A 60,948-nucleotide genomic window follows, 5' to 3' on the forward strand; every position below is an offset into this window, starting at 1 on the left:
AACACTGGTTGCTTCTGAACTAAATCTCTGACCGCACAAAGTCTATCAACACAAGTTCAGAGTACTCAGGGAATCTCGAAGCCTTTTGAAACTATGGTTCCAGGACTACCTAGCAAAAAAGAAAACAGACAGCACCTCAGCCTGAATTTCACTAGAACAGATATGATCACGGCTGAGTGACTGTACTCCCCACTTAATTCTGCCCTAAAATAGATACAAACTATACCACTGATATAAACATTCCTATACAATTTCACTATAAAGTACATACCAGTTAAAGAGAGCCAAAGCACCCCTACGAGGAGGTAGGGTTACCCTGTCCTAGTGTTGTCATGAACTAAGGTTTCACTAATTCAAGCAAGTAGATTCACAAAATCTTGCATATGGGTGAGCATCTTATCCTATGTTGGAATAGTCACTATGGCTTTACTATATGCAGTTAGGCTGATTGGTCAAAAGGGTACATCAGCAAGATTACCTAATATACCTCTCACACCTAACACCGAGAAGTGAAAGGAGGATCAAGAGGTACGACGGTAGTCTAGATCCAAGGGTTGTGTTTCCATCATGGCAGAGCCCACGACCGGTCAGCCTTTTGGCAAGCCTTTTGGGTGAGCCTCTGGCAAACTATCTAGGAATAGAAGATGGCAAACACAATGATTTAAGTGCACCAATACAAATGCAATGCAAGAAACATATAAGTGTAGATAAAATTTCACATCATGGAGTTCGAGTCAAGTTCTCTAAAGACCCCAGCAGAGTCGCCAGAAACTGTAGCTTGCTTTTCGTGCTCCTTTCAGATACAACTGGCCCTACAGTTCAGACTCCCATGATTTTGAATCTGATTCCACAAGTGCAATGTGAAATAGATAAACACAAATGAGTTCAAATCCGACAAATCTTTTGAAAAATCGATTTTGAAACAAAAATACCAAAAATGGACTGCTTTGCCAGATTTTAAAGTCGCCACCTAAATGTTTTCGAGAAATTTAGAAAACCCATGACTTGTGCCAAAGGCCACGTGTCCGTCATCACCAAAGTATCTCAGCTCGAGAACTTAGGTACGAGAGAGGAAGGTCATGAATTGAGCACCCCACTCACCCGATCAAATATTAGCCTCCACTAATCATGATGTGATTCTTATTTACATTATATGCTCTTCTTCCAATTATCAGGCTATTTTTACTATGTGTTGCACACAAGTATAGGCCAATTCACAAAATTTGGAACTCTTTCATTTTATGCTTGTTTTGTTTGGAAAAGTGTTTTCAATACGCGTCAATTGAAAAAGTGAGTTTGTATATACATTTAATCAATTTATTCCAATTTAAGTAAAAAGCCTTCATCCACAAGCACTCAAACAGGTATATCAATTAAGCACTTAGCCTGATGGAAATCATGCTTGATATGGCAACACTAACACTCATAAAACATGCTAAAGCAATAAATGCTCACCTAATATTCCAAGGCAAGCCGAAAGAAATAAAATAGTTAGGAAAAAAATACATAATCCTAATGATGCAAAACGACTAATGCAAAACATGCAAAAATGCAACTAATAGGTTCGATTGTCCAATATGCCATGTAAATCACTTTGATAGCATGCAATGGTGCACGTATTCAAGGAAGAAATGATAAATGACAATGTCATTAGAATGATGAACCGAACCTTTTGCATGCAAGACAAATGGATACTTTGGACATGGAAAATGCTAATTAAAACGTGATGCTCTATTCTACCATCATAAGTAGAGAAATAAAATGGCGACAGAAATGGGGGTTGGAATGCATACACACTTATTACATTGTTTGCCCTCATGCAAGAGGGCCCGAATGAGTTTCCAAACGTCCAAATTTAAACTAACTATTACAAAACTAAATGAATGAATTAATCTAATGAATACTAAATAATTAACTAGCTATCTTATCTAGTACAACGAGGATAAGCTATCTAAGTTAACCAACTATGACAATTACAAATAAACATTAATGCTAATTACAACCATATTAACTACAACAATAATAATTAGTTACAACTAATTCCAACAAGAATGGGAACGTTTAATTACAATATTGATATAAACAAAGATGCACAAGGATTGCATGTTCGTGACTATTTTCAGAAACAACTCTATCTACCTACCTGGGAATCTGCCTTGTTTCACCTTCAGCCACTACCCTCTGTTTCTGTAAAAACACATTGTTTACCAAACATTGGAGCCCGGCCAGGCCCAAATAAGGCCGGTCGTGCCCTGATTTCATGCAAAAGTCTGCTTCTGTGCTCTGAAGTTAAAACAGTGCAGATAGAGTTTTTCTGAGCCCTGTTTGTCCCTTCTGCTCTTCTCTGTCATGGAACTTTAAGAGAAGAGCAGATTTGGTTCTAAAATCATCAACAAGAACATGTTGGTGGCTTGATGATTTTGAGCACAATTTGGACAAAAAAAATTAATGAATGCAATGAAAATGACCACCCCTCCCTCTCATCATGGGAGCTCACAGAGGGAGACAGGCACACCTCAAGTTTCATCAACACATTATAAATTGTTGCGTAACGACTCTTAGCACTATGGACTCGGCATAACGTCCAGCCAAATCCAAGCAATCTTACACATTTTCTTTACATTGGTTTCATTGGTTTTAAAACCCATTTTATTAGTCCTTTCCATTCTTTAATCAATTTGTCCAAAGTGATGGTTAAGTCCACTACATGAGAAGAAATATCAAACAAGAAGTGATCTGAAACACGAAAGAGGGACTACGCCTTAACGATGAACCTCCGTAGAGGTTAACCCATTGAGCATAGGTCCCTTTCCCATGCCTTGAATTACCATCAATCTCTTGAAATAATTCTCACACAAAAGAAAAGAAGAAAAGAGGGATGTTGCAGACATGATTATACGAGATTGATTTTAAGAATGGGACTCTTAATATATATATATATATATATAACAAGTGAAGAAAAGCTATCAACTCAAGTGGCTTGATGTCTAAGGCCTAAACAAGCAAAGCCATGAGGACTTACAACATAATAAGCAAAGTATTCAAAATATAAAATAATTAAATGAATTAAAACAAGCCTGAACGGCCCCTAATATGTAAAAATCAGTGACTAAAATGATGTTTAAAGAGTACGAAAAAGATAGGAAATAGTAAGGAATCACAAGACTAGTGAACAAGAGCAAGGAGAGGTGGCTAGCCCCTCCATTTTTGAGACCTTAAACCATGTTTTTTAGCCTTTTTTGAACTCCGAAAATCAGTTTGAAGACTAAAAAAAAAGAGTGTAAAGACAAGGGTGTGAGTTATGAAGTAAGGTGCAAGAAAAGGTGTTATACCTTTCTACCTTTGGTAGCTACTCAAACTCAACTTCCAGCACTTGAAATGGTTCCAAAACAATACAAAGACACAAGAAATTGATAGTAAGAGATAGAAATGAGAGCAAGAGAAAAGATGGTAAGCTTATACCTCTTAAAGAGGACAAGCTCTTGTTGTGAATCAAACTTGGTCCAAACACACTCTCAACGTTGAATTGTGATTCCCAAGGCTCAACCAATGCTCCAAGGTTAAGGTTTGAGGATTTTTATGGTGTATAGATATAGTTCAAAGATGGTAAGCTTGTTTAAAGGTGGCTTAGCAAGGAAGAAGGAGCTCTCAAGTGTGTGTATAAGCTCTTTGGAATTTTTTTAACCCTCAAAGCAGAGACATCAGCTCGTGTTTATAGAATTTGAGCAAAATAAGTGAAAAATATCTTCAAATATAGGCAGTTGGCAGGCTTCCACCTAGAACAGTGTTTCTCACCAAAAAGGCATGGTCAGCTCCCAATGAGTTACGGTCGGCTCCCAATGTGCTCCTCTATTCCTTTGTTTCGGGCTCAATACAAATCAGCACAGGGTTCAAAAATGAAATTCTGGGGTACAAACTGTGTAAATATGAAAGGTCTGGGCTTGTTTCAAAGCTTGAACTTAGATCCTTCGTTGAGAATTTGAACCACACTCAACACAACTTTCATCATCAAGTGCACAAGATAAAGCGTCCAAGTCTTACGGGTAGTCAAAAATGGGGTGTCTACAGTAAGTGGCTAAAAGAATTACAAATGTCTTGTCTCTTGTAATTCAATAAGGGATACACAAAAGGGGTAGTTGTCCCCCATACCAATAAACACCTCTCAACCTTGATAGAAGATGAATTTAATCCTAGATCTATGGTATGACCAACCTACAAACTCTACCAATCACTTTTAAAGACGTTGGATTGATGTGCACTTAACTAGAAAATTTAGATCAAGAGATAGTTACTTTATTTCTCAAGCACCGATGCATTAGTTAGTAGGGCTTCTAAGCTGGAAGAGTGATGCACTAAAGTAGTGTGAAGTATACAAGCGCAAGGGCACCCTCACCTCAACAACTGGATTTTCGGGTTGAATTTTACCCATGACCACGTAACATGGCATCAAAACTGGAGTACTAAGAATGTGTAGGGTGTCTGTTCCTAGCTTTCACGTTGCAAGTGCTAAGTGAGCACTTTGGGCATGAGGGAGAATGTAAAGTCTTACATCCCCTAGATACTAAGTTAATGTTCGATATAATAGCTAGCTTTCGAAGTTTAGTTCAACCTAAGACTGTGTAACATAGTATCAGAGTCAACGTACCTAGGAATGGTAAGTGTGTGTTCTTGGCCTGCATGCTGTAGGCGTTGTTGAATGAACACACTGGGCCTGAAAGGTGTGAAGCAAAGTCCTACATTAGCTAGGTACTAAAATAATGCGCAGGATAAAAACGTAAGGGCAACCTCACCTTAAGAGTTTGCTTTTGGGGTTGAGTTCTACCTGTATAACATAGTATCAGAGGTGTATGTCTCTAGCTTGCATAATGTAGGTGTTGTCGAGTAAGCACGCTAAGCAAAGCTTCACATTGCACGAGTGCTAAAGTAAGGTGTCGTATAAAAGTGTGAGTGTTAGGCATAATGAAGGATGTGAAATGAAGTCCCACATCGCATGGGTACTAAAGTAATGTGTAGTACAGAGGCATGAGGACACCCCTACGGATGGTTAGGGTGCATATCCTTGGTCTACATGCTACAGGTGCTACCAAGCGTGAGGGTACCCCCATGAATGTGTAGAGTAGGGTGCTGCCAAGTGGCCTACATCCCCTAGCTTTTGGGGTTAAGTTCCATCCAAGACTGTGTAATAGGAAGTTCTTTACAACTCCACATATTGAGCCATGTAAACAAAAAGAATGTCCAAATTTGACACCAATCTTAAATAGTAACTAAATGGGATTGGTTAAAGAAACAAGACCACCTAACTCCTCTTAAGCTTGTAAATATGAAGAAAGAAAATAGGAATGGTTGAAGAATAATGGGATAAGATAGAGATGTTATAGAATTGCTTTACAGTGGAAAACAATTGGCTTGATTCGACTTGACAGCTAAAAGCAAGGCCATATGAAAAAGCGATCTCTTCTATTAGCATGTATGAAAGCCTCTAAACATCCACTTGGGTTTCTAACAGAGATGCAGGTTAATTCAGAATACATTTTTTTTCTATTTCATAGCCAGTGTGGAAATGAAAACTGCCAATCCCTTTGCCGGTACATCCGATATGCGAAGCACCAACCCCAAGGCCAAAGGGTCTTTACCCTTTTATACATGTCCTTATCCACAGCCTTGAGAGTCCTGATCAAAAAAGGACACCTGAAGCCGTTAGAAGAACGCCCATTGCCCAATCTCCTCCCTTCTACACACAACCCGGCCAAATACTGCGCCTTCCACCAACAGCATGGTCATGACACCAACCAGTGCTTCAAATTTTGCCATGAGATTCAGGAGCTCATTGACAACAAAGTGATAGTGCCTCCTCAAAAGCTTAATGTCACTACAAATCCCCTCCCACCACATAACCAACCCCCTCTAGCCAGGCAAGTAAATCTTATCCATACATTGGCCGCCCCTTACGACCCCATTATATACATCACCCCCTCCCATCTACCTAAGCCGGCATTGTTTATCCTAGAGAGCATAGACTTGTGCATGATAAACGTGTCCCTATTCCAACCCAAACCTGTGGTGGTGACTGTGGTAAAGGAAGGTGGAGTAACTTTGGTAGAGAATGGGAATGTCAGTTCAGTGCCTGATGACAATGTCGACTCATCTGAAGAGGAATACAACCTTTGCTACTACATTGTGCCAACCAATTAAGTTAAACTAGAGGTAGAATTGCCAACAGGCTGGAGGATGGACCAAGCCAGGGATTAGATGACTTAGCCGACCTTGAGGAGGACATTAGCAATCTGCAGTTCTTTGATGAACAAGATCTGGAGAATGTACAGATTGACTGGTTTGATATGAACGGATCGGCAGATAATTGGGGTGGCTCAGCGATGAACCGAATTTGGATGAGGGGTCTCAACGAAAGCTGGAATAGCCGGAAACAAGGACCATTACAAGGGCCGCAACGGCCGACGACAAGGGAAAATTATCAAAGAGCACCGGTACTAAGCATTTTGCTTAGGAATTGAGTAGTGTTAGTGCAGTTGATACAAAGCAAGAGGCCGCACTGAAGTGGTTTGAGCAGGAAAGAGTTGAGAATGGTCAAAAAGTTGGGAAAGCCAAAAGCCCTGCGAGGACCGACTGTAATGCAGATGCGAGAATACTTACAACGGAACCGGACAGTTGCTTGTCGGTTGTTGGTGGGATGTGGTGGGAAGATGATAATTCGCATCTTGCCCACACTGATGAAGATTGGGGACAGAATCTGCCAGACGATACCTAGTATTCTGAGGAAGTGGATCACATGACTAGGAGCGGGCAGTACTTCAAGCCCCTACACTTGGACCAACTAGAAGCATCTGGAAAGGATAAGGAAGCTGAAAAACAAAGGGAGAAACTGTTAGAAGAAGAAGATGTATTGAAGCAGCTAAAGAAGATTCAAGCAAACATATCTATTTGGGGGTTGCTCATGGCTTCGCGCGTACACCAGCAAGATGTTTCCGCGTGGTCCTACGAAGACATGCCTGGAATCAATCCTAAGATTGTACAAGATCGGATTCCTCTTGACCCTGAGGCCCGACCCGTCAAGCAAAAGCTTCAGAGAATACGCTCGGATTGGGCTTTGAAAATCAAGGAAGAGGTCACCAAGCAGATAGATGCAGGGTTTTTGCTTGTATCTAAGTATCCTATTTGGTTGGCCAACATTGTTCCGGTGCCAAAGAAAGATGGCAGAATTCGAGTGTGTGTGGATTTTAGAGATCTGAACAAAGCTAGTCCAAATGACGACTTCCCTCTACCGTACATCGATGAATTGGTGGACTTCACCGCAGGCCATGTGTTGCTCTCCTTTATGGATGGGTTTTTCGGGTACAACCAGATCTTGATGGCACCCGAGGATAAGGGGAAGACTGCCTTCACTACACTGTGGGAAACCTGTTACTATAGGGTGATGCCATTTGGTCTGAAAATTACTAGGGCTACTTATCAATGGGCTGTAACCACGATTTTAGATGATATGATCCACAAAGAGGTTGAGGTGTATGTAGACGACATGACTGTCAAGTCCAAGGAAAGAGAGGGCCACTACACCACCTTGAAGAAATTCTTCCAACGGATCAGGGAATATCAGTTGCGACTGAATCCACAGAAATGCACTTTTGGTGTCATAACAGGGAAAATGCCGGGGTTCTTGATTACACAGAGGGGCATTAAGGTTGATCTTTCCAAAATCAAGGCCATTTTAGAAATACCACCACCAAGGACTAAAAAGGAGGTGCGTGGCTTTCTAGATAAAGTGCAATTCATAAGACGGTTTATTGCAAAATTAACCTTGACTTGTGAACCACTATTTGGTCTCCTAAAGAAAGGAAAGAAATTTCAGTAGGATGACCGATGCTAGTTTTCTTTTGAGCAGATCAAATAGTATCTTCAGAACCCACCCGTGTTGTCACCGCCAGAGCTGGGGAAGCCGTTGATGCTGTACCTGTCATTAACGGACACAACAATGGGCTGCATGCTTGCACAGGAATCTGAGGATATAGTGGAGAAGGCCATCTATTGCCTGAGCAAGAAGATGCTACAATACGAGACCCATTACACTCTGCTGGAGAAGGCTTGCTTGGCCTTGGTATGGGCTACCAGGAAGTTGAGGCACTATTTGTTAGCTCACTCCGTAATTCTAGTTTCGATATTAGATCATATCAAATATCTCTTCGAGAAACTAGCACTTACGGGTAGGCTAGGCCGTTGGCTACTTCTTCTCTCCGAATTTGATTTGAAGTATGTGACTCGCAAGTCTATTAAAGGAAGAGCAGTAGCTAAGTTTCTGGCAGATCACCCAGTGGAGGGAGGCAAAACAGTAGAGTATTTGTTCCCAGATGAGGCCATTCTGCAGGTTGAGGAAGAGATTTGAACCATTTACTTTGACGGAGAGTCTAATCAGTACGGTTATGGGATAGAGGTGTTGCTGATAGCACCTGACAATTCCCATATACCTTTAGCCTTCAAACTCCGGTTCAAGGTATCTAACAACGAAGCAGAATACAAGGCATGTATCGCTAGATTGGAAGCCGCCCTAGAACTAGGGGCAAAACAGTTGGACGTCATTGGGGACTCAAACCTAGTTGTGTCTCAAGCGAAAGGAGACTGGAAGGTTAAGGAAGAAGGGATGAAAATCTATCACCAAACCCTGGATGTTTTGATTCCTAGGTTTGAGAAGCTAACTTTCACGTATCTGTTAAGAGAAAACAACAGGTTCGCTGATGTTTTATCAACTCTACCTTCCATGATAAACATCTCATTAGGAGTTCGGATGCGCCCGATCATTATTGAACAGAGATATGCGCCGGCCTACGAGTTGATCGCCGCAATGGTTGAAGTGCAAGATCAGAACCCCTGGTATCAAGACATCTGGAACTTCTTGGAAAAAGAGGCTTATCTACTAAGGGCAAATGCCAAAGATAAGAGGGCAATACGGCAAATGGCTGCTCAGTTTGTCATCTACGGGGCAAATTGTACAAATGAGGCCATCTGGGAATGCACAAGTTGTGTGTTGATGTAGCAGAGTCGAAGCGCCATATAGAGGCCATCCACGAAAGAGAGTGCGAATCGCACATGAACGGAGGAATGCTAGCTCGGAAGATTCTCAAGCAAGGTTATTGCTGGTCAACCATGGAGGAGGATTGCATTGGTTTTGTTTAACGATGCCACAAATGCCAAATTCATGCAAATCGCATGAATATTCCGCCATCAAAGTTGTACAACATGACTTCACCATGGCCATTTTCAGTCTGGGGATTTGATGTTATTGGGGCAGTTACACTGAAACGCTCGAATGGGCATGAGTATATCCTGGTGGCAATAGACTATTTTACAAAGTGGGTCGAGGCCCAATCTTATGCAGTGCTGAAAGCGTCGCATGTAGCCAAGTTCATCAGGAATAACATTATTTGTCGTTATGGGGTCTTGGATGAGATCATTTCAGACAATGGTTCCCACTTTAAGAAAGAAGTGATCGACTTGTTGGAGAAATACAGCGTGGCTTTTCATAAGTTATCCACATATCAGCCGCAAACCAATGGAGCTATTGAGGCCGCTAGCAAGAACATCAAGCACATTCTACAGAAAATGTTGGAGACTTACCGAGACTGGCCAAAAAAATTACCTTTTGCTCTCTGGGGCTACAAAACATCAATTTAGACATCTACTGGAGCAACTCTGTATTCTTTGGTTTACGGGATGGAGGTTGTTCTACCGATTAAAATAGAGGTTCCGTTGCTGCAAGTTATGGCCGAGTGCCAAATAGCATAAGCAGATTGGCAGCAAAATAGGTTCGAGGAACTAATGATGTTCGACGAGAGGAGGCTGAAAGCACTGTACCATGTCCAAGGTTATCAACGTAGAATTGCCAGGGCTTTTAACAAGAAAGTTAAGTCTAGGAATCTGAAAAGGGAGATTTGGTGCTCAAAGACAACCGAGCTCCCATCCATGACCAAGGGGCAAGTTCAGACCCAATTGGACTGGCCCTTACATCATCAAATCAATCTGGCCGGGTGGAGCTGTCATTTTTATGGACCTAGATGGCCTAGAATTCTCTCAACCAATTAACATGGACAAGTTGAAGAAATACCATCCTTGAGTGGCTCGCTAGGTCGAAAACCCGAAAGGGCGACCTAGGCAAAAGTTAGAGCACAAAAAATTTTGAAATAAGAAAAATTGAGATTGCAAGGTTAAAAACACAAAAAGGGCAGCCTTAGCAAAAGTTAGAGCGTAAAAGGAGAGTGTTAATACCCGAGTGAACCCGAACCGAACTATGTAAGGCTTGATTCCCATCTTTGGGATACGTAGGCAACTTTCTTCTGAGGTCCAGTCCTAAACACTTCAAACTCAACTGTTCTGTCCATGAGATTGTTCAAGGCATCTTTGTCTTTTCTGCATCCAAGAGTTTGGTTGTGGTCTTCATTATGAGAGCTGGTTACAATACAATGCTATTCAGACAAGGGCCAACTTCCCAATTATTGGATTCGAGGTTGTATATCTCGAGGATAGATTCCATGTGTGTCAAGTTGTGATCCTTATCGAAAATGGTTTTCAAAAGTTTTAATAAAAGTTGATTTTGTTCAAATTAATCTTTTTGCAACTTAGACCATTTTTGGACCTAAAGGAAAATTTTTAGTGCTACAACTTCAATTTCATTAATTTCAATACAAAGTTCTCTAACTTTCAATACAAATCAAAGTTGCTTTTATTACATTTAGAAAGAAAACTTGAAAGTACAGATCAAAGCAATAAACTTGAGGGCATAGATAAATCAGGTGTTCCTGCGTCCCCTCCCGGAGCTTGTGGAAGCTTCAGATGCTAAAGCAGGCCTAGTTTGTGCCTCTTCTTCAAGCCAAGCTATGTACGCCAGAAAGGGTGCAACTGAAATTGGGAGTGGGAGCCAAAAGTTCTCTTGTCCTCCAAGCAATGAGATATCGAACTAGTTATTAGCCTCGAATTGGAAATGAAGCCTGGTATTCTACCCCCTCTTTTGGGCAAGTCTAGTTGTGTTCAATCTGACGCTTGAACCGGAATGGCAAATATTAGACACAGTGTATCAACCCAATCAACTGAATGCCAGGTTGTCGAGACATGATGTAGCTCATCTCGGGCAAATCAAACCAAGGGCAACGCCAAGCAATGTCAGCAGCGAACCTATTGCACATCCAATGGCACCACCACCCCTCATTCGGGAAATCAACTAGTTGTTGGCGAAAGAAATAGCATCGTGCTAAATATGTAGGGAGAGAATCCACTACCTTCAACCTGTCCATGAGCCATATCTGGGAAGGGATGAAAAATAAGAGAGATTAAAGAATAAAGATGTATGTTGAGAGAAAAAGTGAGAAAGGGTTTTGAGAGAAAAATAGAACGTGAGTGCCGAGTGATGTGAGAAACACATGTGAGATAGGGTGGGAAATATTACTTGCAAAAGTAGTGGACTTCCTGCGAATTTAGTTGCCTCTCGTCGATGAAAGGCGTCCAAGCCCATCAAAGTCTCGACTAGTGTCAAGTCAATGCAGTTTTGCCCTCTTTCAAGCCTTGGGTCACTTCAATCAAGCGAATGCTAGATCCTCCGCAACCAGGGGCAAGTAAGAAATGGGCCAACATACACAAACAAAAGGTATGCTGTCGAAAAGTTTGCCAAAGATGATCACTACGGTCGCCAGCGTCAGAAAATCAATGAATGAGACTAGGAATATCCAGCTCTCCGTTGTGAACCAATGATCGAGCCTCATGTAAAGTGAGCCCGCACATCCTTCCTAGAGCTGGGATGTGGCCAAAACGGGACTAGGGCAAAATTTCCTAGTCGCGCTGGGATTCCATTAAAACTTGGAATTCTTCAATTGTTGGGCATAGTTCTTGCCCCCCGAAGCTGAACGCATGTGTAACCGAGTTCCAACACCTAGCCGCAGCATGTAGGAACGGAAAACACAGTGGGGTACGACTTAGCGGGAATAGTGCATTTATCCTGAAACCCTAAAAATTCACTTTTTCCGAGATATCAAAGGTTACAATCCAATTTAAAAGTTTTTTGGTGAAGAATGCCTCTATTTGTGGCAAAAACAGAGCTGGAATGAAGAAAATATGAAGTCCTAACTTTTGTAGAGGATAAGGTGCTGAGTGGAAGACAAGTGGCAGCAATTTGGAGGCCTCTACATTAATGGCCGACCGGCCAGTTCTGGTGGCCGACCGGCCAATTGTGGTGGCCAGCAGCCCCTGTTTATGGCCAGCAGAATTCCTTTGCTCTTCCTATGTGTTAAGAGTGCTGAGAACTTATGTTTTGTTCTACTCCTAATGCATTCTGCTGCTTTTTATTTTAAAGTTTTGTTGAGTTGCTTGCAAATTGCTTCAATTTGTTTATCGAGTTGTTTTTCTTTGTTTATCGAGCTGTTGTGTTGCTTATCAAGTTGAATTTGTTTTGTTTATCAAGTTATTGTGTTGTTCGTCAAGTTGTTTTACCCTGTTTGTTATGTATTGGTTGGTTCATTACCTGATCAAGAAATTGCCAATACGATGTACAAAGTTCAATGTCCATCAATCTCGTTTTTATGCAATGTGGTGCTATGCAGTGCTCAGAATGCAAAAGAAATACAACACTTTTTCATCAAAAGCTAGTTTTCATTCCGATTATGGTTTCTTTTTACAAAGAGTACAAGTTTTTAAGAAAAATAAAACTGTCTAAAGCTGTACAATATGCCAACCCTACTAGCAAAAAAAACTAAGCAAAAACATATGAATCAGCACCAGCTAGCTCAAGCCCTAGAGGCCCTCTTTGTCCTCTTCCTTGGTGGAGTGGACTTTGTAGAGCCATCTCCATCCGCACTGCTATCTGAACCTGATGCTGAATCAGAACTAGAACCAGAGTCGTCATCATCCTTTGCATCAGAACCTGGCTCAACCTCATCTCCACTAGCGAAATCTGAGCCAACATCATCATCTCCACTCTCGGATGACTTGGCATACTAATCTACAGCCTCCTCGGTCTCACTAGTCTCATCGTCATCACGCATGATAGGCTCATGACGTCTCTCTCGGTCACGTACTAGAGCCTGTCTCCCTCTCCCTGCTATTGGAGGGGGTGCTGATGGTCCTGTTGCTGTTGTTGGTAGGGATGAGACCTAAAAAGGCAGTTGGTATATGTTAGGCTTAGTATGTGTATCAGATGCAAGTATGATGTGCGGAATGAGTACAGACAGAAGTCAGATACGGTGTGTGAATGCAATGTGTCAGATGTGATATATACATGCAGTGTATCAGTGCAATGCAGGGATGTGTTTAGTTGAAATATCAATTTCAGTATGTCAGTAGAAATGTGGTGACCGAAACGCCAGAAAATTTAAAAGTTACCTGAATACCGTGGAGCCGAGTATTGCCTCCCTCCTCAAGATCATGCCCTCAAATGAGACCAACATCTCAAGTAGTCCTTCGACGTACCCTGCGGGTGCCTGTAAATGTAATTTGGAATGATCAGTGTCTGGAATGAATATCTGAGTATCTGAACAAGAATGCAAAAAATGACAACTGCAATACATACTAGAGGTGAATCAGCTGTCCTGACATATCGGTGACCAGGCAACGGAGGCTCAAGTGGAATCTGATAAGCCTCTCTGGAGTACCACCAACCCGTCAACTCAGTCGGAAGCTCTGGCCAGCCGAAACTCTGCCTAGCGAGGGGCATCCCTCTAGCCCTGCCCCTCGGTGCTCGGGCCCTACTCGTCGAAGGGGCATTAGCTGCTCTCCCGGCACGAGCATCAATACCTGTCAAATGGGGCATGAGATGTGTCTAGATGTATGTCCTATAGTCCCCCTTTCTCAGAAAGTAGTCAGCCTCCACGCCTCGTGTAAAGTCAATCATCTCCTGGGAGGAAAGACTCTCTGTAACTCGCATGGATTGTGGAGGTGGCATAGGAACCATTTGCAGTGGCAAACCCAAAGTTTGGCGCAGGAAGCACTCGCCCAGGAACCAGGCTTGACCTACCAGTCCCTCGAGCACGAGCCGATAACAAGAAGTGCCCCAGGCACTAGCAAACTCATATCTGACACCTTCTAGCATCGTCGCCTAGGGCTGCCATGAGATCTGCAGACAGCAAATGCACAAATTGTTAGTTGCGATTAGATGTGTAATATGAATCGAAGCTGACAGTAGAAAGAAATGTGAGTTTTGAGTTACCTTTGCTACCCTCACTATATCGAAATATCGGCAGAAAAATGAAAGAGTCTCTCGGGCCCTCCGCTAACATCTCCCGTCATACCGATGAGAGTATGGCACGCCAGGAGGCATCTCGACCTCCGACTTTAGGACAAGTGTCAAAAATAGGCATACACCCATAGCTACGAAAGAAAAAGGGTGACAGTGAGTATACAACAGTTAAAACACAGGTAATGCGAAAAGCAGAATATGAATGCAATGTCTAGAAAATGCAGAATGTAGAGAATACAGAATACAGAGAAAATGCAGAAAGTGAGGTGTGTAGTACAACGTACAGAAAGTGCAAATGCAAAGCAGAGATTATACTATATGTGTGCAGTGTATAGAAAGTGCAAAGCAAAAAGCATGGTAAGGAATGTAAAGCAGGAAAGTAAAGCATACCTCCTAGGCTCCCCAGTAGCCACCAACTCTGTTCTCGCTCTTGTGGGATGTCGAGCTCATAGAGAAGTACAAGGTAGCGAGGCCAGTGCCACCCCAATCGTAATGTCTGACCTGAGACAAGTCCACTAAAGCACTCAAATGATATAGCCCGACAGTGTTTGCCCTGTCGGCAAATAAAGTGGTGCTAAAGAGGAACATCAAGAAGCCTCGGGCATACTGCTCGATCTCCTCTATAGTCTTCAAAGCTGTCCCTCTGAACTGGTTTGCAAACCAGCTGTACTAAACTGTCCCTGATCGGAAGATAGGTGGGTGTGCCCCCAGCAAATAAATCCAGGCGGCCTTCTACTCGCCCATGTCAGTATCATATGGGATCAACTGGCCTCCTACCTCGATGCTCGTGAGCATAGAAAAATCGTACAGGGTCATCGTCATATCTCCCGCAGTAAAGAAATGAAAAGAGTTGGTGGTGTCCCACCATCTCTCTACCAACGTGCCTAGTAGGGACCCGCTCGCCATGAGATGTGACAGCCCCATGCAGAATAAGTCAAACCCAGCCTCATCGACGATCTGGTAGACACCAACGGGGAGGTCCATGTACCATTCCTTTGCAGATGTGGTCCCATATCCTTGGGTGAAACGAGAGCCCACCAGTATTCAAAATGAGCAGACGAAGGTAGTGTAAGAAATACAGTGCATGAATATGTTTGGGATGAGCAGATGAAATATAGTGCAAACGTGTAAGCTATGTAGGAAACGCAAAATACAATGCAGAAAATGTAAGAAAACAGTGCGTACCTCGGTGGCGCCTTAGGATAAGTGAGACTCCGGCTCTCGTAGCAAGAGATCCTCTAGCACGCCTCGTGCAAATCCATTGAAATGACGGATTGTATCGGGCGATAGTACATGCACCTCGAGATGGTATGTCTTCGGGTTGAAGAGTCGAACCCAGGGTGGCAATGGTATATACCCAGGATCTCCCTCCATCCCTGGAGAACCTCCATCATGGGGAATGTCGTCTGCCATCTGGAAAGAATGTGAGAAAGTGGGTAAAAATGAGCAAAATGTGCGGAGAATGCCAAAAGTCAACGAAAGTCAACTCTCGGAGAGAGAAAATGGGAGAAAAAGTCAAAGCCAGGGAAAAGGTACCAAACTCAAGAAAAACTCGAGGGAAACAAATCTCAAGTGGTGAAAATGAAGAAAAAAGCACCGAAAACAAATTTCAATTAGTTCAAAACGAAGGAAATCAAGAGTTTTAGCGAATCAACTTCGCGTGGGGCATTGGAAAACACATACAAAGCTCGGATATAGAGGGGAAAAGTGTCTAGAGAGAAAGGGGAAGCAATTTCAGCAATAGAGGTGTGAGGAAATGAGGCTTGGAGATGTGTACTTAAAGATCTATATGCAAAAAGACCAAAATGGCCCAAATTGCCACAAGTGGCTGATCAGCCACTATTGGTGGCCAACGCCCACCATTTGTGGCCAACAGAAAGTATAAGGAAAGTTCACTTTTCAGCTCAAAATGTCTCTGCGAAAGTTTCGAACCATGTCTTCGGTGCATGACTCATCACTAGTCGGCATGAATGAGGTGTATCCTTTTCAAATATATTGTAACTCCTCTGAGAGGTAAATCGGAGGTTGCAACTGAGTCAGTTTTATTAGACACGCTTTTTTATCATTGCATAGAACGTGCATTTCTTTGTTCGATATTTTGTGTCGAGCATGTTGTTAATCTCACATTGAACATGCATTTTCGCAACTGGTTATTGCATGCATCCTATCCTATTGCATGGAATATGCATTTCTCCGTCTCTTGTGTAGAACATGCTTTTGTTATTACTACATAGAACATGCTTTGTTAATCTTGCATAGAACATGCACTCTTATTGTATTATGCCTATTAAGTTGCTTTCTTATACAGGTATGATATTGTATATACGGTTCATTTAGAGGAGTTCCAGGTGAGACCACTCATGTCCTTTGATCCACCTTGTTTCGGTTGGTTAAAAGCATTTGGATACGTTCTGCTGCTTATACCACACCACTCCCTTTTGGTTAGAAACATTCGGATGCGCTCGGTGTTTACACCACCCTCTTTCTCCCCTCGCGTGCAATGTGTTGGGACGCTTCAGTTTAGAAACATTTGGGTGCGTCTCGATGTTCTCGTTACCTCTTTCTCCTTTCACATGTGATGCGTTAGGACGCCTTTGGTTAGAAACATTTGGGTGTCCCGGTGTTTACACCACTTCTTTCAGTTAGAAACATTCGGGTGCGCCCAATGTTTATGCCACTATCTTCTCCTCTCACGTGTGACGCGTTAGGATGCTTTGGTTAAACACATTCGGATGAGTTCCGACGCTTATGCCACTCTTTCTTTTGGTTACAAATATTTGGACGTGTTCTGATATTTATCACTGCTCCGGTTAGGAGCATTTGGGTGTGTCCCTATGTTCACACCATCTTTCTTCTCACGTGTACAACGCGTTAGGATCTTGTTTGATACCTCGGGTGCGCCCGATGTTTGTGTTGTCCTTTACCTTTCCTGCGTGATACGTAGTTAAGATTGCATAATTTTCTTACATCCTTTCTACATGAAATATGGTTTGGTTCGTATTTACTTACCTACTTTCGTGTGTGAGGTTGCTATACCTTGTTTCGGTTTGTATGAATGTAGCATTTCTTTGCATAACGCTTGCATCTAGATGTTTCATTACAGCCTCATTCCATGATCATAAGTTATGTTCTTGCATCGTGCATATCATTTTGCATCTTGCCCCAGAACTACGCTGGTTTGATTCCTTGCAAAGGGATACGTAGGCAACCTGCAGGCGCAACCGTTCTTTGTTTTGTTTGTTTGTTTGATCGAGTCTTCGGCCTTGTCAAAAATGAGTCGTCTCTGGGCTTTGACATTCACTAACGTCATTTTATGACTTCCGAGTTCTGTCAAAGAGGGGCAACTGTAGACACCCCATTTTTGACCATCCTTATAACTTGGACGTCATCGTTTATGCACTCGATGATTGTGTTTGTTTGTGTTCGTTTTGAGCGCCCGAAGTCCTCGGCGGAATGCCTTGTCTTTGAGCCTCTAAACCTATCTATTTTGTGCTTGTTTTTGGACCGAGAGCTCCTTGTCTCTTGCCTGGAGGGAGGAGGGCCTGTCGGCCAGCCCTGTACCTTGTCGGCCACTAGTGGTGGCCGGTTAGTGGCCATCGGCCATTTGTCTCTTTTTTAGATATTTGTTTGCCAGTTGTGCCAGCTGTTGCTCACTGAAGTGCATCTTCATACACGTGTATGGTAGGATGAATTCAAGCTTCAACCTTGGTTTTCTATAGATAGGGGATGACGTCCCTCATTTGGATGGGTTAGACATTTTAAAACAAAATTCTCTCTCTCTCTTCTTATTTTGTGCTTTGTAGTTAGTTTTCTCTACACTTTTGCACACTAACCCTTTACCAAACTTGACCACCTTGGAGCTGAGGTCCCTTGGAGCCTAGTTTGAGCTTTGAAAGGAGGTTTGAGCCTAAAACTGTGGCTGTTTTGTGCTGTGCTTCAAAGGTAGAGAACTTACCCCATTTAAGCTTATTGTGCACACTTATTTTGCCATCCTTTTGTATTGTTTTTGAGCTGGTTTTCAACTACAAAAACCTCTGGTTTTTAAGGCTTAACATGATAGTTTGAGGCTATTTTGTGTTAAGGGGTGTTACACCTTTCTTGTTGCTTAATTGTGTAGACTTTTGCACCATCTTTTGGCATATTCAAATCATACTTTTTGGGCCTCTTAAACACTGAAATTTAGAGTTATTTCAGTGGCAAAAACGTTATTTGGAAGTCCAAAATTGGAGGAGGTAGTCTCCCCTCCTTGTGTCTTGTTTGCATGCCTAGATAGCTTAGCATGTGAGCATGTTTTTCTAGGATTTTGTACCTTAATCTCATCATTTTTTTGCTACTATTTTGACTGGTTTCAACTCTATTTTGAGCTGGCTTGGTCCTTTAAGGCTTGTATTGTGTGGTTGTAGTGTAATTTCCTTCACTAGTTTGTTGTTTCAATGCTTTGATCATCATTCTTTTGAGTCGAAAGCATGTTGTGGTGCTATTTTGCCTTCTAATTCAGCGTCATAAGCTTTTTCACATGCTCCTTTGTTTCACTCTTTCATTCATTTTGAAAGTGGCTTTGAACCCCTTGTTGGCTTAAGTGTGAAATTGAGACATTCATGCTTAATGGTTTAATTCCTTCGGGAGTTCATTATGAACGGCATGAGGTCTCTTTCATGCTCAAGGCACTTGTGGTTTAAGCCCTCTTTCAATTAGAGGACACTCACCCTTTGGACTAATCAACTAAAGAATGGATTGGTCAACTAAAATGAGTAAACAAAACATGGCAAGTAAAGGAGGCTAGATTAAGCATCTTTGTGTTGCATCGCATGTGTTCAAATCGAACGTTAATTCGAACACAAGAAAAATGGGACATTTCATACTCAAAGTGATGAAACATGCCACTTTTCTTGGTCACCATCACCCTTGATCATGCATGATAAGGTTGTGGTTTTGTTGAGTCTTGTTTTGCAGTCATTAAGCTTTTACAAGCTTGGTTCTTTGGCCATCATGCATGGAGAATTCTTGGTTGATGGTTCGAGGGTCAAGATTTACTCTCCTTTGAGCTTATGTGATGATAAGGAGAGCAACAGTACACACACTCTGTGAGAATACGCTGCTTTCCCTCTGTTTTCTCTCTGTTGCAGCAAAAGAAGAAATCTAGGGAAGGGGTGGCCGACGGCCACCAGTAGTAGCCGACCGGCCACTAATGGTAGCCGACGGCCACCATTTGTAGCCGACCGGCCATAAATGAAATTTTGCACAAGTGTGCTCCTGAGTTGGAGCAAAGGCATTCTGGAAGTTGGCGGCACTGTTGGTGTTCAAACATGTGTAAACAGAGGCTGCAATGGCAAGGCGGTGGCATTTTCGGGAGGAGAATCTGAGCATGCATGCATCCCTCGTCCCTCGAGGCGGTTTAATTGTTTTGTTAGTAAGTTGTAGCTAATTCATTCATGCAAATGTTATAATTATTTAATTAATTGATTCGTTTTGTAATTAATTAGCTTAACTTGGTTTGTAATAATCATTGATTAGCTAGAGTAGTTAAGTAATTTTGTTTTGTAATAGTTAGCTTAACTAGCATAGCTAGTTAGCTTAGCTTATTCATTCAGACCCTCCTTCGTGATGGCATAATGTTGTAATAAGTGTGCGTGCGTGTGTGCGTGTCTTCCAACCCCACGCATTTCTTCCTTTTATTTATCCGCTTTTAATGGTTAGATTATAGACATTTTCAATTAGCATACCTTATGATTACATGTTTGCATCCATTCATTTGTCTTACATGCACTAAGGCTCGGCGCATCATTCAAACTGCATTGTCAATTTCAATACTTCTTTGAATACGTGTTTCAAAGCATGCTGTCAAAGTGTTGCAAATATCATGATTAAGTAGCCGAACCTATTTAGTTACGTTATTACATGTGTTGCATTAGTCATTTATCATAGTTAGGATCATGCATTTTTCTAACTAGTTTCTGTTTTGGCTTGGAGCACTCGGTGAGTTTTATGCTTTGGCATACTTGTATAAGTGTGAATGTTGCCATGTTTCGCACGCTTGCCATGAGGCTATGTGCTTAAATGCTTAACTGCATGGTTGCCTGTGGATGAAGGCGTGTTGTTTGAATTGGAACGATTCAACGAATGTGAGTTTTAAGCCCACTATGTTTGGTGGCAAAATCATGTTTTAAGCCCACTATGTTTGGTGGCAAATCCACATCTTTAAGCCCACTTGAGGGTGGCAAGTTCAAACCATTTTCATTAACAAACATGAGCTGAGTTGTTCCAATTCTTGCAATTTTAGTCTATACTTGCTTGTGAGCGCCACATAGTAATGTTAGCTTAATAACTAGAATAAAAAACATAAAATGTTTTTAAAAGAACATATCATGATTAGTAGATGCCGATCTTTGATCTGGCGAGCATGGGTGCTCATTTCAAGACCTTCCCCTCTTGTACCTAAGTTCCCGAGCCGAGGCAACTTTGGTGATGATGGACACGTAGCCTTTGGCACAAATCAGGGTTTCCTAAATTTTTCCAAAATAAAATATTTAGGTGGCGACTCTATATTTGGCAAAGCAGTCCAATTTTGGCATTATTTGATTTAAAATCGATTTTCCAAAAAGGTTTGCCAGATTTGGACTCTTTGGTGATTGTCAATTTCACATTGCACTTGTGAGATTAGATTCAAAACCACGGGAGTCCGAACTGTAAGGCCTTCTTTTCAAACCCTTTCTGAAAGGCAAGGCGCAAAAAAAAGCGAGTCCACAGCACTACTTGGGAGAAGGTTCACTTGGTGCAATACATGTGCTGGTGAGAAGTGAAGTCAAATAGATAGAATCTTAGTTGACCCAAAATGGCTTGAGGTGTTCAACCTAAAACTGTGGGGACTACCTAGACTGGTTTCTGATCACTGCCCTCTCCTTATGACGGAAGATGAGAGGGACTGGGGCCCAAAGTCCTTTAGGGTACTAAATGCTTAGTTCTTACACAAAAATTTTCAGAGTTTCTAGGAGACAAATTGGCAAGAGTCCAGAGTAAAAGGCTGGGCTGGGTTTATGTTGCTTCAAAAGTTGAAGATCTTGAAAAGTGGCCTCAAAAGTTGGAATGTGGAGATTTTTGGAAATGTACTAAATAAATTCAAGGCAGTAGAGGGTGAACTTCATAGCTTCGATCTTCTAGCTGAGGTTAGAGAGCTTGACAATGCGGAAAAAGTTAGGAGAAGTGAAGTTAGAGTTGAGATGTGGAGGTTGAGTAGAATGGTGGAATGGTTATGGCGGCAAAAATCAAGACTTAACTAGGCAATGAAAGGGGATAAAAATACAAGATATTTCCATGTAGTAACAAAGTGCAGAACAACAAGAAATGAAATAAATTCTATCATAGAAAGGGAGGTGGTGTTTGAAGATCCGAGTCAAGTGAAGAGTAAGGTTTTTGAGCACTTTAAGAATCAGTACTCAGAGCACTGGCCATCAAGACCTGAGTTGGGGGTCATTTTCCACCAGTAAAAGGTAGGGTGAGGTTTGGTTTGTTAGAAACAGAATTTACAGAAGCAAAAATCAAAGCAGCAGTGATGGATTGTGATGGGAATAAAGCGCCAGGACTTGGTGGTTTAATTTGTTGTGTTTTCAGAAGTTTTGGAAAGTCATGAAGGGTGATGTGATTAACTTTGTAAAAGAATTTCATAAGAATGGTAAATTGGTGAAGGGTATAAACAGTTATTTCATAACCCTCATTCCTAAGAAGGATAATCCAACAGGGCTATCTGACTATAGACCTATAAGCTTGGTGGGCTCAATCTACAAGATCATAGCAAAACTGTTGGCAAATAGACTGAAAACTGTGATGCCACATATCATAAGTGAGTCTCAGTTTGCGTTCTTAAGTGGAAGAAATATTCTAGATGGGGTGCTAATTGCTAATGAGGTTGTTGATGGATAAAAGAAAGCCAAAAAAACGAGAGTGCTTATTCAGTTGGATTTTGAAAAGGCATATGATTCCATTAATTGGGGTTTTCTATTCTCTATGATTTCTAAGTTTGGGTTTGGAGCTAAGTGGACCAATTGGATTAAGGAGTGTGTAACAACTGCAAGGGTCTCAATGCTAGTTAATGGATCTCCTATACTAAAGAGTTTACCCTCAAAGGGGTCTAAGACAAGGAGACTCTTTGTCCCTTTTTTCTGTTTAATCTAGCAGCAGAAGATTTACATATGTTATTGAATAGAGCTTTTGAGTTAGGCCTGATTAAAAGTGTAAAGGTAGGCTATGCTGGTGTGTTTTTAACTCATCTATAGTTTGCAGATGACTCATTATTATTCTGTGAAGCTAAGGTGGATGAGGTGCGGAAGTTGAAAAAGGTGCTAAGGTGCTTCGAAATCATGTCTGGCCTGAAAATAAACTTTCATAAGAGTGTTGTATGTGGTGTGGGTGTTTCTACGGAGATGATGGATGGTTTTGCTGCAGTACTGAATTGTAAAATCAAATCATTACCACTCAGTTATTTAGGGCTGCCATTAGGAGCTAACCCAAGGAACAAAGCTACTTGGAAACCAATTGTGGATAAAGTCAAAAGCAAACTAGCTGGTTGGAAAAGGAAAATGTTGTCTTTTGCAGGGAGGCTAAGACTTGTTAAATCAATAACATCAGCATTGCCAGTGTTCTATTTGTCATTGTTCAAGATGCCTGAAGGGGTTGTTAGAGAGTTGGAGAAGCTTCAAGCTACATTCTTATGGGGTGGTTCTGAACTGGAAAAGAAAATTCATATGATCAAATGGGAGGAATTGTCTAAAAGAGTGGATCAAGGAGGATTGGGCATTAGGAAAATAAGGGATGTGAACAAGTGTTTGCTAATTAAATGGTGGTGGAGGTTTGGTAGTGAAAAGGATGCTTTGTGGAAAAGAGTAATACATAGCAGATATAAGATGGAGGTGGGTGGCTAGATTTCATCTCGTATTCCATCTAACAGCCACTCGACAGTTTGGAAAGGGATCATTTCTGTTGCTAAATAGTGCAATAGTCTAAAGGATTTTATTTGAATAATTTTCATTTGAAGGTTGGGGATGGGAGGAGGATCAGGTTTTGGTCTGATACATGGTGTCAATCTGCTTGTTTGAATGATGAATTCCCAACTCTGTATAGGTTGTCTATGAAAAAAAAAAAAAAAAAGGAATCCTTGAGAGTACTAGTTGATAAGAAAATTATAGTTGGTTATTGGTCCCTGGCATTTAGAAGGGAGTTATATGAATGGGAGGAGCAAGAGCTAGATAGGCTTCTTAATTATCTGTTGGTGGCTCCTGTAGTGTGTCCAGAGTGTGCTAACTAGCCTGTATGGTCAGCCTCACCTTATGGGGTTCTAAATGTATCAGCTTTATATAAGTTTGTTGTGGACAATGCGGGTGCCCCCATGAGTATTACCAAACTGATTTGGCTCAAGTACATCCCTCCTAAGGTGCAAGTTTTTGGTTGGTTTGCTTGGAAAATGAAAGTTAAGACAAAGGAGTTTTTACAAAAACTGGGAGTGATTAATCAAACAGCCTCCACAGCTTGTGTGTTTTGCGACAGTGGCAGAGAATCAGTGAACCATGTATTAATTTGGTGTCCCTTTATGTGGAAGATTTGGGCTGAAATGCTGAAGTGGTGGGATGTCCAAGCTGCTATACCAGGTTCTGTTGGGAGTCTTCTTCTGTGGTGGGCAGGAGGGAAGCTAAAGAAGAAAGAAAGGAAGATTTGGAGGGTCATTCCATTGGCTGTGATGTGGTCAATCTAGAAGTATAGAAATGAATGTGTGTTTAGAGCAACTCTTCCAAACCTGACGGATCTCTGTGATTTAATTAAGTATAGGATTGCTTTTTGGTTAAACCATTCCTCAGAGACTTCCATTTTTTAGTGCAAGACTTCATTCTTAATTTGAGGCAAATCAGGAAGTGCTTGGGAGGTTCTGCTGTAGATATGTAGTGCTGTTTGGATTACTGTGTTGTTGTGCTGTAAGGAGTTGCCTTTATGGTGCAGTTTTTGTGGTGAACGGTTGTTTGGATTGCTATGCTGCTCTGCTGTTTGAGCTTTTGGGTGAAGTTGTGGATGAAGTTTTGTGATGAAGTTTTGTGATGTTCTACTATTTGATTTCAGTGTTGTTCTATGTTGTTCTGCTGTTTGTGTTGTTGTCTTCAAGTTTGACTATCTGTTAGTCTCCGCTGCTACTCTCTAGTTTTTTATATATTTTTTCATCTATGTTTGATGTGTGGCAGCATCTTTTGCTCTTTGGTTTGTTGGTTTCTCACCAACTGGCACTTGGAGCTTTGTGACAGTTCCAAACTCCGCTTTATTGATGTAATTTATCATACTTTGTATGTTTTCATCAATAAAGATTTCATTTGCCGATCAAATATATATATATATATATATCAAGTACGATAAAGTTTGGATGTACTTAATACATTTCACTAAATGAAAGTAATTGATTTTATTATGTACAAATCTGTGTGCATCCTCAAACTAAAATATGATCTCAGCGATGTCCGAACTACAAAAATAATCGATAGGGTTGGTAGAGAGAGAACTAATAAAAGAGAAATAAAATAATTGATCCAAGAAACCAAAAAAACCCCATACAAACAACAAAATGGGTAAAATGATTCTTCCTAGCAGTTGAGCAAGAAATGGAATGAAATTGCAACACTGCTAGGTGAGAAATTAAAAGAGGAAGGCATCAAAAAATTGGACCCAAAAAAAATATAAAATAAAAAAAAGAAGAAACCACAATAAAAAACAATATCCATAGTAAAAGCACGAAGAGCAGCTGTGTTTTGACCCTAAAAAAATAAGGCACCAACATAATGCTAGCAGCCATAAAAGAAAAGAAAAAGGACATGATTTTGGTATGAAGAAAAATTGTAGAGAATGAAATAAAGGGAAAGCCTATGTTTAGTTGCAACTGAGATAGGCATTTGACTTGCTCAAGAACAAGGATAAAAATTAAGAGTCACAACTACTAAGCCTAAAATTACAAAAGACAAGACAATCCAGTAATGATACTGTAAGCTAACATGGATAGACAAAAATATGATCAGTTATATGCATTATAAGAATTTAGGCAGGAGGGAGGCCCCCTGCATTTTGTTTTGTATTTTTTTTTTTCGCTTCACCAGTTTGTAACCAAAAAAAAAAAACATTGAACATATATTTAATACTCGTTAAATTTCAAACTAAGCTTAAACTATCTACTACCCTTTATTTATATTCATTATAAGAATTTAAGCTTGATTAAAACTCTTTTGAAATCGGTTAAAAGGTAAATAAGACGAATTTAAACACATTTGAAACTCATTTCAAAATCAAATTTTAACAGACTATTACTTGTCTTAACCCAGTTCATTTACAATTCTAAAATGGTAAAGTTACAATTGTTTTATGAAATTTTTAGAATGAAGTTATAAGAATTGATTATTTTATAAGAATTTTTTTTTATTATTTATATTAAGAAATTAAAAAGTGAAGTTACATATATGTTGTAAAAGAAATTTAAATATGTTCATAATAGTAGTGATGCCAGAAAATTACTTTAGGAGGAACACTTATTGATCTCAAACTCAAAAAAAAAAAAAATATTCTCAACAACAATAATATATTACAAAATTTTGAGTTAATATTAAGCACAAAACATATATATCCGTTAGAAAAGAAAAACACATTGCAAAATTACGAAATGATAAATTACAGCAATGGTCCTTGTAGTTTGTCGTGCGTCATTTTAGTCACCACAATTTCAAAAGCATCAATTTAACCCTTATAATTTTCAAGTTGTGCCAATTGGATAAAATTGACTACTCCCCTTTAAAAAATTGTACTACAATTAATTGTCAAAGGGTTCATTCAAAAAGTGAATGGACCAATCCAAATGGTAAGTCAACCCGTCAATCATTATTGAATTTGAAGGGGGTCATATGTAACTTTGGGCCAAGCACAGTTAAAACAACAAAGAACAACTTCAAAGCCCAAGCTCTACGCTTGGGCATAGCAGCATTAGAGGATCAAAGCACCAAACCCAAGCACGAGCTTGGGCCAAACTACCGTTCATCAGTCCAAACCACACAAGCCCAAACATAAAGACCAAGCACAAGTTTGAGTCCAACGAACAGAGTGATCCGAACAACATAGCCCAAATCGAACTTGGGTCGACCACATTAGTTGGTTCGAACTACATAGCCCAAGTATGAACTTGGGCCAAGTAAAGCTAAGTTGGGCTGAGCAACCTAACCCAATAGGCTGGTAGGTTCGTAAAGGATCTGGTACAATCCAACTTGACCCGTAGCAACCTGATTGCGTAATTTAACTCATGTCTAACACATTGAAGAGCACATGCAAGAGTTGACGAACCTCCAGGTCTAACAAAGAGAGGATGAAAAAGAGTTGACGTCACGACCATAAGCCCTTGGAGAGCAAGGCAGCACAGCCTATTTTTTGATAACTCAGGGTGTCCGGATCAGTTTGTACGTACTTCAACTAATCTATGGGGGACCAATCCTACCGTCCACTAGCAGGGGGCCCATTTAAAGACAGAGCAAAGTTCTATATAGACTGATTCAACACAAGAGTTTATATAGGCGCAACACCACCTATATAAGGTGTACTCTTTCTTTTAAGAAAGGATTCAAATTCATTTACTCTCTCTCTCTTCACTCGTCTTCTACATCTCTCCAGACCGACCAAATCCCGATCGAGCAACCTCACTGTTTGTTATCTGTGCAGACCTTCACCTCCCTGGAGTAGAGCAGTTCGGCGATGAAGCACATTCATTCTCTACATTGTAGAATCATCCCTACACAACTATGAAGAGAGAAAATAGACCATTTTTTTCCTTAATTTTGATTCAATTTATTAATGAGCCTTACTAATTAATTAAAGGCCAAAATTAACTCAACACAGCAAGCAACCTCTAGAAACCATACAAACAAGTTGCCCAATAAAAACTTAAGAAAGGTCTCCAAAGAAAAATTATACAAACTATGTTGGAAGAGAATCACTAATTTTGCAAGGTGAGAACAAAATAAAGAAAATAGAGAGAAAAGAAGAAGAGTCATTTACGTATTTAGAGGTTTTATGTGACTAATAGAAAAACGGTAAGGGTATTTGAAAATATATATATATATATATATAGTTTTAAAGGAATCTTAAATGATTTAAGGTAATTAGAATTTTTGAAGGGTTGAAAAAAAAAACACTTTGTAAATATAAAGATAATAGTGTAATTATAAATAAATAAATAATTGAGCAGCAACACATGTCTCTCTTGGTGATGGAGAAGTTATTGATTGGTTCTGGCACACGAGTATAGGCACCGCCACAAGCACGGCCAGGGCCAAGATCACGTGGTGTTTTAAATGTGTTCTGATTGGTAGAAAAGGAAAGATTCATAACTTTGTGTTGAGTGATTACAAAATATAAAAAGGCATAGTTTTGTGATTGGCTAAAAACATAGAGTCCAAATCCTCTACCATAGTTTCTTGCCATGGTCCTTGCTATGGGGTCAAAACGATGTTGTTTTGGCACTGAATTTTTTTTTTTTCTTTTCGATCTCATCTCTCCAACCAGAGACGACGAACAGGGACGATGACAGCAAGTTGAACAAGACCCAGATAAATTCTAGTAAATTCCCCTTCATTCCCTTCATTTTTTGACTCAGTTCAGTTTACAAAAATGGATATTGGTATACAAGATAAATAGTGGAGACTAGAAAACTTTGAGCGTGACTATGGAGGTTTATAGCGAGAGGGAGGGAGGGGGAATCTGGGACTCAATTGTTTTCTACTTTTTGGTGTTTTACAAAGAAATGGAGATTTGTCTCTGTAATGAAGACCTAGAGAAAAAAAAAAAAAAACGGAGGGAGAGAGAGAGAGTGAATGAAGAAAAACTGAAACCAATCTTATTTCATAATCTCTTTCTTCATACTTTACACATATCATTCTCTGCTCCATATATACAAATCAGAGGCTAACTAACTATTCTAACTATCTCTAACTATCTAACAACATACTGATAACTATCTAACCATCTAACTGACTGAAAAGATATTCTCATAAGGCAACAGTACAAGAATGTCACAATGAGACCGCAGCTTAACTCCTTGAACTGGTGCAGTCATATGAGCTTGAATTGGAACTAGAATGTCAACATTCCCTCTCAAGCGAGGGAATGTGAAACCTCTATAAGCTTGTCCTTAAGATAGGAAAATCAAGAGACAGATAATGGCTTGGTAAATATATTAGCAAGCTAATCAATGGTAGGAACATAATGCAAGACAAGATGTTTGGCAAGGACCTCATCTCTCACAAAATGACAGTCGACCTCAATATATTTGAATCTAGAATGAAAGACGGGATTGTACGCCAAAGCAATGGCAAAAACATTATCACACCAGAGCAAAGACACAGTAGGAGAAGCAATATAAAAATCATGGAGAAGCATGCCAGGCCAAGCAAGTCCTGCAACAGTATGGGCCAAAGATCTGTACTCAGCCTCAGTGAAGGACCGAGATACTATAGCCTATTTCTTTGCAGACCAAGAGATAAGATTAGACCTTAGAAACACACAATAACCAGAGGTAGATTTTCTGTCAAGAACATCCCCAGCCCAGTTGGAGTCAGAATATGCAAGAAGGTCAAAAGAACTAGGAATGTAGGTGAGACCATGATTAAGAGTACCCTTAGCAAATCAAAGAACCCTCTTAATTGCAGAGAAATGAGCATTAGTAGGTGCTTGCATACGTTGACATAATTGATTGACTACAAAGACAAGTCAAGCCTGGTGATGGTTAAGGGTTACAAAGCACCAACCACACTACGATACAGAGTTAGATTTGCAAAGAGAGTATCAGAAGTAGGAAACACAGCAGGCTTGACAGCAAGGGGAGAAGAACAAGGTTTACAATCCATCATCCCAGCTTTTTGAAGAATGTCCTAAGCATATTTTGGTTGAGATAAAACATAGCCAGATGCTGAGGAGTCAACAGATATACCTAGAAAATAAGATATGGGGCTACGTACTTTCATGGAAAATAGTTGGTGCATTTGAGTAAATATGCTTAGTATCACTGCCAGTGATTAAAACGTCATCTATATACACTAGAAGAGCAGTAAAGGTAGATGATGTCTTCTGAATAAACAGAGAAGAATCACACTTGCTATTAACAAAATCTTGAGAAATCAGAAAGGAGGAAAAGGTAGAGTACCAGGCTCTTGGAGCTTACTTAAGTCCATATAAAGCCTTATGAAGTTTACAAACATAGCTGGACTGAGAAAAGGTCTCAAACCTTGGAGGTTGTAACATATAGACTTCATTTTCAAGCACACCATGAAAAAAAAAGCATTGGATATGTCTAACTATTTAATAGGCTACTTATGATGTAAAGCAATATATAAGAGGATACGAATAGTTAGAAGCTTGGCCACTGGACTGAATGTTTCTTGGTAATCAATGCCTTCTTGTTGGAGATAACCCTTGGAAACCAACCCGGCCTTATGCCTAGCAATAGTGCCATCAAAGTTCGTCTTGATTCTAAACACCCATTTACAACCTATAGCAATTTTTCCAGGATGAAGAGAAACAAGGGACCAATTATGTTGTTTCTGAAGAGCCTGAAATTCTTCTAACGTGGCCTTTTTCCAAATGGGAATGAGAAGAGCTTCTCTGTGAGAGGAAGGCTCAGTAGTAGAATCAAGATCAGACACAAAAGAAGTTTTGACAGAGGACAGAGTAACAGCTTTAGATCTGATAACCATAGGATGAAGATTGAAAGAAGATAGAGCAAAAGAATGAGAAACTGTAAGAGAAAGCAAAGGCAAATGAACAAAGAGAGATTGAATTGGAATAGAAAGGTGAATAAGAAGAGAAACCAGAGGCAAAGAGACTGACTCAGCTGGAGAGGAAAAATCAGATGTTAAAGAAGAAGAAGTGTTGTTAACAGCTGAAGGAGAATGAGAAGAAACTGGAGAAGACCAGAAAAAAGACTAAATCTAAGGTAAAGAAGAAACAGTTGGAAAGGAATTGGGAGTAGATGTGGAAACAGAAAAAAAAGAACACATGTTCATTAAACACAACATGTCGAGATAGGTAAATTTTACCAAAAATTGAATCAATGCATTTATAACCCTTAGCAAATGGATGATAGCCTAAAAACACACATTCAATGGATTTAGGATGTAATTTAGTAGATGTATAAGGTTTTAACCAAGGAAAGCACTGACATCCAAAGGTTTTTAGAAGTGAAAAATCTGGAAGATGATGAAACAAGACTTCAAAAGGAGTTTTGTGGCCTAGCTTAGAAGAAGGCAATCTGTTAACTGGATAAGTAGCACAAGCAAGAGCATCAAACCAAAAATGGAGAGGAACTAAAGAGTGACGTAACACGGCTATAGCAACTTCAGTGAAATGTCGATGTTTTCTCTCAGCCACACCATTTTGTGGTGGTGTATATGGGTAAGAATGTTGATGTACAATACCTTGAGTTGTAGTGAAAGCCTTCATCTTATTATTACAGTATTCAATGCCACCAACCATCAGTTCTAAGAATCTTAAGTGAAGTAGAGAATTGGCTTTCTGCATAAGCCTTCAACTCAAGAAACTTATCATACACTTCACTTTTATAAGCTAAAGGATACATCCAAGTAAATTTGCTAAATTTATCTACAAAAAGAACATAATATTTGAACCCAAAGGTAAAGTCAAATGGGCCCCAAACATGTAACGCCCCACTTCTGGGTCGTTAAATATACTAAAATAGCCTTAAAAAAAATTACAAGTTTTGCTCCCAAAAATAATAACTACAAAATTGTCCCCAAATTGTACAGTATTCTCCAAAATATTCTATAGTACAATTAGCTCCAAAATAAACAATATTACAACTACCTCTGAATTTAATAATTACAGTGGTGAGTCCCAAATCTCTATATTAATAAATCTTTCGAATCTCAATTTCGATTTCCGCTAAAATCTGCTCCGCACCTGAAAAATAAATTAACTGGGGGAATATACAATACGACAAGAATACGAGACTCGAATACAAAATAAATTAACAAGAATCCAACAATTTATGACATTAAATCAACGATATGATAATCAAGCAATTTACCAAATTGCACAACAAATGAACCATAATTTATCTGGACCAAATACCCAGTCCTACTCAGTACATGACCAGTGAACAAATTCATTTATTCACCCACCTCACCCAAGCTCCACGCTTATCCGGGCATATTGGTGTAAACAATTTAACAAGATTCACTCGATCCATGTACAGAGTGTTTCCATGTCATTCAGTCAGACAAATCACTATTTTAACACAGAAATATTTGTAGAGAATTTTACCAAATGATCAGAATATCAACGATTCGACAACAAATGATTTTACAAAATCTATTAACCACAATAACCAAGTGGATTACAAATTGAGTAGAATTAAAAATAGAGAACTCTTTGCAAAGAGATTTAATAGAGCATATTGTATACAACCCGAGTTTACCTCAAATCAATTAATTCTGCCACCATAAATCTGAAATTACTCCATGGGTCTTCAAAAATAACTCTGATCTCACTTTGATAAAATATACAACTCTCATATTAAAAACATTAACTCTCACTCTAAATTCCACATCTAAACTTAATATTTTGATCCCAAACAAATTAAGAGATAAAACAATGTGAAGAGAGAGATGAAGCCAAAGCAAAGAAGACGAACTGAGAAATGATAAGCTCAATTTATAAGAACAAGATGAGGTAATAAAATAAAAGGCAATTATGTTCCCAATAAATCAAGGAAGCTTGGGAAAGCAAATGGGTATGGTTTGGCAGCATGGAATGTTAGTCATTAATAAAGTAAAAGAAAATAAATAAAATTAATGAAAAGAATTAAAAAGGGTAGACAAAAAGATATGGGGGCGGGTGGCATAGCAGGCCACCTTTTTTTTTTTTCACCAAAAGAATACGAGGAAAGGTGAAATATGGGGTTAAATTTTTTTTTCAGCTAGGGATGAATAGCAATAAGGTAGATATAAAAGAGATAAACACAAATAAATAATTTTAAATTAAATTCTTATGTAAAAATCTCACGACTAAACTATTATCATAAATCACCAATACCACTCACAATCTATCCCCCTTAAATTAATTTCGTCCCTGAAATTTCAATTCTTAATGCTCCAAAACTTTGATAACGACTAAATCTTCAAATAACACGTTTCGATATTTTTTTTTCCCTCTCTAATACCTCAAAAAATCCACAACTTCTTTTTTACTTCAAATATCATTTTTTTTTTTACTACCCACCCAACAAATCTCATGTAAGACCTAATCCCTACGCTCTGGTACCAAACTGTAATGCCCCACTTTTGGGTCGTTAAATATACTAAAATAGCCTTAAAAAAAATTATAAGTTTTGCTCCCAAAAAATAGTAACTACAAAATTGTCCCCAAATTGTACAATATTCTCCAAAATATTCTATAGTGCAATTATCTCCAAAATAAACAATATTACAATTTTCTCTAAATTTAACAATTACAGTGGTGAGTCCCAAATCTCTATATTAATAAATCTTTCAAATCTCAATTTCGATTTCCGCTAAAATTTACTCCACACTTGAAAAATAAATTAACTCGGAGAGTATACAATACGACAGGAATACAAGGCTCGAAACATTAAATCAACGATATAATAATCAAGCAATTTACCAAATTACACAACAAATCAATCATAATTTATCTGGACCAAATACCCAATCCTACTCAGTACATGACCAGTGAACAAATTCATTTATTCACCCACCTCACCTAAGCTCTACGCTTATCCGGGCATATTGGTGTAAACAATTTAACAAGAATCCATGTACAGAGTGTTTCCATGTCATTCAGTCAGACAAATCACTATTTTAACACAGAAATATTTGTAGAGAATTTTACCAAATGATCAGAATATTAACAATTCGACAACAAATGATTTTACAAAATCTATTAATAACCACAATAACCAAGTGGATTACAAATTGAGTAGAATTAAAAAATAGAGAACTCTTTGCAAAGAGATTTAATAGAGCATATTGTATACAACCCGAGTTTACCTCAAATCAATTAATTCTGCCACCATAAATCTGAAATTACTCCATGGGTCTCCAAAAATAACTCTGATCTCACTTTGATAAAATATACAACTCTCATATTAAAAACATTAACTCTCACTTTAAATTCCACATCTAAACTTAATATTTTGATCCCAAACAAATTAAGAGAGAAAACAATATGAAGAGAGAGATGAAGCCAAAGCAAAGAAGAAGTTGAGGAACTGAAAAATGATAAGCTCAATTTATAAGAATAAGAGGAGGTAATAAAATTAAAGGCAATTATGTTCCCAATAAATCAAGGAAGTTTGGGAAAACGAATGGGTATGGTTTGGCAGCATGGACTGTTGGTCATTAATAATGTAAAAGAAAATAAATAAAATTAATGAAAAGAATTAAAAAGGGTAGACAAAAGGGTATGGGGACGAGTGGCATAGTAGGCCACCTTTTTTTTTTTTTTTTTCACCAAAGGAATACTAGGAAAGGTGAAATATGGGGTTAAATTTATTTTCAGCTAGGGATGAATAGCAATAAGGCAGATATAAAAGAAATAAATATAAATAAATAATTTTAAATTAAATTCTTATCTAAAAATCTCACAAACTATTATCATAAATCACCAATACCACTCACTAAATTATTAATATCTCAAAAATACGGGGTGTCACAAAACATCACTATGTAGTAGGGAAAAAGGTTTATTAATAGATGAGTTAGACCAATGGAAAGGAAGTCGATAACTCTTAGCAACACAGGGGTCAATACAATCAAGTGAAGTGACAGATTTATTTGAAGTAAGCTGCAAATAAAGAACAAGATGCTGAAATTTCAAACTACTATGATGGCCTAGTCTATTATGCCAAACAATACTAGAAGCAGGTAATGAATTGTTAACAAAAGAATCTTGTGCAGAATGAGCAGTAGATGTGAGTGGTGTTGTGGTTTGAGCAACAAAGGCAGCAGATGATGATGTGTGATTGATTTATGGAAGAAAATGATATAATCCATTGAGGTTAGATCCTTGGTGAAGAATGTTCTTCGTAACTTTGTCCTGAGTGACAAACTTGGCTTCATCAAAACTAATGATACAATTATTATGTTGAGCCAACTTTTGAACAGAAACAAGATTAGAAGACATAGAATCAGCGTGAAGAACATTACTAAGTTTGAAAGAATAATGAGGGGTATGAAGGAGACCATTATTAGTATTTGAATTAGAATCGAATTTCCATCAACTATGGTAATGTGATCTGAGCCTGGATAAGACTGATAGCTACTGAGATGACTCAAATCATTAGTAATGTGGTCGATGGCTGCAGAGTCTAAGTACCAAGGACTAGATTGAAAATCTGTAGGAGCCTGAGACAAATGTGAGGAAGAAGCACTAGAACCAAGTAAAAAAGAAACAAGAAGAGCTCTAGGTTGCTGAGAATAAGAGAATTGGGAGGATGGAGAGTGAGAAGAGGTATTTGAAGATGACTGAAATTGAGGATCCAAGCGATGCCAACAATCCAGTGCAAAATGACTTACTCCTCCCCAAATTTGACAACCTTGAGTAGAATAAACCTGATTGAAATTTCTTCCTCTACTTCAGTTGTTGTTGTAGTATCTACCATTGCATCTATAGGATCTGGAATTTGGACCGCCTCTTCCACCTCTATAGGAAGATATCTTCCTCCAGAATAATTGAAATTTGGTGCACATGAAGAAGAAGTAGCAGATCCTTTAACAGAAGAGAAAGCAACAATTAGTTCTGCAACCTTCTTTTGCTTAGCTTCCAAATGGATTGCCTCAGAACACAACATGTATGATAGATCATCCATAGTAATAGTATCAGATCGAGCACGAATTGTTGTGGTGAAAGCATCATATTCAGATGGCAAGCCATTCAAAGTGATTAACACCCAATCTTCATCATCAACAATTACTAAAGCAAACGCTAATTGACTAACTAAGGCCTTGATCTTTGAGAGATACTCCTCCATTGTATCAGATTTCTTGGAAACAAGATTCAACTTGTTCTTCAATGGATGAATATGAGATCTAACAAGAGATGTAAATCTCTTGTGAAGAGAAAACCAGATCACAGAACAGTGCTAGAACTGAAGCACAGTATAATAGATTGGTGGTGTAAGTATAGCAGTGATATAGCTCAACAGATGAGCATGGATCATACGCCATTGAAGAAGATCTAGATTAGGAACCTCTATTCCTGTTGAATCTATAATTGTAAGAATAGGACATGGTGTTGAACCATCAACAAAACCAATGAGATTAGTAGCTCTGAGAATATTAGACAATTGAGTCTTCTAGATGATAAAGTTGGATCCATCAAGCTTTACAGTGACAACTAATGAAAATTGGAGATTAGTAGAATTAAATTTGAACGAATTGAAGAAGCAAAACAGATGAAGATAGAGAAGATGAAGTTGCTATGGATCAGGAACTCATGAGAGACTAGAGCTCTGATACCATGAAAAAAAACTGAAACCAATCTTATTTCATAATCTCTTTCTCCATACTTTACGCATATCATTCTTTACTTTATATATACAAATCAGAGGCTAACTAACTATTCTAACTATCTAACAACCTACTGATAAATGTCTAACCATCTAACTGACTAAAGATATATTCTCATGAGGTAGCAGCACAAGAATGCCACAATGAGACCGCAGCTCTGCTCCTTGAACTGATGCAGTTATATGAGCTTGAACTGGAACTGGAATGTCAACACACAAACACACACACACACACACATACACACACACACGCACACACACACACACACACACACACACAGAGAGAGAGAGATTTATCTCTGTAATGAAGACCCAAGAAAAAAAAGAAAAAAAAAACGAAGGAAGGAGAGAGAGAGAGAGAGAGAGAACGCTAAGCAAGATGAAGCAAAAAAAATTCAAAACCAACTAGCACAAATGGACCTTAATGATCTGCTAATCAATCAATCAACATAAATGGGATTCACTAAAACTAATATAAACCCAAGAACACAAAGAATAATAATAAAGAGAGAGAGAGAGAGAGAGAGAGAGAGAGAGAGAGAGCGCCAGACTAATAAGAAAACCTAGTATCCAGAGAAAACATTTCTAGAGAGAAAAGAGTTTATGTTCATCCATTTTAAGCGCAAATCAATAATGGGTTTCCTATCATTTCTCTTCTCTCTCCTTCTTTTCTTCACACTTACTTACCCTTTACCTATTTGTGGAAATGTCGTGCTCAGATCACTCATGAACATGAAGGCAAGTCTTGACCCAGATGTTAAGATATTGAAGATTGGTTAGATTACTGAAGTAAGATTTGAGATCATAAGAAAAAGACCCACGAGGCCATAAATCTGGATCAATAGTCGCCGCCTTGAACCTCAGATTTTCGAAGCAAAGAAACAATTCTCAGATTTTCGAACCCAGATTTTCATTTTGATCTATCATTTGACTAGATTGTGTGAGTCCAGATCCTCGCGACTGCCGTGACACTCATCTTCGTCTTTGGTGATTCGTGCTTCAGCTCTGTGTCATCTGAGGGCTTAGAGAGTAAAGAAAATAGGGGAAAAGAAAAAAAGAAAAAAAAATACCAAAATGATGTCGTTTAAGTACCACGGTTGGAAGCGCTGCAAGGTATCACGGCAGTGGATCCAGACTCAAAAATATAACCACGTGATATCTCTAAATAAACCAATAATTTTTTGTAGTCTCGTCATACATCTATTATTGTGGGCAACATTCAACTTGTTTGATTTTGATTTTTAGAAAACACTTTTCATAAGATTCAATTTTTTTTTATTTTTCGTATTTTTTTGTTTTTAATGATTTTTTTAGGGTGTGTTTGGTAACGTTTACGTTTTCAATTTATATTTACAAAAATTTTATAAACTGATTTTTGTTTATTTTTCGAAAAACATAAGCTACAAACGCGTTTGGTAATTGACAAAATGTTTAAAAAAATTAAAAAATATAAAAAAGAGTGAGAAATGACAAGTGGTGGCAAGTGGCCGCGGAAGACGGCGGTGGAAAGTGGTGACGGTGGGTGGTGGTGGTGGGTGGGTGGGTGACGGTGGCGGGTGGTAGCGAGTGGGTGGTGGCGGGTGGTGGGTGGTGGTGGCAGGTGGGTGGCAGATGGCGGGTGGTGGCAGGTGGGTGGTGGTGGCGGGTAGTGGTGGGTGGGTGACAGTGGCGGGTGGTGGTGGCAAGTGGGTGGAAGATAGCGGGTGGTGGTGGGTGGTGGCGAGTGGGTGGTGATGGCGGGTGGGTGGGTGGGTGACGGTGGCGGGTGGTGGGTGGTAGCGAGTAGGTGGTGGTGGTGGTGGTGGCGGTGGCAGGTGGGTAGCGGATGGCGGGTAGGTGGCGGGTGATGGTGGTGGTGGTGGGTAGGTGGGTGACGGTGGCGGGTGGTAGGTAGTAGCGAGTGGGTGGTGGTCGTGGGTGGTGGGTGGTGGTGGCAGGTGAGTGGTAGTGGTGGTGGGTGGCTGGTGTGGTAGGTGTGGTAGGTGGGTGGTGAGTGGTGGTGGCAAGTAGGTGGCGGGTGGTGGATGGTAGTGGCGGGTGGTGGGTGGATGGCAGGTGGGTGGTGGGTGGTGGTGGTGGCGGCGAGGGGTAGGTGGTGGTGGCGAGTGAGTGGCAGGTGGGTGTGACTTGTGGGTGGTGGTGGTGGTGGTAGGAGGTGGGTGGTGGTGGTGGAAGACGGTGGTGGAAAATGGTGGCGGGTGGTAGCTAGTGTTAGGTGGTAAAAAAAAAAAAAAAAATTGAAAACTCAAAACGGAAGCACATTTTTTGTGTTTTCATTTTTTGGCCAAATTTATAAACTAAGACCACTGATTTATAAATCAAAAATTTTACCAAACAAGTTTTTATTTCAGTTTTTAAAATTTTTGTAAATATAAGCAGAAAACTTAAAACGTAAGTGTTACCAAACGACACCTTAATATTTTAAGCAATTTTTTTAATTTTTAGACACACCAAACATAAATACACTTAAAAATTATAATATTTCTAAAAAAAACTCTAAAAATTCAATAAATACCAAAATACAAAAAATATATCTATATATTTGAAAATTCAATACATTTTTCGTATTTTTGAATATTTATTAATTTTTAAAATATTTTTTTACAAATATTTTACTATTTAGATGCATCTAAGTAAGGTGCATCTAAAAAAAATTACTTAAAATTTTAAAAATATTTACTAAAAACAAAAAAAACAAAAAAAAAATAATTTTCTGAAAATTAAATTTAAAAAACTGAAATCAAATGCATTGATTCATTTTAGGGACGTTACACAAATGCACCAATTTCAAATCTAAATTATATATTTTAATTTTGAATAAATAATATTTTATGAAAAAAATTAAAAATTAAAAGAAAAAAAGTTGAGGGACTAGCGCTGAAAAAATTACACAATAATCCCGAATTAATAATTATTTATTATATTCTTTCATATTTTCAAATCGTTCAATATAAATAATTAATATTTCATATTTTTCGCCAATTATACGTAAATAATCACCCATAAGGCTGCAACATGCTCCACGTCGCCTCACCAAAGTCAAACCATCAAAGGGCCCCTCTCTCTACGAATCAGGATCCTCTCCTTGCAGCCTCCATTCTTGCGCCCGTCCTTGCAGGCCTTCGGGTCTACTTTTAGACCCAATTTTGATAATCCGAACCGTTCATATTTTATGATTTATTCAGTATATCATACCTGTAAAAAATTAAGTTGATCGGATATCAGAAAGTATGTGTTCGAAAAATTGAACTAAAAACTATTTTTTAAATAATTTAATAAACAGGTTTCCAAACACATACTTTCTGATATCCGATCAACTTGATTTTTTACAGGTATGATATACTGAATAAATCATAAAATATGAACGGTTTAGATTATTAAAATTGGGCCTAAAAGTAGACCCGAAGGCCTGCAAGGACGGGCGCAAGTACCAGGCTGCAAGGAGAGAACCTTGGCTCCTCTCTCTACATATCTTTGGTAGGTGCAACCACCACGGTCCACACCTTTTAATACACTACTATTTAGCACCACCAACCCAACCATGAACCACAAAAATACGTCACCGACAACAATGGAGGTTAAGATCTCCGAAACCACCACTGTCTACCCCTCCACACCTCCCTTCCACCACCACCACATCCTCCCTCTCTCCCTCCTCGACACCGACCCCAACCTCCACGTCACCTTCCGCTACCTCCGTGCGTACGTTAGCACCAACCACCACTACCCCACTGGCGCCACCACAGATCCCTTCCACATCATCACCACCGCCCTCTCCGCCACCCTCCTCCACTACTACCCCTTCACTGGAACTCTCCGCCGCCGCCACGTGGACGGCCGGCTCGAGCTACACTGCGCCGCGGGCAAAGGTGTCCCGGTAGTTCGCGCCAATGTGGACTGTTCGTTAGACTCGGTTAACTACCTTGACGACCCGGCTGAGAATTGGATTGAAACCCTGGTACCCGACCCGAACCCGGATGATGCGTTGAAAAACCCGTTGGTTTTACAGGTCACGACTTTCGGGTGTGGCGGGTACAGTCTCGGGGCTTCGGTGCATCACTCGTTGTGTGATGGACTCGGTGCAACTCAGTTTTTCAATGGTATGGCTGAGTTGGCTCGAGGAGCAAGCCAGTTATCGGTTGAACCGGTTTGGGACCGGGCTAGGTTGCTTGGACCCAGAGACCCGCCTAGGGTGGAATTTCCGGTTCATGAGTTTCTGAGGTTGGATAAGGGCTTTTCTCCATATTCGTCGTCTAGTGGACCGGTTGTGAGGGAGTGCTTTCATCTGAGGGAAGAGTGGTTGGACCCGTTCAAGGGGTTTTTGCGTGAACGTTCCGGTTCAAGCTACACGACATTTGAAGCTTTGGGTGCTTTCATTTGGCAGACAAGGTAACAATTTAACCTCAACTCAATGCTTTTGTTTGGGTTGTTTCAGATTGGTTATAATAGATGATTGATTATATTTTTATTTTATTTTGAAACTAAAATAAAAATGTACATGTCGCATGTATTATGTATTTTTTGGCAGAATTATAAATTTAATGAACAATTTAGTGAGTTAATCTCAATAAATTTAGTGATCATTTTTAGTAAAAAATCTTGTCAATTTGATCAAATTGATACAAAATTTAAAATTAATAACTAAAATTGAACCAATTAAAATTGTATGACCAAAATAACATGTTAGGTTTTTGTAATTAGCAATTTCGTTCGATAATCCATTCAATTGCATTTTTATTCGCTTTATTGTTTCTGTCAGTTATGAGAGTTCAGATGCGAATCCAACCGAAGTTGTGCCTGAGTAAAGGAGCTTGTGTTACATTTTGTATCTTGTTTTGAGCATTCTTTATTTGTCACTTTGCTGACTAAGTACTACCCGGTAAGCTCATAGGGGTCCAGGAGGCAGCGCTCCCTGGCAAGTCATTTGTGCGCTCGAACAATAAAGTGGTTCATTCAATATATCTGCCTACGTTCTGAACTTCTGAGAGACAAGTTTTACCACTCGAGCGATTGGCCTATATTTGAGAACCACCTTTACTCACACTACTCGAGCAGTCTTCACGACTTTGTTTAATATAAAGTGCGCTGTTTGCTCTTTTTAGGATTTAACCTATCTAGATTCTCAAAGAGAGATAAAGTATAATGTGTTCTATATTAGAGGGTGTTTTTATATGAGTTTCATTGATATATAGAAAGTGATCAATTGATCAACGAACTATATAGTGTCAAACATTAAGGGTTTTTTTTCGTTCTTTTATTCACATAAAGATAGAGGTATTCATCGGTGGATTCCGAACAACTTGAGCCTAATGCTTTGGTATATTCTAGAATGGCTCATCATCGTGGATTTAACATCGGCATTGTGAATTCAACATTAGGCAAAGCAATTCCGAGGTGAAGACAGTGGTGAAAGAGGCATATCAGGTTTGGTTCAATTCGAGCGTGGATTCGCTAGATAATTTGAAGGATCTCGTGTGTAATTCCTTTTTATCTTCTTAGTAGATAATTTTTTGATTTTGACTCATGATTTTTTTTATTTTATTTTATTTTTGGTCACAATTGAAAGAGTCCAATTGTGGGGGGTTTTTTTTTTTTTTCACGCTAAATCGATGTCCTGATTTGTCGTTGATTGTTTGATTGAGATTGCTATTCATTATTTAAAATTGAATCATAGACACAAATTAATATTTCGGGGGGTTTTCAATTTTTCAAATTGACAAAAATGTAGGGATGAGTGGTGTAATCTGCCCTAATTTATTATTATTATTATTATTATTATTATTATTTAACAAATCTTAAAGGAACAGAGACAAAAAAAACCAGATATAATCTCGAATTTCAAATCAAATAGAAAGATGCATGGATAGTGTAGTCCCAAAATAATAACTTTGGTTATACACCATAGATTTTATATTCTGAAACAATTTCTGAATCATTTTCTGGTCGATAGACTTTTTACTTTTACTAATTCATATGGTATAACAATTATTGATTGCCACTCTATAATCTATGGCTGCTTAATTATATGTCATATAGATAATTGTTATACTAATAGAATTTTTATGTGAAATTTAGTTTTATAATGTGATAATGACATGTTTGTAAATTATGATTATAATCAGTCTTGTGTTTAAAAAATAATAATAATAACTATAATAAAATCACATTACTATAGGGAAATTGACCTATAAATCCCAAAAGGAGGAACTGTAAACTAGTCAATCCATTTTTTATTTTATATACATGGAAGTCCCATTTGGTGTGGGGTGAGTAATTGTCCATTTGTGGATGGTGTTATAATTGGAATATTTTATTACTCTAATTTCTACTTATGATACATTTGGAAAAAGCGCCCTATAGGGATTTTTGGGTTTACCACACTTGGTATGGAAGTCCACACTTGGAACTAACCGCAACGTTTCAGCCTCCCAAAACTGAGGATTTCGACACTCGGTATGGTAGCCCACATTCAGAACCAACCCAAACGTTTCAGCCTCCCAAATTAAGGATTTCAATCAAACCACATTCGGATCCGACCGATACGTTTGAATCCCCAAAATTTCATATTCCGAGCACACACCACTGATTTTGTGCGTTTGTCATTTGGGTTTTTATTGGAGCAACGTTTTTGTCATTCTCATTTGGGGATTCTGTCAAACAGTTTAGCTCCCAAAGAGATTGAGGATTCCGACTAGCATCTTTTGATTCGGTGTGTTTGCCGGAGAGGGTTTTGACGGTGTGACATGTCGTCGCTCTTATATGGATGCGCCACATCCACCTGGGTAGCTGTTTTCGGCAAGTCCGAACAAGGTTTTTCACCGTGCACATTGCATCTTTATGTGGTGACCACATCTACAGGATTCAATATTTTGAAATCATTTCCGTAGGTTTATGGTTTGTGTAAATCGTATCGTATCGCGATTTTGTCATCATTGGATCACATATTATGTAATGTACTTCAAGAAACAAATCAATCCCAAATCAAAAAAAAAAGCACCAAAGTCCCCCATGAATCCCATGAAATTCGCAATGTATCGTTGTTGTCATCGGAGCAATGTATCATTGTTCTGATTTGGGTGTTCCACATTCGATTGGGTCACTATTTTCGTCAACTCTGATTGGTGTTTCTATTGTTGATGTTGCATCTTAGTGTGGCGACCACAACTATGGAATTCAATATTTTGAAATCATTCGCGTGTGTTTAGGGTTTGTGTTGTATATGTCAGTTTGTATACTGTGATTAAATGGTGGGTTTGGTTTGTCTGATTTATTTTGATTTTGCTTCATTGTGAGTGTGTTATTGTTTGTGTACCTATGTGTTGTATATGTCACTTTGTATACTGTGATTAAATGGTGGGTTTGGTTTGTCTGATTTATTTTGATTTTGCGTCATAGTAAGTGTGTTATTGTTTGTGTACCTATGTGTCACATTAGTCGACCTCCATGGTTATTTTCCCCTCACATGGTTGGTTTTGATGATTGTGTAAATGTTTGTTATATGTTTGGTAATGTGTATTGTTCCATGGATATCTGTGTGTGTCAATTTCCGACCACACTGCTAATCAAGCACTCAGCTGGAGAACACTGGCAGAATAGATTAAGCCCGAATGGCCCGTCACAAAAAGAAGAGATTCCAGCGGTGGTTCGTCCACCCGGGGGCACTCTGACGATCAAGTCAGTTATCTCTCAAAGATAACAAAAGTGCTTAACTCACTATTCAAAGCATTAAAAGCATACCTTAGACCCATGAGGGTGCCTGTCTTTTATAGCCAACACAAACCCAATCCCAATAGAAGCCTAGCTTCAATGGACTTAGGATTACTGCTAATCTTGGACTTCCAGTAAGATTGGGATAAACTCTCTAAGAGTCTTATCTTTACCCAAACTAAAGTCCTCTCTCATTCTAGGACTCTTGTCCCTTATCCGCTTATTCCGAATTCCGGTATTTTCGCAGATAACCTCGGCCTAGCCAAGATGATCTCGACGTCATGACCAGGACACGTGGCACCTCGGCTGGCACTTCGGTGCCACCTTGGCCACGTGTTCGTCATTCAAAAATTATGTCCCCATAACTACCCCCTAGGTTCTATTACCTCGGCATCCTGAGGTGATGGAACCTATATCATTTCTTCCTTTAATCATGACCACGATTTAACTTCAGTTTGTAAATTTTTCTTAAAATTTCAACAAGTGTTAAATATGACCTCGGTTTAACTTCAACTTGTAAATTTTTTTATGGTTTAACTTCAACTTGTAAATTTTTAAAATTTCAACAAGTGTTAAACATGATCTCGATTTAACTTCAACTTGTAAATTTTTAAAATTTCAACAAGTGTTAAACATGACCTCAGTTTAACTTCAACTTGTAAATTTTTAAAATTTCAACAAGTGTTAAACCAACCTTAGCTTGTAAATTCCAACTCCCAATCATCATTCTCCAGCCCTCTTTGGTGCACTACTTCCGGTGTCATTGTGAGTCCTTTTGGACCTCCCTCTATTGGTCATGTCGATGTTCTTTGGTGCAGGTTTCTTTCGTTCGACGTGTCTTCTGGGATTCTCCATGTTGAAGGACTGCAAGAACCGTTTTATGCCCCCCTTTCTGGGCACATTTCTTGGCCGCTGAAATCGACGTATCTTGTAGCGGGAACGATGGCTACGTGACATTGTTCTGTATCATGAAATTGACGACCGTTTGTAGGTCCACCAATTTGTCCGCCATTCCCTTCATCTCGTCATCCCTCTGCAGGCATCTATCTTTCCATGCCCGGAGGTCGTCCTCGTTATAATACCCACTCCAGTCCGATTTCTTCAGTACGCCGTCCTCCTGGCCGACGTCTTTTCCTCCGTGATTCTTATCACGAGTCTCTTCGTTGCAGTTGTTTTCTTCGACGCCAGGGTCAATATGTTTCCCACTCTCAGTAGGGGTGTCGTCCCCAACCTTCTCTTTCTGTCCGTCGTTGGCCATCTATTCTCATTTCTTTCCCACAGACGGCGCCAAATTGTGTGTGTCAATTTCCGACCACACTGCTAATCAAGCACTCAGCTGGAGAACACTAGTAGAATAGATTAAGCCCGAACGACCTGTCACAAAAAGAAGAGATTCCAATGGTGGTTCGTCCACTCGAGGGCACTTCGACGATCAAGTCAGTTATCTCTCAAAGATAGCAAAAGTGCTTAACTCACTATTTAAAGCATTAAAAGCATACCTTAGATCCATGAGGGTGTCTCTCTTTTATAGCCAACACAAACCTAATCCCAATAGAAGCTTAGCTTCAATGGACTTAGGATTACTGCTAATCTTGGACTCTTAGTAAGATTGAGATAAACTCTCTAAGGGCATGTTTGATTGGAAGGATTAAAGCATGGGATTAGGATTATTAATCCGTGGGCCCAATCATCCTATGTTTGTTTTGACATTTTGGTTTAGGATTATTAATCCAATAGATAATTAATCCAACAAATTTGTAGGATTATTAGTAATGGGGTAGGGGTGGGATAATTAATACCACACTAATTTGATAGGATTATTAATACCTCACTATTAGTATTGTGAATCAAACATGGCCTAAGAGTATTATCTTTACCCAAACTGAAGTCCTCTCTCATTCTAGGACTCTTGTCTCTTATCCGCTTATCCCAGATTCCAGTATCTTCGCAGATAACCTTGGCCTAGCCAAGATGATCTCGGCGTCATGACCAGGACACATGGCACATCGGCTGGCACTTTGGTGCTACCTTGGCCACGTGTTCATCATTCAAAAATTATGTCCCCACAATATCCATGTGCCACATTGTGGCCACCTATGTGTGGGATGTGGGAGAGTGGATGGATGAGATTTTGGGCGAAGTTGTTTTTTTTTTTTTTTTATGTGTGTTTTTTTTGGTGTAAGTGTGGTCAGGTTGGGTGATTTTATCCACATCATTATGAGGTGAACAATAACATCGAGCCTAACGTAATCAATGGAACTTAAAAAATTCCTTCCAAAACATTCCACCCACGAAGAAAGGGTTAAAAAAAGTTATTAAATCCATTCCACAAATAACAAATGGGTTGTTACGGATCACATTGCCAAAAAAAAAAGGGGGAGGGCTTACCAGTGTATTAAAAGAAAAGGAGGACTCCTTAGACTAAAACTCTCCCAAATGAGACTTTTTAATAATTTTTCCATTATTATATATAATAATTTTATATAAATTCTCTGTTTATATAATACTATACAACATTTTACCAAGTTATCAGCTTTCATGTTGCACTAAGAATTGTGGCCCCGTTTGGTGTAGCTGTTAAAACAGCGTATAGATTATAGCTTAACAAATTATAGATTATGACTTTAATCAAAAGTTGTTAATCTATTTGGTGTAACTGTTGGATTATAAATTTAAGTTGCTGAGTAGTGTTTGTTAAATAAGCTGTGAAATAGCTTTTTCAATTAATTTTTATTTTTAGTTTGTCTTCATTTCTCATAAAAAATAATAATAATAATCTATAGTCCATTTGGGTATTTTTCTATTTTTAAAAAAATAAAAAATAAAAAAAATTAAGAGTATAACCATAAATTAACATGTCCACAGCAGAAGCTGATAATCAGAAGCAAGGGATGAACAGCTTCTCAGAATCAGCTTTTTTAAGTTAAAATAAGCTGTTAGAATCAGAAGCTGTTTAAAATAAGTTTAACCAAACAGTCCAAAATAACTTTTTCAAAGCTAAAAGTCAGAAGTTAGCTTTGAAAAGCTGAAACAAACACCCCTGTATGACTACTGTTGTGTAAAATGCAGTGGACTAGTTCATAATTTACTGGTAAAATCTAATTGGAGGTTTGGGCCTCGCACAAAAATTGAAAATGTTTCATTGCAATTTACATGGCATTCTATACAACAAAACATAAAGGCTAAGTGTCCACAGTCTAGAACTCTACTTATAAAGGTAATGTATGATTCATATTTAACTTTTGTATGAGGAAACTTAAACTTGAAATAAATTTGGATAACGCACTCATTCTTTTGAAAAATCTATGGGTATTGAAGGGGCTAAAAATGAAATAGGTCGGGTCCAAGCCTTGGGCCGGCCCAATCCACTGAAGCCTGAATCCAAGTGGGCTGGATGAGTATATGGGCAAACCAATTAAGCCCAACTTCATGATCAACAGTCCACCCAAGTCCTCAAGCACTTGGGTCCAACCCGCAGTGGAAAGGCTAGTCCAGCCGTGGTGCTGGGCTAGGCCGAGCTGCAAGATTGAATCTACGGGCCGAACATAAAATAGGCCGAGCCCATGCAAAGTTACCTGAATGGATAAGCCCATCTCCATGAGTGATCCTGTAAAAGGCCGAGACAAGGCATACTGATGCCGAGCTGAGGTATATCAGTACCGAACTGAGGAAACCTCGCAAGGAAACGTGGAAACTGTGAACGTGTGCATGTGCAGGTTGCCACCTCAGCTGGTCCCCTACACTTAGAATCACGGAAGTTGTTGAACCAAAGGAATGTGGTTTGTTATCAGCATGACTACAATGAGTATATGCATTCAATGACAACTACCAGGTGGTCCCTCCTCTTGAGCAATGCTAAAAGGACACCTGGCAGCATCCAAACTCCATGAACCCACCTTGAGAAGCAAGCAAGGAACACTATATATACAACACGAACTTCACATTGAAGGTAACGAAGAAGACTGAACTAAACTATTCCAAACAAAATCACGCATAGAGAGAGATTCAACTCTCTATACACTTCTTCTCCGATCACTAATTCCCACACCGAAGGGGTTATCCGGCCAACCCCGGCCGGGCAGCTCTAACGGTGCTTCTTGTTGCAGGAACCTCAGTTCCTAGATAGTCCAACCGAGTGCGGAGCCCCGATCCACTTTCATCTAGTGCGAAATCCGGTACGCACAGGTATAAATTATGGATATAGTAGTACTATTTTTAAAAATACAATGAGTAAACCCACACGACTGGTCCAGTCAGGGGCAGAGCTACATGTACTTTAGTAGGTTCACCTGAACCCAGTCAACTTTGAATTTCTATTACAATTATATAGTATTTTGTAAAAATATTTAGAGGTTTTTGTAAATTGAAACTGTTAAAATTTTTAAAAAAATTAATAGTACACTCAAAATGATGTGCTAATGATAATTTTAAAATTATGGGGATAATCGTGAGTGTTTTATAAAAGAATAAAAAAAATTAAAAAAAAGTTATCTCATTCTGTATAATTATTTTGTTTATATATCATTATCTTTTTTTGAAAAGTAGAACTTAGTTTTTTTAGGTACAACGGAAATAAAAAAGTAGAACTTAGTTAAGACTTTATCCAAGAACATTTGGCTTAATGTTTATATAATACTACTTTGTGGTGTGAGATTGTAGGTTCCAACTATTATGGAAATGAGTTTAATATCATTTGTAGTGTTTATTTCTACTCTTGAGAGTTATAAGTAGTTGATTATTTTTTTCTCAAGTTTAGGCTTGGTGTTTTGTTGGATAGGTTTCGTGGTTATTGAGCTTGGTATATTTTTAATTGTCTAGTTTGATATAATAATTTTTATATTTGTAAGTAATCTTTGACCGAAAGAACCCCAAAAAAAGTTTTAAATTATCTTCTTTTTTTTTTAAAAAAAAAAAACATAGAATCGTAAATGTTTACATTTTATTATCTCTCTTAGGGTCCGTTTGGGAAGGACTAATTTGGCTATTTTAGCAACAAAAGACAAAATAGACTATTTTAACTATAAAAAACAAAACATCACATCCAACTCATAATCATTACACTCTTCTCTCACAAAAAAAAAACTAAAAAAGTCAAAAAGCCAAAAAGTCCTTTCCAAATCAGACTTTTTAACCCAGGCTAAAATAGTCAAAAAACCAAAAAATCAACCCACTTTCCAAACCAACCCTTAATCAATTAAAAATTGCACGGTCTTTGCTCAATTGATAGGAAATAATAAATGTCGATAATAATTAACTAAATGACAATACTAAGGGGTGGTTTGCGATGTTCTAAATAAGTGTACTTTTTGACTTTTTATGAAATGTGGGTTGGGTTTGGGTTGGGTTTGAAGTGATGTGGTAGAGAAGTGATGTGACTTAAATAAGATGATGTGACTTAAATAGGATAGTGACTTTTTGACTTTTTAACTTTTTTAGTACATGACAAGCAAGGCCTAAGTTAACTTTCTAGCTACGCCACTAGGCCCAGCTGTTAAGAGTTGACCTCAGAAGTCTATTTTATGGTTTTAAATCGCGGTATCAGATAACAAATGGTATCGATCTCAGAGTATCGTATTGGTAGTATCGATTGGTAGATATCAAGAATTGATTGTCACGGCGATGAAATTTTAAAAATCATTTCACAAGTTTTTTAGCTTTTTCTTTCCCATACCGGTCCGAACCGGTAAGTATCGGCCCGTCACGGCTTGTGTAACGGCTTGTGTAACGATTACAGACCGATACATATCAAGACTCGACCGATTCTCTTGTGATTTTCAATCTCAACGGTACACCAGCCTGCATCCGTCACGGTACCCTATTTTTTCCATACGTATCAGCCGATTTTTAGAACTATGCACGAGACACAAAATACTCAATTTTAATTGATAAGCATAATTTACAAGTAATTATGCATATACATAATTTTTTTAAAGATCAGTCATAAAAAAAAAATAAATAAATAAATAAAAAGGAACAAGACAAAAAAAAAAAAAAAAATACAATGAGTACTATATTCTTGATGTGGACTTGTCAACATTGATGAAACAGGGTGAAAACCTCAGGGATTCCAGGTGATGCAAAGGTGAAATTTGCCTACTCCATCAACATAAGAAAGCTAGTGAATCCCCCACTCCCAGCGGGCTACTGGGGCAATGGCTGCATAGCAATGTATGTCCAACTCACTGCCGAAGACCTAATCCACCAACCCATCTGGGAAACAGCTGAGTTGATCAAGAAGAGCAAGCGCAAAGCCAACAACGAATACGTGCACTCCTTCATCGATTTCCAGGAGCTACATTACGCCGAAGGCATCACAGCTGGTGAAAGGGTGAGTGGATTCACAGATTGGAGGCACTTAGGTCACTCCACAGTTGACTTTGGCTCGGGAGGCCCTGTAACTGTTCTACCACTCTCTAGGAACCTTCTTGGCAGCACCGAGCCTTGTTTTTTCTTGCCATATTCTTCAACCAATGAGGGGAGTGATAAGGATGCTTTTAAAGTTCTTGTGTATTTGAGAGAGACTTTTGTGAATGATTTTAGGGCAGAGATGGATAAGTTTAGTCGATTGGATTTTGATTTTCCTTGAATGTACTCGCCCAAGTTATGATTTTTTTTTTTTTAAAAAAAAAGAAATGTTAGGGATACAGAACTCAATCATTGGAAATGGTACAAAAACTCACATGATTATTATGGACCATGTAGTTGTGTGAGTCCCAAATGCGAGTGTTTTGTACCATTTTTTGTCACTGCGTTTCTAGGTTTAATATTTTTAATAATTGGGTTTTGAAGTTGAGCCCTCGTTTGGGTTGAGCTAATTTAGCCTGACTTTTTGACTTTGGCTATTTAGCCTGACTAAAATAGTTATGTTTTGGATAAATTTTGACTCTTTTTTTTTTTTTTCCTAGTTAATTTGATAGTTGTAAGAAAAAAAGTAAAATGATTATGATTTGGATGTGACATTTTGTCTTATTGGCTAAATTAGTCTGTTTTGTCTTTATTGACTAATTTAGCCAAAATAGCTCATGCCGCAGATCTGTTTTGCTACATTGGTTGTTCAATGTCTTAAATCTTCTCCATTCTTACAAAAGCTGCACAATCTAATATGAAGATTAGATAGATTGATTTAACTTTGTTAGAAGATCCACTGCCCTATTAGTAATTTAATCAAAAAGCTTCATGATAACAAACATATGTTTTTAGTGGATTGTTCCCTGTTACATGGTTGGAATAAGAAAATTCATTCCAATTTATAAAGTTACACCATATTATTAAAAATTAAAATCAATGATCAATAATTATTAACTCAATTCAAACTTTAGCATCACACTCAAGTGTTTAAGAATTTGAAACAAAATATGTTAAAGTGTGATTATTACAACCATTAATTTCAACACATATATCGCTATTTTATTTATATAGTGGAGAGGATTTAAATCCAGCCTCTTCAACTTTAATCCCAAAATTTATGTAGTGTAAGATACGAGTCACAGCCAACCCGATCCAACCCAACAATTATTTATTTATAAAAACACAGCCATCTACGATAAATAAATTATTATTGTTATTTAGCATAACTTTCAATGATTTTGTTCCAAAACACATCAACCATCTGCTGTAATATATATTTTAACATTTCTTTCCTTGATTTTGTTTTCAACACTTTTTTCTTTTTTTGAGCAACAACAAAAACATAAATATATATGAGACAAGAGTACATACCTTATCTTGATTCTCATCATAACACACCCAAGCATATCCTGCCACTTGCTCTTGTGCTTGCCAAGAACCATTTACAATAAACATACACACCAAAAAATTCTAGTCTCCATCGATCAATCTATTTTAGTGAATGTTCTGAATTTCTGAGTATGAACGGGTTGTATTGTTGGATATCCATGGGTTTTAATGGTTTACCCGTTTAAACCCATTAATAAACCAACATTTTTCATGTACTCATTTACAAAAATAGATCGGCCTAAACCTATTTATTATGGGTGAACTAACGAGTTTGAGCCCAAATTGCCACCATAAGAAAAGAAGTATTTATTCTCTTTTGACACAAATTCTGTATTATTGTCTTGAGTGATGCTGGAGACCCCCAGTAACTAGGCACCCCCAGCACCTCCCAATGCCACATGGCACACTGTCAGTGGCTGAAGTCCAAAAAAAAAAAATTTGTTTTCCAGCCAATCAGCAAGGACCCCAACACCCCCACTGGGGGTCCAACGCATTTTCCTATTGTCTTTTGGCCATCACTTTCTATTTTCTTTCTTTAGTTTTATAAGAGTAAGGGAATTTTGTTCTTTTTTTATAGGTTAGGCTATTTGGATACATTCAATATTCATTCCATGTGTATGGAGCATCATTATATTTATTTACATATTAAAATGCTTGATAAATCAAATAAAAAAAGAAACGATAAGAAACATATGTGTGTCAGTCTATATGAAGTTGCCAAATTTATGGTATTGTTGGCTATAGAATGAGATCTTCTATCTCTAAATCACTCATTTATGTTATTAGATCATTTTCCATCGATACTATGACATTTTAAAACATGAAATGGATATCATTTCTTAATCCTTTGATTTCTTTATTATGTGAAATTCATAATAACGTTATTATAACAATTTAAAATGTGAATTTGACAAGAGCACATCAAATAGTGTGCGTCTTTTCAAAGATGTAATATTTGTACATGTCAATTTGCCTACTAATCGTTTTTTTTAATTGACATAATAATTTAAAAAATTTAAATGTATATTGCTGTAAAGATCTATGTTGCCACTAAAAACGCTTGATGAGATGTTTTAGTGTAACTTATATGTACTATTTATATAAATATGTATATATATAACAGTTTTGATTTTTACTTGTAGTTTATTAATAGAAATAATTTAAATAATTTGTTTTTAAAATTGAATATCTAAGAAACTAGAACAAGGATACTTAGGAATTGTTTGGGGAGTAATTTTTTTGCTAAAATAATTACAATGTAAAATTAAATTATCGCATTACTCTTTTTAATTTTTTACATATATTTTCGACCTAGTTCATTATATATATATATATATATATATTTTGGTCGTGGTTGCATTGTTTTCTGTGGTCAATGATGAATATTAAGATACGGGTTTATAGCAGAATTTTATGCAGTATTCAAATTGCTGGAAAATAAAAATAATAATAATAATAATTTGATTTCAGGGCGAAGTAATGGGAGGAAGTTCTATGGAGGAATTGCAATTCCAGTGAAGAAGGGGATGTCTCGGATGACAACACCACCCCGAATTTGTAACGACATAGTTCGATTTTAGTCTAATAAAACATTTGTGAATTCCTTAAATTTCAGGCCCGGAAGCTTGCCTCTAAGGAAAATCAGAGGCTAGTGTACCCATTCTCTGCTATAGTAGGACAAGAGGGTGTCAAGGCATTCGAGCCTGGCCTTCTTGCTAAAGCTAATAGAGGAATTGTATATGTCGATGAAGTCAATTTTTTGGATGACCATTTAGTGGATGTTCTTTTGGATTCAGCTGCCTCGGGATGGAACACTGTTGAAAGAGAGGGAATTTCAATTTCACATCCCACTAGATTTATACTAATTGGCTCAGGAAATCCTGAAGAAGGAGAGCTCAGGCCACAGCTGTAAGAATTTTTTTAAAATATGGCTTAATGTGGCTTATGTATGATTATGCTAGATTCAGCTCATTAAGTAAGATACATTTACATCAATTAGATGGTGACTAATTATTGATGAATGCACCTATATATACAATGTATAGAAGACTAATGTTAATGCATTGAATGTGATGGATTCATTATGAATGAATCTTAGAGATGCATTATGTATCTATTATGAATATGTAAGATACATTAATCTATCTAATTAATTCATTAATATAGAAGATGCATTATGTATCATGAATGTATAAGATACATTAATCTATTTAATGAAGTTCATTGAATGAATGGATTCTTTGATGGGTAGAATACTAGCATAAACAGTGTAAGGTCCCAAACCACACTCTCCATCAAAAACTCAAGTTGTCACCACAAGAAGGCTCCCATCGCCTAGAGAGAGAGAAGTGGTTTAAAGATCTTAGACAAGTAAAGAACTTGAAGATCAAGGTCTTCCATTCAAGGTTTCTCTTTCTTAAAAGAAGATTTCATACTATCAAGGATCAAGGTATGTATTCACTTAAATTGTATAGTAGAAATTCATATAGTTTTCATGTATAGAATTGAATCCTTAACGGTTTTTTAGTTTATGTTCCGCAAAGTTTTCTATCAATTGGTATCAGAGCCTGGTTCTCAATTCTGATGCATGAAATGTATAAGTATGAATTTCATTTTATGATGATGTTTGGTGTAACAAGTGCAAAACCTTGATTTACACTTGTCCAATTTTATTTTTATTTTTGGCCAATCTTTTATTCTATTGATATTAAAATAAAAATTGAAAATTATTGAACAAGTGGTAATTAAGATAATGTTTTATGCACTTATAATGTTTTGTTGCACACCTTTTGAGTTGAAACATTGTTGATCAGCCCAACGGAGGTTGAACACTATGTATGTTTGAACAACCAAGATGATTAGTATAATAAATATAGCAATAAGTTTTTCTGCCCAACGGTGATAAACTTCTCACGTGCTTTAGTTAATAAAATAAAATAAGAGACATTTGAGTTTTTCTGCTCAATGGTGATAAACTCATTACGGTCTTAAAGATTGTTTTATTTTATTTTATATTGTTTATTTTTTTTATTAGTCATCTCATTTATTTTTATGAATTGTTAAAATATATTGTTATTCGGCCCAACGAAAGGATAACTTGATTTCGTATATAACTAATTATGTTTTATAGTTAGATATATTTAACTTGTGGTGTTATTTTTATGAGATGTGAAAAGTAGTTTTCTTGATTATATTATGTAATGGATATTATGTGTTTGCAGCATTGAATCCTACTGCCATTAATAGTTACTTATCTAGTATTGAAGCTTTGAGTGGAACTAATTTTAAGAAATGGAATGAACAAATTGAAATTGTTTTGGGAATTATGGATTTAGACTATGCATTAAGAGAGCCAGCTCCGACAAAGCCTAATGATACAAGTTTTAAGGAACACATGGCTTTATATGAAAAATGGGAACGCTCTAATCGCTTAAGTCTAATGATTATGAAAGGCTCAATTACGCCTGCAATTCAAGGAGCAATCCCTGTTTCTGAAAGTGCAGTGAGCTATATGAAATCGATTGAAGAACAATTTATTGGAACTTTCAAATCTCTTGCTAATACTCTCATGATTAAAATGATGACAATGAAATATGATGGTTTGAGTGGCATTCGTGAACATATCTTAAAGATGAATGACATGGCCTCTCAATTAAAGGGAATGGACATGGAAATCTCTGAAGGTTTTCTTGTTCATTTCATTATGACTTCTCTTCATGTGCAATTTGGTCCTTTTAAGATCAATTATAATACGCAGAAAGATAAGTGGAAGATGATTGAGTTAATTGCCATGTGTGTTCAAGAAGAAGAGAGGCTTAAAGCTGAAAAGCCTGATATGGTTCACCTTACCACCTTGGGTCTAACAAAAAAGATTTTCAAGAAAGGCAAAAGTAAGAAGAATAAGAAGAATGCAAATGATGAAACTCACAAGGCTAATGAAGAAAATAAGATTCGGTGCCATTTCTGTCGAAAGAAAGGTCACATAAGAAAGGATTGTCCAGGTTTTAAAAGTTGGTTGGACAAGAAAGGTAACACTCAATGCTTTGTGTCTTGTGAATCCCTTTTGGTAGATGTTCCACCAAATTCTTGGTGAATTGACACTGGTGCAAGTATTCACATAACAAATTCTATGCAGGGATACCTTAAAAGTCGGAAACTAAATAAAGGAGAACGAACCATTACGGTTGGGAATGGAATAGAAGTGAACGCTGAGGCTATTGGCACCCTTCGTCTAATTTTAGACTCTATTTTCACTTTAGATTTAGTAAACACAGTTTATGTTCCTGTTTTTACTAGAAACCTAATTTCCGTTTCACAACTTGATTCATGTGGTTATGAATTTAAGTTTGGAAATAATAAAGTCTCTTTATTCCACAATTCTCATATGATTGGTTCTGGTATTTTATATGGTAATCTTTATTCATTGAATTTATATTCCACTTATGCACAATCTCTTTTATCCTTTAATGTAAACGACTTGGTAAATAAAAAGAGAAAGCGAGTGAATGAATATTCATCCATGTTGTGGCATAAGCGTTTGGGCCACATATCAAGAGAAATGGTAGAACGTCTTATTAAAGACGGAATTTTAAGTTCACTTGAATTTTCTGATTTTAGTACTTGTGTGAATTGCATTAAAGGAAAATACACAAAGACAAAGAAAAAATGTGCTACTAGGACTACTGAATTATTAGACACAATTCATACTGATATATGTAGTCCCTTTACTGTTCCAACTATTTCTGGACATAAATATTTTATTACTTTTATTTATGACTTTTCTAGGTATACTTATGTGTATCTTATTCGTGAAAAATCAGAAGCACTGGATATGTTCAAACTCTATAAAGCTGAAGTTGAAAATCAACTTGACAGACGGATTAAAAGTGCAAGATCTGATAGAGGTGGTGAATATTATGGTAGATTAACCGAGTCGGGTCAAAAACCAAGTGCTTTTACTTTATTTTTGGTTGATAATGGTATTATTGCTAACTACACAATGCCTGGTACACCTGAGCAAAATGATGCAGCTGAGCGACGAAATCGTACTCTTTTGGACATGATAAGAAGCATGATGAGTAACTCTTCTTTGCCAGATTACTTGTGGGGTGAAGCTTTAAAAACTGCTGTACATGTTCTTAATAGGGTTCCTAGTAAGACTGTGCCTGTAACTCCTTATGAGTTGTGGGTTGGTAGGAAACCTAATTTGAATTATTTACATGTATGGGGTTGTCCTACTGAAGCAAAAATTTTCAACCCACAAATAAAGAAATTAGACCCTAGAACTATAAGTTGTTATTTCATTGGATATCTTGAGAGATCAAAGGGTTTTAGATTCTATTGTCCCACTCATAGCACAAGAATTGCTGAAACTAGAAATGTTATGTTCTTAGAGGATGAAAACATTAGTGGGAGTATAAATCTCAAAAATATTTCTTTGGAGGAAAATCGTGATTTTACGCCTTCCACGATTATCCAAGAAAATGTTGTACCTGAACCTATTGGTACACGAGAGATTTCTCACATTGGAAAAGAGGTTGTCCCAGTTGCAGAACAACCTTTACGCAGATCACAAAGAGAAAAAAAACCAGCCATATCAAATGACTATGAGGTTTACCTAAATAAGTGTGATATAGGCTTGGAGAACGATCCTATTTCTTATGCCCAAGCCATGAAAAATGGAAATGCAACTCAATGGTTAAATGCCATGAAAGATGAGTTAAAATCCATGAAAGACAACAATGTCTGGGATCTTGTAGAATTTCCTAAGGGAGCCACAACTGTTGGATGCAAATGGGTTTTTAAAACCAAGCGTGATCCTAAAGGCAATGTCGAAAGATACAAGGCCAGATTAGTTGCTAAAGGATACACTAAAAAAAAAGGGATAGACTATATGGAAACTTATTCTCCTGTTTCTAATAAAGATTCCTTGAGAATAGTCATGGCCGTAGTAGATCATTATGATTTAGAGTTACATCAAATGGACGTTAAAACAGCTTTTTTGAATGGTGACTTGCATGAAGTGGTCTACATGGACCAACCTGAAGGTTTTCAGAATGGAAGCAAGGAAAATATGGTTTGTAGGCTTAAAAAGTCCATATATGGTCTAAAGCAGGCATCTCGACAATGGTATCTCAAATTTCATGAAGTTCTCACCAAATGTGATTTTAAAGATAATGTGGTTGATCAATGTGTCTACCTTAAAATCAGTGGGAGCAATATCTGCATTTTAGTTTTGTATGTTGATGATATATGGCTTGCTAGCAATAATTTGGGAATGATACATGAGACAAAAAAATTCCTTACGAGAAATTTTGAAATGAAAGATCTTGGTGAAGCCTCTTTTGTCATTGGGATAGAAATTCACCGAGATAGCTCTCGTGGTATTTTAGGATTGTCCCAAAGAGCCTATATCGAAAAAGTTCTTAAAAGGTTCAACATGCAGAACTGTTCAAGTAGTGTTGCCCCTATAGTTAAGGGTGATAAATTTAGTGAATTTCAGTGTCCCAAAAATAATTTAGAAAGGGAACAAATGAAAGAAATTCCTTATGCCTCTGCAGTTGGGAGCATTATGTATGCTCAAGTTTGTACACGTCCTGACATAGCATTTGTAGTTGGTATGCTTGGTCGATACCAAAGCAATCCCGGGCTTGATCATTGGAAAGCAGTTAAGAAAATGTTGTGATATTTACAAGGCACTAAGGATTACATGCTCACTTATCAAAGAACAGACAGCCTTGAAGTGGTTGGTTATTCAGATGCTGATTATGCTGGATGTAAAGACACTCGAAAGTCTACTTCTGGGTACATTTTTATGCTTGCTAATGGACCCATTTCATAGAAGAGTCATAAGTAGACTCTGACAGCTTCTTCCACTATGGAGGCAGAGTTTATAGCATGTTATGAAGCCACATGTCATGCAGTATGGCTAAAGAATTTCATATCTGGATTACAACTTGTCGATTCAATTTTGAAGCCCTTACAGATTTACTGTGATAATGATGCTGCTGTGCGGTTCTCCAATAGTAACAAAACTTCAGGAGGATCAAAGCATATTGATATCAAGTATCTAGTTGTTAAAGAAAGGGTTCTGAATCAGACTATTTCCATCTCTCATATTGGTACTAGACTCATGTTAGCAGATCCTTTAATTAAAGGTCTCACACCTAAGCTCTTTCAAGAACATGTTGCACGCATGGGCTTAGTAGAAAGTTTATCATGTTTAGACTTGAAATGAGTATATTATGTTCGGGATAAATGTTATATTATAATCATCTTCTGTTAGTAATGATTATGTTTGTTGTTTTCATTCTTCATACTTGTGCACAATTTAGAAGAAGATGTAAACAACGGGACCGTTATAGATGAATTAGCATTAATCACCATTATGTTGCTAATGTCATCTCTGTGTTTTAAGATTCACTTATTTATGTTAATGGAAAATATTAACACTATAACCATTGTACAGTCTTGATCAATGTGTAAATCACCGACTACAATGATTTGGTGCTAATAATTTCATTAAACAGAATCTAATGGTGATGGTGTAATCTTCTAGTGGGAGAGCGTTGGCCATATTATGATAATCTAGTGACGTAATATAATCATGCAAGCCAAGTGGGAGATTGTAAGAATTTTTCCTAAATATGGCTTAATGTGGCTTATACATGATTATACTAGATTTATCTCATTAAGTAAGATACATGTACATCAATTAGATGGTGACTAATTATTGATGAATGCACCTATATATACAATGTATAGAAGACTAATGTTAATGCATTGAATGTGATGGATTCATTATGAATGAATCTTAGAGATGCATTATGTATCTATTATGAATATGTAAGATACATTAATCTATCTAATGAATTCATTAATATAGAAGATGCATTATGTATCATGAATGTATAAGATACATTAATCTATTTAATGAAGTTCATTGAATGAATGGATTCTTTGATGGGAACAATACTAGTATAAATAGTGTAAGGTCCCAAACCACACTCTCTATCAAAAACTCAAGTTGTCACCACAAGAAGGCTCTCGTCGCCTAGAGAGAGAGAGAAGTGGTTTGAAGATCTTAGACAAGTAAAGAACTTGAAGATCAAGGTCTTCCATTCAAGGTTTCTCTTTCTTAAAAGAAGATTTCATACTATCATGGATCAAGGTATGTATTTACTTAAGTTGTATAGTAGAAATTCATATAGTTTTCATGTATAGAATTGAATCCTTAATGGTTTTTTAGTTTATGTTCTGCAAATTTTTCTATCAACAGCTGCTTGATCGGTTTGGAATGCACACAGAAGTTGGGACTGTGAGGGATGCTGAGTTGAGAGTAAAGATTGTCGATGAGAGAGCTTAGTTTGATATAAACCCTAAGGAATTCCAAGAATTTTACAAGACTGAGCAAGAGAAGCTCTAGCAGCAAATTGCTTCAGCTAGGAGCTATCTTCCTTTTGTGCAGCTTGATCATGAACTTCATGTTGATAGATTGAGAGGTGATATGGTCACAAATAGGGCAGTAAAGGCTTTGGCTACTCTAAAAGGCAGAGAGGAAGTAACAACAGAGGATATTGCAACTGTCATTCCCAACCATGGAATCAATTGATTCTAGTTTGCTTGTCGCTGAGAAATTCTATGAGGTGTTTAGCTGAAGGGATAAATATAGGGGCTTCTCCGTAATTTTTAGAACTATTTTTCGTTTAGTTCTTTTTTTTCAATTGTTTGGTTGGAATTCCCACTTTCTTTTTTATCTGAAACTATTTGAGATATTCAAATAGATACTGAGTTGTCGTGTTTAACATTGTTGAAAAAAGATGCTAGAAGATTAGGTTGAAGGGAGATATGAAGGTGCACACAGGTTTTATGCATGTGTACACAAATTCTTCTCTTTGTAATTTCTTTGGAGTTACATTTTTGTAGTCGATATACCATAATGCCGTTGTTAATTTTACTTTCCTCTCACAAGGAATTCATTAATCGTTGCATATGTTGCTCTTTTCATTGTAAATCTGCTATTTGAATACATTCTGTCATTGAGGGTGTGAAACTGAGCCATCTATTAGGTTGTCACACGTTTACAGCGTTAAAAGTAAAATAGGATCCAATGACTCCCAATATAATGAATCTTTCAAAAAGAGAAGGCACGAAGCTATAAGTTTCTGAATCTTTCTGTATATTCAACTTGTGCTAATACAAAGATTACAACCAATATTTATAGCAATCCTAACATGAAATAGAAAATAATAACCCTATACAATCAATCTAATATTTACACAATCAATCTAATATTTACACAATCAATCTAAAATATACAATCAACCTAATTGATATATTTCCATAATTAACATAATATTCTCACACTCCCGCTCAAACTCAAGGTGTTTTAATAGAAAACTTTAAGAGTTTGTCGAGAAGAAACTGAAAGTGAGCAGTGATATGAGTTTTCGTAAAAAAATCAACAAGTTGCAATGCCGAAGAGAAGAAAGAAAGCGAGATGGAGCCAAACCGCAAATGCTGACGTATAAAATGACAATCAATCTCAATGTGCTTCGTTCGCTCATGAAAGACTGTGTTATGGGCAATCTGAATAGCACTACGGTTGTCATAGTAAAGAGAGGTCGGAGAAGACTGAGGAACGCCCAAATCAGTCAAGAGACAACGAAGCCAAATAATCTCA

At 37.9% G+C, this 60,948-nt stretch overlaps 1 protein-coding gene and 1 pseudogene across 1 annotated transcript; both read left to right on the forward strand.

Annotated features, from left to right (window-relative positions):
- Positions 1-39,325: 39,325 nt before the first annotated feature.
- LOC114308863 (HXXXD-type acyl-transferase family protein) lies at positions 39,326-50,362 on the forward strand. The gene is made up of 2 exons (XM_028254552.2): positions 39,326-40,211; positions 49,578-50,362. The coding sequence occupies exons 1-2, from the start codon at positions 39,364-39,366 to the stop codon at positions 50,113-50,115; spliced, it is 1,386 nt and encodes a 461-aa protein (XP_028110353.2). The 5' UTR covers positions 39,326-39,363; the 3' UTR covers positions 50,116-50,362.
- A 2,498-nt stretch (positions 50,363-52,860) lies between these two features.
- LOC114308847 (magnesium-chelatase subunit ChlI, chloroplastic pseudogene) lies at positions 52,861-59,923 on the forward strand (annotated as a pseudogene).
- Positions 59,924-60,948: the final 1,025 nt, after the last annotated feature.

Source organism: Camellia sinensis, chromosome 9 (assembly GCF_055761805.1).
Source record: "Camellia sinensis isolate YWXY chromosome 9, ASM5576180v1, whole genome shotgun sequence".
NCBI lineage: Eukaryota > Viridiplantae > Streptophyta > Magnoliopsida > Ericales > Theaceae > Camellia > Camellia sinensis.

Excerpts from the sequence above, each read along its gene's own strand:
- LOC114308863 (XM_028254552.2), top strand. The coding sequence starts at position 39,364 with ATGAACCACAAAAATACGTCACCGACAACAATGGAGGTTAAGATCTCC. Across the intron at positions 40,212-49,577 it reads GCTTTCATTTGGCAGACAAG|GGTGAAAACCTCAGGGATTC; the intron begins GTAACAATTTAA and ends TTGATGAAACAG.